General features: G+C 47.5%; 4 long non-coding RNA genes across 8 annotated transcripts in view; 3 read left to right on the top strand and 1 right to left on the bottom strand.

Moving 5' to 3' along the window:
- Positions 1-27,856, top strand: part of LOC141567861 (uncharacterized) — a 28,619-nt gene extending 763 nt beyond the window's left edge. The window contains exons 2-5 of one of the 5 annotated variants that reach the window (XR_012490779.1): positions 4,903-4,981; positions 6,535-8,243; positions 14,018-14,165; positions 14,280-17,529. This is a non-coding gene — a long non-coding RNA (uncharacterized LOC141567861). Of the gene's footprint in view, positions 1-4,902; positions 4,982-6,403; positions 8,244-14,017; positions 17,530-23,218 lie in introns of those variants that run through there. The other 4 variants (XR_012490780.1, XR_012490782.1, XR_012490781.1 and 1 more) reach the window with 4 other exon arrangements.
- Positions 27,857-43,380: 15,524 nt separating this feature from the next.
- On the top strand, positions 43,381-52,127 carry LOC141567859 (uncharacterized). Its single transcript, XR_012490775.1, has 3 exons — positions 43,381-43,516; positions 43,895-44,107; positions 51,587-52,127. It is a non-coding gene; the product is annotated as an uncharacterized LOC141567859 (long non-coding RNA).
- A 3,206-nt stretch (positions 52,128-55,333) lies between these two features.
- LOC141567830 (uncharacterized) lies at positions 55,334-56,520 on the top strand. The gene is made up of 2 exons (XR_012490682.1): positions 55,334-55,585; positions 56,361-56,520. It is a non-coding gene; the product is annotated as an uncharacterized LOC141567830 (long non-coding RNA).
- Positions 56,521-61,231: 4,711 nt separating this feature from the next.
- LOC141567894 (uncharacterized) lies at positions 61,232-63,520 on the bottom strand. The gene is made up of 3 exons (XR_012490873.1): positions 62,943-63,520; positions 62,712-62,841; positions 61,232-61,869 (listed from the first exon to the last, which is right to left on the bottom strand). It is a non-coding gene; the product is annotated as an uncharacterized LOC141567894 (long non-coding RNA).
- Positions 63,521-71,017: the final 7,497 nt, after the last annotated feature.

The raw sequence follows: 71,017 nt of genomic DNA, 5'->3' as shown, positions 1-71,017 counted from the left end.
GGAGACAGTGAGGCTGGAAGCTGTCAGACTGCAACAGGAAGGTGGAGGCTGCAGGGAATAGTTCGTGAGGCGTTAGGCACCTGGAGAACAGCAGAGCCGTCAGAGGGGACCCTGCCATGAGCTGAAGCTGCGGTGCAGCTTCTCTGGGGGAGGGAAGCACCTAGAGGAGTGGGAGCAGCGTGGGAAAGCCCACAGTGGGACACCACAGACGCACAGTTTCTAGAGTTGAAGTAGTCAGATACCCAACTCTGAACCTGTATAATGGGCTGGTGATTTCTCATTGTTCTGTGATGTTGGTTTCAGTTTTGTAATGAGTTTCTATGAAAATAATTAGCACCGTGAAAACCAAAAGCCCTCTTGAAGGAGCAAAATAGAACTCTGAAGAACCAGCGTTCTTTACATCCAGAGGGCCCAATCTTTTTCTCAGGGTTGTAGACCGACCTTGAACTCTGTGTGTCCCCCACCCACCCGGATGCCCACACTTGGGCCTCCCTGACATCTAGGAGGGCAACACGCCTGGGTGGAGATTTTCTAGTGGCTCCGGTGACTTACTTACATATCTGCCATTGCGGACTTCTTCACCACCGCTCTGGGGAAGGTGATTTTTTAGGGTCACCCCCAGAAACAGTTGTGTTTCTGGGCTGGTGATACAAGATGACTTGGGAGGGGGGGGTGATACGATGTCTTTTTTTGACATGAGATCTCTTCCAAGGAAGCAAATAGGCTACTTTCGAAAACACTGCCGTGGGAGGATGCCAGTACAAGGCTTTGCTCTGAGCAGCATCGTTCTTCTGCATTCTCATGTTTCTGTCTCCATGGTCCTCCAGCACAGATGCCCTTTCTCCAACATACTCCAGTTAAGTGTGAGAACAATGAGAAGCATCAGCCTTGGACTTACCACACTTCCTCCCCTGAGCGCTTCTGCCAGCAGAAATCAATACATTACGATAAAGAAAAAGGCATTTGGCTTTGTCTGGGCTCTCCTGACAGTGTTTGACTGCAGTCTTGGTGTTGAATGGAAATTATGGCTCCGCCCCCACCCCTCTTGCCTCCCACCCTGCAAACTTACAGACTGTGTTTCCTGCTTTCCCGTTAGTGCCTCTTCTCACCCAGATGGTTTTGATGCTTTGACTTACTGATCAACTTATTATTTTTTTAAACCACAGTTTTTAAAAAGTTAAACAACACACACACACACACACACACACACACACACACAAACTACAAAAGAAAAACGCAAAACAACAAACCTTATGTGGGAGCTGACTAAGCACTAAGGTTTCCCCCTCGAGAGAAAGGGCCAGGACAACATTCTATTTTGCTGACTAACACGGCTCAAAATGTTAAGAGTTTACAACTCTGCATAAGCTGTTAACACTTTGTTGTCTTAGAGGGTGAGTGCCTCACATAGTTCTTCCATCAAGATATGCCATCTCCATTTTGGAGAAAAGCAAACAGTGTTGCAGCAAAGATAGTCAGGTGGCCGAGTCAGCTGGTGCCTAAATGATGCAGCCACAAGCCAGGCATCCTGGTAGGTCCTTGGAAAGGCCTGTGTGTGTCTCCAAGTTGGAGGGGTGGCCAGAGCTGTCCTGTCCAAGACTTTATCCTTGCCTTTCTGTCCCCCGGATGGTAACTAAGTGTCCAGAGCAAAAGAACAAAATGTCGTGGGCACAAATTCTAAGACTATTGTTAACACAGTCCTGGCCAAAGGGTGAAGTTTTCTGCCGGTGGAATTTCTGATTTAAGATAAGGCAGTGGGGTGTGGACCTCACACAACCTGCCTCTCTTCTCAGCAGGAACCTGGGTTTCTGCTTCAGGGTCTCAGGATTTGCTCAACTCGGGCCACGCCCCCTGAGGGCACAGGATGAGCTCTCTGTGTAAGGTGTCATCCCAGGATGAGTTGACAAGTTTGTGTGGAGGTCAACAACACCCACTGGATGTTGTGCTGTATTTCCTTGGAGGAAAAGGTGCATGATTGTTAGATAATGAGGAATGATACTCACCCACCGGTGAGCTCAACTCCAGAGAGCTTCTGGAGAACAATTGCTGGGCATTGACTAGTGGGCTGTGCACCATGCTGATTGTGGTAGACGTGGCCAGGACCTGCGTTCCTGGACTAACTATCTAGGGCAGGCCATAGACATTTTCTGCAAAGGGCCAGATTGTAAGTATTTCCTGCTTTGTGGGCCATATGTCTCTGTCTGAACTACTCCACTCAGTCATTGTAGTGTGAAAGTAGCCACAGGTGAAAGGCATGGCTGTGTTTCAATAAAACTTTATTTACAAAACAGGTGTTGGCAGAATTTGGCCTACTTGGTTGCTGCCCAGATTTTTCTCGGAGCTTCTGAAGGGCAGGAACAAGTTCTTATTCATGTTTGTCTCCCTAGTGCTGAGATTGGGCCTGATTCATGGTGTGTGCTGAGGGATACTCCATGAAGATCTTCCAAGGAAAAGGCTGTGGGTCTCAAGATATACTTACAGTTTGCACCTTGGAGTCATGATACTAGATTGCTTAAATCAAGGGATGCTGGTGTATCAAACACACACACACACACACACACACACACCCCTACCTTACAACTAACCCCACAGGTATATGTGCAGTTTATATTCCAGTTCTTTTGTCCCTTTCATCTCCCGCCCCACCCTCCCATTCTCTCTTTCTCCCTTTTCTTATCTCTTTCCCTAAATATTTATTATGCATATTCTATGTGCCAGGCACCCAAGATGTAACATTTGCCTTCAGGGAGCTTATAGTCCAGTAGCTGAACCAAAAGAAAAAAAAGAAGAAAAAAGATAAAGATAAATGCAGAATTTAATGAACTAGAAAACAAATACAAAATAGGAAATAGCAACACAACCAAAAGTTGGATTTCTTGGAAAGAGTAATAAAACTGATTAAAACCACCCCCTGCCCCCAAACCTAGCAATACTGCACAAGGGGGGAAAAAGAAAGAGAAAGTAAAAATAATCACCATCAGCCATGATAAGAAGACATCACAACAGAGCCCACCTTCATTAAAGATTATAAGAAGCTATTAAAAACAATGTCATGCCATTACCTTGGACATTTTAGATAAATTTATCAAAACTGGCACAAGAACAAATATGAATCTTGACTAGTCCAATAACTATTAAATACATTGAATCCATAATTTAAAACCTTTCCACAAAGAAACCCCCTAAGACGTCTAGGGATTTTGTGTTCAGTCCTCAGGTCCATACCTACCTGGACCTCACAGGTGAGCGTGGCAACCTCAGCTAGTACACGCCTGTGAGTGCTCATGGCATGCCGGACATTGTTCTGGTACGTTTATGCCCCATCTCACTGAATCCTCACAACAGCCCTGACAAGTAGAGGCTGTTGTCACACTAGAGGCTGGAGGACAGCAACAGTAAGCATTGATTCACTGGTGCAGCTCACAGTGTGACAGGTTCTGGTGTATGCCCCCGACAGCCATTGGTCCTGGGAACGGGCATGGACACAGGTCCTGTGGGCCTGTCTTCTCCCTGGGCACCAGACCAGGCAAAGACCTTGTCACCACAAGTGTCACTCGTGATGACTCATGTCACTGCACAAGTGAGGTGCAGTTTCCCATGTGTGTGCAGCCCTTATGCATGTGCCCCAGTGGTCCCTGGATACAAGTTGATGGTATGAGGGGGACCTCAGATAGCCTCTACGGCCTCTGCCTTTTTTCCTTGCTGCCCACTGTCTCTCTGTCTTGGGGAGATGGTGTCACCTAACCAGGCTCCGGTCTGTGGAGGGATCACCATGAGTTGCTCAGCTAAAGGGACTGTCACTGCACCAGCACAGGGAGAGGAGGCAGGGGCCTATTCTCTGGCTGCAGCAGGCCTGCTACACTGGCTGCCCCTTTGAGAAACTGCAGCAGACTGGCCCTGGGTGAACTCTGGATGGATGACAGGAGCTGGGGAGTGTGGTGACTGCAGCAGCGGCAAGTGACCGGGTGAGGGCTAAGCAGGAAGGAGCTTCACATGTTAGGACAGGGACCCTCCAGGAGTGTGGGGGCTGAGCCCCGCAGAAGAGCTGGGGGGTGAGCCCAACAGATCAGGCCAGAGAGCGAGAAGGCAGCTGTGGGGACCCTGAGCAGGGGGCTCCCACCTCCTACAGCAGCTACACTCGCATCAGTACAGATGCACCACGAGCTTTCCTTTGAAGACGGGTGAAGTGTGGGTTTATTGGGATACTTCATACTGTCTGGGAAACTCAGTTACAAAATTTGCGAAGCACATTTCTCTCTCTCCTGGCGAAGAGGATGGGGACACGAGAGGCAGAGAACAGAAGGCCACTGTGCAAAAGGCTGTGTTCTAATCACCCCTTCTGACCTCGCTGATGGCCGCAGGGCAGAGAAGGACAGCTGTGTTCTCAGGCTTATCTGCATTTCTGGTGTTTTCAGTTCAAGGTTCTTGGGTTCCGCTCCCATGTTTCTACATTTTCCTGTGCAGCCACACGCTCATATTAGCTTTTTTACAGGGTTCAGAAGTAACTGAGCCTCCAGATTGTGAATAGAAAATGTGGCTGTAAAAGGTATGAAGGATGTTTTTAAGTCCAGGTTCCAAGCCAGCCAGCAATGCTTTGGCCTCCGGCCTGGGTTGGGATAGGATGCAGGCCTGTCCCCAGGTGTTCCTCAGGCCTCTCCCTAGGTGTTAATGAGCCAAAAGAAATGGCTCCTCAGGAAGCGGGGGCTGATGGGCAAGCAGATGACCGCATGAGTTGTGAGGAGACAGGGCATGGCTTAGCCCTGGTTCTGGCCTGAAGGTGTGGGGGAGTCACCTCCCTCCCAGGTGAGTCAGCTAGCTCTCTGTGGTCTGCATCCCAGCTGATGCACGGAGAAGTGTGGAGGACCGTGGTGGAAGTGTTTGCTGTGCATCTTTTCATACTAGGTTCTGAGCCAACATGTCCCATGACAGAAAAAGCATGAAGGTGGGGAGAGAGAAGGCAGAGCCTCCATGTGAATCAGAGGTAAGGAGGGCACAGAGGGAGCTTCCCCATAGGGAGTCTGCCAGCCAGGAGGCGGGAGAGGAGAAGGGTCAGAGCCAGCTGGCTCCAGGGAGGGCAGAGGGTGGGGCAGGAGGTGGGCCAGCTCTCAGGTAGGCAGACACCTTGGTGGCCCCACAGTGGGACTTAGGAACAGGATATGAGAAAGGACAGAGGGGATGGAGGCCTCGTTTCCCCACAAGGAACAATGGCCATTCTTCCATTGAGGGCTGACATTCGTGAGAGAGGAAAGGCCTTCTGGTAGAGGGAGGGGGCAGCTCAAGGAAAGGGAGGGAAGGGGCCCCCAATGCCGGTGCTGACCCAGGCAAGCAGAGGTCTTTGGAACCGCACTTGGAACTTGATATACCCAGGTCTCCAGTACGAAAAGAGACAGGCCAGCTCACGCTGATGGCTTTACCTGAGTGTGACTTTTACAAGGAACCACTGACACGGCTCCCACCCTTGCTCGGTGGCCTCCTAGAACCCCTGGATGGGACCCCTGAAACTGCCCAGGGACTGGGTCTCACACGCTATGTTTTGTGGGTCTGTGAGATCTGCCATGGAGAAACACGGGAAGAAGGATTTCCCAGAAAAAATAAAGGAAGCTGGCCAATATAATCAACTCACACAAACCCCTCCTCTTTCCAAATATGTGCCTATCTCCAAAACAATCAAAACTGCCCCGTTAAATAACACTTGTTCAGTACAGAGGAAGTGCAGCATGATGGGACTATACACGGCTGCCAAGTCAAACACTCTCCATTGTCGGGCTCTCAACAATGAACAAGCTGAATGGCGTTCTCGTGTGATGACTGTTGTGTTGAGGGCAAGCTTTCAGGGCGCCTGAGTGCCTGGTGTAGGGTCACCGGGCGGCTGTCCCACAGCAGCCCCCCAAGAGGCTGCCCCATGCCGAGAAGGGTCAGAACCTGGTTGGGGCCTTGAGCTCATTACACACACATCTGTGCCCCACTGTGGCCTGCACGTGGTGACTGGGCATTTCCCGTCGTGCCTGCCCTGTCTGAGCCCTCAGTCCCCTCATCAGGAGGCAAGCCCTTTGCCAACAGAAGCTGTGGCACTGAGGACATCATTTGGCATCGAGGAGGAGATGGTAGTTAGGAGCCAAGGACAGCTGAGAGGTGGGGGCAGTCTTTAGTTCTCACCAAAAAAGGGTTTCGGGGTACTTTAGTGATTGTAGTCTCATCATCTGTTATGGACTGAATTGTGTCCCCCCCAAATTCATGTGTTGGAGCCCCAGTACCCAACGTGACTGTATTTGAGATAGGGCCTTTATGAGGTTAAATGAGGTCATAAGGTTGGGACCCTGGCCCCATGGGATTAGTGTCCCTACAAGAAGAGACACCAGACGGATCACTGATTCTGTCTCTTCTGCCTCCGCCCCCATGTGAGGACATGGAGAGAAGGCTGCTGTCTGCAAGCCAGGAAGAGAGGTTTCACCAGGAATCTAATGGGCCAGCGCCTTGATCTAGGACTTACAGCCTCCAGAACTGTGAGAAACACATGTCTGTTTTCTATTTAAGCCGCCAAGCATGTGGTATTTTGTTATGGTGACTTGAGCCAACTAAAGCATCCTCCATCGACAAATCTGAAAGACAAAAGGGACCAGGTTGTCTCGGGGGCACATGGACCTTACAGACCATCTAAGGTACCATCATCCAGCTGATGAGGCTGCCCTCCTTAAGTCCCACCGAGCCTCCACCTGGGGCTGCTGCCAGTGACTCAGCTCATGTGCTTGTGTATTTAGTTCCCCAAGTGGAGAAATGGAAGCTCCAGAACATCCAATCCTCTGAGTCCTCACTATGTCTGTTGGTGGCGTCCCCCTCACCTCGGGCTAAAGGCCTGGTGTGACGCCATCATGGGCCAAGTCACATGTTGAACTGTGACTCTTCAGATGGGTGGTAAATGGCAGGGAGAGAGAAATTCTTAATAAACTGAGTCCCATTTTTATGCAAATGCTCTTGCTGATGAAGATGGAAGGAGTGAGAACTACCGAATATTTATGACAGAGGGAAACAGGGCTGTGTGGAAACAGACGTTTTATTAGGTTCCCGAGAGGCAGCAGCTGCTCTGTAACATTTCTATTTTAGGGCCTTACAGAGGAAAACAGTCGCACTATAAATAGTAGGGCAAACAAAGTTAGAGAGGTGGCGGTCACCATTCAGGGATGTTAGGCCCCTGAGGCTCCTCCGGCCAGAACCACCTCTCTTCTCTGTGACCATCCAGGAGGTCCAAACTCTCCTTTTGGCCATGCCTCCATGTCTGCCTCCGGGTTCCTTCTCATTCTCCTTAATTTTTTAATCTTTAAAATCTTTTCCTTATTTTGCATTTTGAAAGAAATTTGTACCTCGGAAAAGTTGTAAGAATAGCACAAGGAACCCCTGTCTGCCTTTCATACAGGTTTCTGTCTCTCTCTGAATGCACGTTGTTCATGTTTTTTGTTGAACTCTTTGGGGCGATGGTGCAGACAACATTGCCCTTCCCCCTGAAATACTCCAAGTGTCTCCTAGGAAGACTCTCTCATAACCACAGGGCGACGACCCCACTCAACACTAGGACCTAATGGAGTTAATACGCACATCTCACCAATTGTCCAATGTCTTTGTAACACCTTCCCCATGCCCCCTCCAGGGTTCAGCTGGACTCAGTCACAGCATTTACTTGTTCGGTCTTTTCAGTCTCCTTTAATCTGCGAGGACTCTGTGGCCTGTCTTTGAATTTCATGCATCGATATTTGGGTCCATTAGGATCTGAAAAGGAAAGCAAACCGATGTGAGTGCAAAGGAACAGGGCTTTATTCTCAGGAGAGTCTGCACCATGTTGGGGCAGCTGGAAAGTGAAGTTCTGGAGGGGATATAGGGGGCTCACACTGGGGACCACACGCAGTCAGAGACAGTGTCTTGAAGCGCTGTTCCTCTGGTAAGTGTGGGCCTGAGGTCTCTGTGGGGAGCAGGACTAGCAGTTGCGGAAGGACAAGGATGCAAAGCAGGAAAGGATGAGGGCAAAGTGGTCCTCAAGGTGACATAGGGTCCCGTGTCTGTCCCCACTGCACCTACTGGAGAAGCCAGGGCCCTTCCTGGAGCTGTACCCACACTGACTCAGGAATTGGAGAAGCTGAAAGAAGGAGATCCTGGGAGCTGAGATGCCGGGAGTCCGGCTGTGGCCCGGCACTATGGCCCGACGCAGGACAGGCAGACAGCGGAGCCATTCCACCCCTGCCTTCCAGATCTTGGTACGTTTCTCCCTCACCCATCCCTCCCTCGCCTGTCCCTGCCATCTCTCCTCCCTACAGACTTCTCTGTCCTACTGAGAAAGTCAGTCTGATAAATGTAGGACAGCAGTGAGCACACCTGTAGGTGACACATCAGGGGACGCACCCCCTTGCCAGGCTGAGTCCCCACCCTGTGCTCGTCCCATCTCCCTCCCCTTTCCACACTGTTTCTGCTGTGGCTTCAATTCCCTATGAGACTGGAAGCGTTTCCTGGGTGGCCAGGGCCCAGTCCGTCCTGTTTGTCACCATCTTCCAGGATCCAGCCTAGCACCTGGCACAGAGCCTTAACCCATGAAATCACGGACAATCAAGGGATGAACTGGGCACTCTGCTTTTCCGGAAACCACCTTAACGTGGCCTGGGTAATGACTTACACTTTCAGATTCTCACAGTGAGAAATGGCTTTATGGACGGGCCTTAGTGAATTAGACTGGGCTGCCCTTTTCATGGTGACATTTGTCCTGGGACAGAACTGTTACAATGAAGGCAGGACTCACTTCCAAGGTACGGAAAAATCTAACGTAACTGTGGCTTAAACAAGATAGGAGTTTATTTCTCTCTCACATAATCACATAACCCGAGTGCCAGCGAAGTCATCCACAGAGTCCTTGGGGGCCCAGGCTTCCCAACTCACCATTCTGTCGTCCCTTGGGAGTGACCCTCTTCATCTTCATCATGGTCGCAGATGGTTGCACCCACGTTTCAGGCAGCAGGAAGGACACGGGGACAAAGAAAAGACAAAAAGTGCAGCCACAGGACACTTGTGCTTCCATTCTGTTACCTAGAACTCACGCAGGTAGCTCCAGCTGGCTGCACATGTGTCAAGGGAGGGAGCTGTGTGCCCCAGGGGCAGGCCTGTGGTTTATTATGGTGGCTATCGGTCCCTCTTTTTCTGAGTTGTGATTGAAAGAGCGAGTTTACTATATGGTGGGAATTTTAAATCTCCTTTTCAAAGCTTGATTCTCACGGGAGTGGATCAGAGGCAGAACTGCTCCCCAGGGAGCAGTTCCATAACTAGTAGCTGAGCTTATTTTGTTTTATTGAAGTATGCCCAGACGAACAGTTCCTGCTGGCCTCCAGAATGCAGAAAGTAAATTCGCCCCTGAGCAGCACAACCAGCAAGATGTGAACACGGGGCGGGGGGGGGGGGGGGATACCCCTTGCTGTGTCCAGAGGGTGAATCCCTCTGATTCTGAATGGTCAGTGGGGGGCGGGGAGGGGAGGGGGAGAAGCCAGGGCAACTTGGGAGGAAGTGTACCATGCTGTTGTCTCAGTCAAATCATACTCGACCGCCAGCTGCTGGTGTTGGTTCAAATTAATGTCCCACGTCCTCCATCCAGGGGCCTGGCCTATTCCTGGGACAGTCATTGCTCCCCTGCCAATGGTGTGTGCCATTGTGCTGGGCATTTCAGGGCTGTGTTTATTTATTTAGCTGTGTTGGTTTTCCTTTGATCCCTTAAACCATTTGGCTTGCCAGAGAGGCAAATGTAGGAATGTATATAAGTCAGTCAATGGCATGAACAAAAGACAAGCAACAGCCACTGCCATTTACTGAGGTCCTGAGTGTTCAAGGCGCCAGTACCTCCCTTGACAACAACCACAAAAGGCGGGGGTTGCTTTCTCACTTTCGAGACGAGGAGACCAAGGTCGCTGCCGCTGAATGGTTTGCCTCCAGCCTCTTTGCCATTAGAAGCTGCCACTGTGGTTGACAAAGTTCCCCCCGCTTATCTGGCTCCTGGTTTCCTGTGATAATAATGTTTATGCCAAGACAATACCGGCATTTTAGCTTTGCGTTAGAATGAAGAATTGACCTCCTTAGAGTATGAGATCTCCCTTCCTGAGCTTTTCCCTTTGAGCTCACACCAGCAGTTTAACCCTTCATCATTTTAATCTGTTGGTTTCCACACAACTACTGGCTTCTCAAGGTCTGGAGGGGAGATACACATGGTACAGCAGGAACATAGCAGAAAACAACAAATTCTTAGAGACTGATTGATAGATCTAATAACAAAAAGCGTTACTTCCTCACCTGGTTGGTATCTTTTGCAAAGCAGCATTTTTATTTCATTAATAATTCATTTTTCCCCTATGTCTAGTGGGAGAGAGACCTCAAAGTGTCTGGTGTTTAGTGCTCTGCTCAGCTATAATATTTGTGGGCCAATGTACTTCCTACTGTATCAGTCCATGCATCTCCCGCCCCAGGAGATGGACTAACCAAAACAGTGATCACACTAAATGAGAACCACAGAGGCCCCACCTACCCCGGATGCAATCCGGGGGATTCTCTCCCACCAGATCATTATTTTTATATCGCTGCATGAAGTACTTGAAATACCAAGAGAACTTTTGTTCCAGGGCTTTCCCACATTTCTTCCAGCTGTTCCTTTACATTCCTAAGGCACCTACTCTCTGCCATGAACAATATTGAAAATGTGTACGCCAAGATCCCTGCTCTCAAGAAGCTTGTGATCCAGTCAGTAGTCGAGACAAAAAATAATAGAGAACCACAAAGACCACACAGCATAGACACGTTTCAATCTGCAGGTTGAAGGCCACTGGTGGGTGGGTGGTAAAATTAGTTTAAGGGGTCACAATCAGCATTTAAAAAAAGAGGAAATAACAAAAAATAATAAAGATTAGAGGGTATATGATGTAGTAAGAGTAGGAGTTGTTTCATACAAATTTAATTCTATTTTCCACATAAATATAATGCACTTCTTACCATTGGTCATGGTCAGGTATGTTTGAGTACTCTGGCCAGCGATGAGTGAGATGAGTGGAGGCTAGCTTGTAAACAAATGCTGTGTGAGGGGCAGTACTTCTTAACTTGCAGCTGAGTCATGGACTCTAGAGAACAATCTGAGAACTACTGGAAGTGTTTCTAGAAAACAATCATATTCCTGGCATTTTGCATATGATCCTGGTAGTTCACGGATTTTGCAGCTGGTCCACAGGGCATGGTTAAGTCCCTATGATCTGGATTAAAGCCAAGAGTGAGAGGAGAGAGGCTGAGGGGATGGTGGGGGCTACATCTTCCAAGGTCTAGTATTTCTGATGAGGAGAGAAGATCATACGGGAAGGCAGCAAAGGTGTCCAAGAAGCTCATGATCCAACGCACGGTTTAGGGAGATTGTTCTAGAAGCATTAGAGGCCAGAAGTCCAACTTGGAGGCTATAATAATTATTTGAGAGATTGTAGAGTCAGATAGGTGAGAGGGCTCAGCTGTGAGAAGTTTTAGGATAAAAAAAATAACTGGATTTGGGGTGTGTTTCGATATGGAGCGAAATGACTAGAAGGAGAATTTGGGTGGCTTCTGGGCTGCTTGGTTTGAGTAGACAGTGATGCTAATCATGGAGTCAGGAGTACACTTAGAAAGAAAAGCAAGTTTGGGGAGGAGTCTAAGTTTAGTTTTGTAGGGACATGCACAGTATATATCTAATGACCCAGTGTAGTTTCCCAACATTCTCCCTATGAAACTAAAGAGCAAGTGCCAAGGTGGGGTTGGGGGAAGGACAGCTGGAAGAGGAGGGGGCTTTGGACTTTGTTTGGGTAAGTGTGTTCCTTGATGGGTCAGTTTGGTGAGGCAACAGGAATGTTTCAAGGTTTCAGAAAACCCCATTTACAAATGGAGATAGCAGGCGAGGTGCATTGTGTGAACTGGAGCAGGGAGCAAATGACGCTTAGAATGAAGCTTGGGCCTCTGGAGGTGAGGAGCCTGCACCAGCTGACTGGTTTTGTAAATGTGGGGAAGGGGCTTGTCTAGCCCAGTAGGGAAGAAGGCCCAGCAAGCTGTACAAAGGTGTGTGCATGTGCATGTGTGTGTGCGTGTGTGTTTGTGTGTGTGTGTGTGTGTGTGTGTGTGTGTGTGTGTGTGTGTATGTATCTAGCCCCACCTGGAACTTAAGTCGGTGGGTCTGCCCAGCCCTACTCCATAAGCACCTGTGAGGGGACAGGGCCCTAACCCTAGCATTGCATCCCCAGCCAGTGTCCCGACTGTGTAAGCTGTGTCTCTGCCCTGCTTCTGAGGCCTAGCCACTGAGCTCTGCTGAGTCTTGCTCATGGGTCGGCACTGACCCCTCCGGCCTGCTGCCTGGTGCTGCCCATTCTGTCCTAAGCTCTGCTGACCTTCACCCTGTTCATCACCATTTGCCCTTGAACCCTGGACTGAGCTCCTGCCAGCCTGTCTTATCAGTCCTGTCGTCTGGCTTCTGCTGGACTCCATGGAGCCTGCCAGTGGGAAACATACTGGAAACCAGGATCCCAAGTGTCTTCCAGACTCAAAAGCCTCAGCCAGCCATGTGTGACTCGCCCACAAAGGAGGATGACGTGGTCAGGAGCTTCCTGCTCCTCTGCTCTTGAGAGGTGCTGCTGGAATCTGCGAATCTATGTTCCAGTCAGATTTGCATGTGATGACCCAGGCAAACTCCTTAACCCTTTGTCTGTAGTATTGCTAAACATATTCAGGAATCAGCACAGCACGTACATCATGTTGCTGTGGATGGAGCACTGGTGCTGAAACTTTCTTTTTTTTAAAATAAGAAAAATGCGTGAGGAGAAATCTTTCTTTCTGCCTGAAACCCACCGTAAAGACCCTGCGTTATTTACTAACCACAAGAGTTTTTCCTTGGCTGGTACGTGCGTCTCTCCTAACACTTTTTCCAGCTGCTCCAACATACTTTGGCAAGATTACTCACTAGCTCCAAATTCCAGGGTTACCTTCTTCCCATTCGGTGGCTCAGTGATTTGGCACCCAGAGAAAAAGCAAAGCAATTTCAGAATTCTATTAACTCCCCAAATGGAACAAAATAGTAGTCTCGACCTCTGGGGGTGGTTGTGAAGATTGAAGTGTAGAAAGTATCCAGTACGGTGCCTGGCACCTATGGAGGAGGGTCATGTAATACCTGGCTAAGCGATTTCCACATCAGTGGGGCAGGGACTCTGAAGCCTCTGGAATGGGTTTATCAATACTTGGGAAATTGATCCAGAGTCTAGAGAAGACTGTGCAAGCAAAGACACAGCTAGAAAGCACAGCAGTTGTGCAGCGGGACGACCTAAGTTGGAATCCTAGCTTTGCCTCTTCCTACCTGAGTGACCTCAGGAAAGACATTTAGCTTTGCTGAGTCTCAGTGTTGTCATTTGTGAATGAGAATAATACTTTCCTTGGAGGCTGTTGGGAAGTCCAAATAAGAATGCTGGCAAATGCAAATTATTAAGCAGCAGTGACTGTGACCATGGCCTCCCTTGCTTCTGGTAACAGGTCACCAGAGCGTCATATTCTCAACTAGGTTCTTGGGTATTACAAGATTGCTCTGCTGTAGGTGCAGACCATTCATTCATTCATGCATTCATTCATACATCTAACAAATAGTAATTGAGTACGTGCTATGTTCTATGTACTGGTGATACCACAGTCAATAAACAGCCCTTACCTTTGAGAATCTCATCTTCTAGTGAGAGGAGACAGACAGTAAACAGATGGTAGGTACAAAGTACCTGTGCAGATGGTCAATGAGAGGTTCCTCAGGGAGGTTTGAATTTGACTTCACAAGGCTTCTGACGTGGGAAATCTATGCTCCTGATGCCTGGTCAGCCTTTTCCCAGTTGGGATGACTTTGCTGGGGCCCACACTTGAGGTCCTTCCTCTCATCCTGTCCTTCTGGTTCGGCCCTGCCCGCCCGGGCTCAGTGAACTTGATTGCTCTGTGACTCCCAGTTTCTGCTTTGTTCCCCTTCCAGGTGAAGGAGGTTCCTGGAGCTTTTATAGAAACACCAGCTTCTCTTGAGAAATACCCCAGGAAACTAACTAGTGCTTCCTGCTGTAAGGAGGACGTCCCAGAAAGTTCTGATTTGCCATGGTGGACCCAGGCATTTCCTTCACGTCTTGGTTAGTCATCCCTCCAACTTGTCAGACACTTTCACCAGTGGTGTTTTTGTGAATGCTGTTTCTTCAGCCTAGCATCTCTCTTCTCCACCTATGAAATTCTATCCATTCTTCCAGGTTCAGCTCAGACAATCCCTCTGTGGCAGAGGATGTGAGCTGACCCCCAGTATCCACTCTCTTCTGATTCTGGTGGCCTTAGGACCCCTGAGGTTGAGCTGAGCACAATGGGTAAAAAAGGAAACATTTCCTGGCCTTTGTTGAAGCTGAGAAACTGGCTCCTTCTCACCCCTCTTGCTGCAGGAATGTGAAGGTGGTGTCAGGACTTGGTCTCTTGGTAGAGGGACGAGATGGAGGCACCTGGGCCCTTGACACGGTGCAGTTGCCCCATCAGCCCTGGACTATGCTGTTCAAGCAATAATCTGAGAGCAAACGAAAGTCCGCTCTCTCTTCTTAAAGCTACTGTCATTTTGGTTTTCGTTAGGGAGCCCAATCTTATATCCTAAAAACTTACCCTCCTCTGTGAAGTCCTCCCAACGTGCCTCTGCCTAGATATGCCTCAAATGCGTGCTTTTGCCTCCATTAGAGCCATCCTTCAGCTCTGTTTTGGAACCCGGAGATCTGTATGAGCTTACACTCCTTGGCAGTGCAAGCCCCTGGGAAGCAGGATGCTGTCTTATTAAATGTGTGCGTCTCATGATAACCAGCACAGCACCTGGCCTTCTTCTCCGTGGATTTCACAAACGTCTGCTCGATGAAGTTTTGGTGAATGAAGAATGATTCCTCACTTCTCCGGGACTAAAAAGTCCCCTCTCTTTCTAAAGCATCTCTGTCTGTTACAAATATAATGCAAGCTACCTCTGTTATTTCAAATTTTCCAGTAGCCACATTTCAAAAATGCAAAAAGAAACTATTGAAATTAATTTTACTTGTATGTTTCATTTAACCCTATATATTCAAGTGTTGTCATTTTCATAAGTAATCACTGTAAAACTTATTACTAAGAATGTTCTACATTCTTCTTTTTTATCCTACTATGCATGTAGAATCTGGTGTGTGGTTTGTACTTTCACCATATCTAGATTCGGACCAGCCAAGTTTCAAGTGCTCATGGCCACCTGTGGTGAGTGGCTACTGTCCTGGACAGCTCAGATCAAGGGACCCCGAGCCAGCCTGGAAGGGCGGAAGATGGGATGGGCTGGGCCGATGCCGGGGAAATACTGGGAGGTGCTCAGTGAATCTTAGTAACTGTCGAGTGATTTCGACATAGAGGGATTATTGTGGGAAGAGAAAGAATCACTGACAAGACTAAAGAAGAGAAGAAATGAAGACAAAGGAGGGTTTGAGAAGAGCTCTGGGGTCCATTCAAGGCTTCAAGCAGAAGCCAAGCTCTGGGCATATCTAACGATGTGTTGAAATGAGGACACAACTGGGACCCAGAGACATGGTGGCATGGGGCTGGGTTTTTCACCATTGCTGCCTGAGTGACCTTGGATAAGCCGTTGGGACTCTCTGAGCCTCTGTTTCCTCAGGAAGCCCACTCGGAAGCAGCACGCTGGTGGCACAGAGTGATCTCTTCAAAGGAGCCAAATTCCCAGTGGCATGATAAGGAAACACTCAGCCCTAGGGCCACGCCACACGGCAGGCTCCACGGGTGCCCCACTAAAAGGGTTTTGTCTTGGGTCATTGAAGCAACAGGTGATTTCCATCCAAGGGCTCTGGCCAAGAAAGGTTTTGCAGAAAGTGAAAACTCAGGTTGAACAAGGGAGGGGCAGCGTCTGCACAGGCCCTCGTGGATCACAGAAGGCAGGAGAGAGACCATGACTATCCTCTTTCTCGTGGAAGTCCCTTCATTGGGCCCTGAGGTCTATGAGAAATTCTGAGTAGAGGGGACATAAAATCCCTCAGCAGCCTAGGCTGGGCCTGTGTGAGGGAGATACAAGGGGAATCATGGCTGTCAGACGGATCATTTGAGGGGGAAGCAAAAACACATCACCAAGAACCCCTCTAAGGTCTCGGCTTCTCAGTATCTCAGATTAAAGATAGTCTGGCCTGCATTTATCCAGGCAATGGCCTCAAGTTTCTACACAACTTTCCATGCATAGATCGGGTCATAAAGGACCTAGGCCCTTCCCGCCAACGCCATTGTGGGAGGAGGCTGTGCTGGAGTTCAGTCTGGGCTGGATTTTAGGAGTGGGAACAGGTCTGGCGTCCCAAAGCTCCAGGTTCCAATTCCTGGCATGTATGGCTGTCCGGGGAACGTGGGACCTGTGGTCACGGTGATGGCCTGGAAAATCTGAGAGCCTGACCCACCGGAGAATCTTAGAAATTTATGACTTTGTACTTGGGCAGCTGCCAGTTTCTGGAAGTGGCTGTGCTTTTGGGTGAGAGCAGCTGAGGAAATAAGTTAGGTCAGGACCCACAGCCTGACACAAAACCGCCAAGCCAACATTGTAAGAGGCTGGCCAACCCATAGATAACTGTGTCCTTGATGGAAACTAATTCTCAAGGAGGAAACCTGTCATGGATGCAGTTCCTCCTTATCTGCCCAGCCTGTAGAAACAGCTGGCATTTTTTTCTGCATAGAATGCTAGTCCTTTAAGGTCCCCCCTTTTCTGCCCTCCCCACCTACCACCCTGCCACATTTGTCCCAGTTTCTTTGTGGTGACGCTTTTCTTGGATGGCTCTGTCTGGGATGGAGAGAGTTTCTGCTGTGGCCCCTGGAGGGGCACTTGGTACAAGCAAGCAGCTCAACAAACGCTTGTGAGAAAAGGATGCATTTGAAATTTCCACCTCGAACAGTGAGGGTAAAGTGGCCTTGGCACCTCCCACGGCCTCTTTCTGCACGTATTCCTCATGCCTGGTGGCACAAAGGGAATTGGACCCCCACCTTTCTTGCTAGAATCTTACTTCTGTTGAGCTGCTCTTATCTCTCACACAAGGGAGAAAACTCAGTAAACTTGATGAAATTGCATTCTCTGTGGAAGTAATTTGGGGAGCTCCCAGTCAGGCCTTTGGCCCCCAACGCATACTTACTCAGCTACACAGTTCATTTCAAGAGTGAATTTATCGTGGTCTGGAACCATCCACGCTCACTTTGATGTGGTTCATATCTCCAACTCCTGTGGCACAACATATACCTTTAAAAAATGCTATATCAATTTAATGGAATATTAAGCTATTATCAACAACGAGAAGGCAGATCTACATGTATTGATATAAAACTATCTTCAATATACAGTGTTAAATGAATTAAGCAATATAGGGAACATTTAAAAATATTTTAAAACGTGACGTGTGTGTATGTATATGCTTTATACACGAAGACAATATCTCTCAAAGGGCAGACGAGAAATGCTATAGATTCAAAAGGAAGGATGTAATTCAGTGATTATAAAGATGCAGACCTATTCTTGCACTGCTTCAATTCTGTCATTCCATGTCACTGCTTGGAGACTTTATGTTAAAAACTTAACACAATGAAGCAGACTGTGAATTGCGAGGTGTAATATTTTTGTTTAGTAGGTGCAAATTATAGTTTGTACATGAAATGTTTTACTGAACCTAAGTAGTATTTTTAACACTCTCATTTATTTTTCTTTCTAAATTGTTCATTTCAAAGCTAACAAATACAGCAAGAGGGTAACAGCTATTACTGATTATTATGTGATTCTTAGAAGAATAATTTTGTGACATAGGTGTTTTAAAAAATGGTTTGCTCTGGGTGCTTGATACGCTGTGTGCCAGATACGCTGGCTTTTAACAACCAGAACTCAAAAATGTTTTTCAGGCACTATTTTTATTTTATCCTTGCAAGATATGCTTGGAGGAGCAATTTAATCAACACTTGTAAACCGGTCACCTGTGGGGGCCACTCCAAAAGGCTTGGAGCACGGTCCCTGCTAATCCCCACCATTCCTCACTCACTCCTCTCCTAACAAGAACAACAATGAACTTCCTACTACTGATAACTGCGATGCCTAGAAAAAGCCCGTTGATTCTAGAGATCAAAGGCTAACATATCCGTGCTGCATCTTAGGATGGTGGAGCCCTAGCAAAAGGAGCATCACTGATGGCCGGTGGGGGTGGTGGTGGTGGTGGTGGGGGATGGCTTCCCTGTTCCGGTCATAGGGAATTTGCAGAGCTGGGCAGGGAATTTGAGAACGTGATGGAAGGCTTGGAACTCCTTTCTGATGAGAAAAGGGTATAAAAAGAGGAGACCAAGAATAAAGCCTTTGATGATCTCTCACGTTTTCCTGTGTGAACGCTGTTTTTCTGCAAGCGGGCAGGGCTATACTTAGCCATGAATTTGCACAGGAAGGCAGAACCACTTCACCCCAGTTCATGGCAGGTCCTCCTCATCCCCTCCCCTGGTGAATTATTAAGGATCTCTCCCCACCTACTTTCTGGACTTCATCAGTGGAGGTGTCCTCCTGTAGCAAAGCTTTCTAACTGATGCACTGAGGCATGGGGGTCAGGAAGGAGCTGGTGCCAGCAGGGGTGCGGGCCAGCCGCCTCCTACTCTGAGCAGCAGCCTCTAGTTTACCCCAGTGGGCCACACAAACACTCTTTTGTATGTTTGCCCTTTGTGCAAAAGCTCCAGAAGCATTGCCTCAGGGACAAAGACGATGCTATTCCTGGCTGTTTGGGAGAAGTGGATCTGTTATGTGCAGATAAAAAACAGGTGGTTTGACCTGTTTCTTTACCTGGTGGGGCTGTTGCTTCCAGATTAATTTGAGTGTTTTGCAATGCAGCAACCTGTGGGGAACGTGTGGCTTGCAGAAAATGCGTCCTGCTTGTGACATGAGTGTCAGCTCTTGTTCCCCAGCCTGGGTTGTCCTATTGTTTTCTGTGTCTACCCAATGCCTCTTCACATTCCCTTGTGCTGAAGTGCTGAGAGGTGCAGCTGCACACATGGCAGTTCTTTTTCTTCCCAAAGCGAAGAGTGGGCTCTGTGACTTCGCCGCCTGTGATGCACAACAGCTAAGAGAGATCATCATAAGATGGTGAGGACCCCTGATTCTGGAGAGATGACACCAACCTGTGCCTAAAGGTGATGGGGACAGTTCCCAGTCATCCAACTGTGACATATGTGTGAAAGACAAGACAATCATTCCTTTTTGGGGTCTTACAGCTATTGGTTACACCATCCAGGCTTCGTTCACAATCTGTTGAGGTTTCTATTCTCTTCCCACGTGTAATAAGGAGCGGGAAGCATGGTGGGGCGGAAGCTAGAGCAGAGACTGGTTTGGAAGTGCAGTCAGTCAGCTCATACTTACTGAGTGTCTTCTGTGCCAGGCCCCGAGCTCTGTGCTGGGCAGGCTGACCCCGGTGAGAGAGGGAGATTTATTAGAAAGGCCAAAAGCTGAAGGGGTTTTCAAATTACCTAAAGGTGGTTCTTTAAGGGAAAATGTACAACAGTGTCTGTCTTCCATGTTTGTAAGTGTGTGTGGCCTAATTCCCTCGAAACTCGCTAGCATTTGCAGAGCCCAGGCAGGAGTACAAGTGGAGACCACCATTTATTCAGGAATGTACATCAAACCTACAAATGGTTAAATCAAATATGCTCTGTCCTCCTACTTAAAAAGATACATTAATAATTACAAAATTGAAAAAAGCATAAAGCTATAATTTTTATATGACCAAAAGTTGGCAGATATCAAAGATGACTGAATTAATTATTACTGCACATGTTTAAATGTTCTTTTGTTCTGACTGAATGACTGACCAAATGGAGACATATATAACTTATAATTATTTTATATTTATTTGCTTAAATGAATTTTTGCCTTCATTTCAGAATGATCATAAATTCTGTTACTACAATGAACATTTTCACATAATTTTATTCTACTGACAGCAATAAGCTAAAGGATTTTTTAAAAGTATAAGTGCATTTAAAACATGCAAAATTTGAATACATTTTCATAAAAATGTGAAAGTACATGTAAACACGCAAAATTAAATTTTAATGTATCTTCAAATGAAATTGTTTTCTTATAAAATATGAAAATTAAAATTTGAAGGCAAAAATACAAATTATAATCACTAAAGGTAGAAAATGTCAAACAAAACTAATAAAACTAAATTTTAAATTTAATTTTCTGAAAATCAAACAAAATCTTACTTAATATTCTTGTAAATAATACTTCATATTTCTAGCATTCAGCTCTCATCCAGTGGCTAATATCAAGGACCCACATTATGCATCGTTCATGTGGCACTGAGACCCACGTGGACAGATACCAACAATTGAAGAATAAGAGGAATTGTGAGATATTTCACCGTGTTTGTCAGCTGCTCTGTACAATTGCTGCAAATGCTCTGTTCATTCTTGAGTATCTCCAGGAACAGGAATTGGAACAGGAAGAGAAGCAAGGAAATGGATAAACAGGTCTACTGGGAAATGATCATTTGTTATGCGAGAGCCTGTCCATTCTTGCGGTCTCAGGGGAAAGGGTTGACATGTTAATTTGTTTGTCTTCTCTCACCTGCCTGCGTCTGCTGCTCAAATCCTCTCTTCACTCAGAAACCCCATCCTTCTCATTTCCACCGCTACAGCACAACCCACAGACTGTCACGGCTCCTGGAGTCAGAGGGTTTTCTTTTTTCCCAAGGTCGTTGGGCAAGAGACACAGAGAAACTCTGCATATGTGGTTTCCTGGGCCTGAGCGGTGTCAGTTACAAGAGTGGATGTTCAGGGTTATGAGTGAGGTTTGCCAGCACTGGGACCTGGATGCCAAGCGACTGAGGAGCCCATGGGAGCGTTAGTAGTTACATTTTTTGTATTTGTGAGTGTGGAGCTGTCTAAGCCCCTGGGCTTCAGGCAGGGTCCTTCTTCCCGGAGTCTCCTGGTGGTACCGACCAGTCATACAGAGCAAGATCGCAGTGCAGATTTCCCTCTTGGGGTGACTTCTTACCTTCTGGTGGTGGCCCCATCCCAGCTCTGCCCAGTCCACTTCCAGGGTAAGGCTCTGGGCAGGCATCCTGCATCCAGGGTTCTGTCCTGGGTGGTTCTGGGAGCCATGCAGTGTTGGAATGGGGTACTTTGGTGCTGACACCCAATGGGGCTTTGCTGCTGAAATTTGCAGATACGGTTACAACACGGCACGGTGTTTTCACCTGTCTTGCTGCTGACATCAAAGCAGAACTGGAATATTCTGCATTGCATGTGATGGAGAAGTTGTGTCCCATTGAAATACAGGGGAATAATAATGGAATAATAGTCATAGCCAACAGCATTTCTCAGGTGTCTTTATGGTAGTTGTAGATCCTGCAGGAAAGAAGACAGGCGGGACGTGCAGGCTTCATCAATCAGCCAGGACCGCAGTGAGAAGGTGGAAGGCCAGGTATATTGAAAACCACCAGGCCCTCTTTTCCCACTCTTAGCCTGTCCCTTGGTCCCATCCCAGGAACCTGCTCAGTGATGCTCCATCCTGACTCTGTCTGAGGGACAACAGATCTTGATTTCACCCTCTGTGTTCCTGACCTCACATCCCATCTGCTGCATCTTCTTCCTCCCAGATCCTGATCTCCATCATTTCATCGCCCACCTGGTAACTTCACCTGGACTCCTGATTCCTCTCCTGGCTGACTATGGTTGTCACCCCACCCTGCCCCCTGCCCCCAGCACATGAGGCAAAAGATATGGAGGAGAGGCTTGAGCTATTGTTCCTGAGGATCTGATAGATTGAGTCAGACATTCCCACCTAGAATGAGCATACAGCAAGATTTTTTTAAAAAGTCAATGCATGTGTACTTGTAGATGGGAAGGCCCACACAACATTTTGGGTGGGTGTCCAGGTGACAGAAGGTCACCAGGGAGAGAAGTAGTGGATTCCACAACCAGCCCTGCTGGGAGAGGGCTGGCCTGAGTTTCTCTCATCACCCTGGCAAAGTCTCACAATTTGAAAAGGTTCCAAGCCCACACAATGAAAACACATGATCATAATAATTCCCACTGTTCATTTGTCTCCTCCATACACTGAGCTTTGTGCCTGGTGAAATTAGGTCTAACAACACGTTCGGAATGTGTTTAAATTGTATGGAAACACAGTGTTCTCAAGGATACCCCATTTCTCTGTTTCACAGATGTTTGGGTTGGACTTTATTTTTAAACTGCCTCAGCCAAGCAACTCTTCTCGTAGAAACAGGAGGTTCGTTTCAATTCAATATTTCACTCTGGACAATTGCTTGACTTCATTTAGCGCCCTGTGTTGGAGCTTGGACTCCCCGGACCCACATGCTTCCCTCCCATTAGCATCAGTGGAGCTGGCAGACAGACCAGGGCCGGGGGAGGTGGACCCCATGGCCACGCTGTGGGCAGTGGGCATCGCAGAGCAGAAGCTGGTTCAGGCAGTGGTTGTAAAGGGTGCTTTGCAAGCCGTATGCTGCCTTAGACGGTATTTACATGAAACACACCACATCTTGTTACCAAACAGGTAAGACCCAACACAGAGGTAGGAGACAGCAGCCACACTGCGCGCCAGAGCTGTCTCCATCCACCTGCTATTGCTGGTGGAAATTCAGACCAGAAGTTCATTATGGAGAAATGTGACAATGTCTGTGTCGTGGACCAACGGACTGTTTCAGAACATAAGGAGGCTCTTTCTGCCCTCCAAAGCAGGGAAATATTTGGACTTCTGCTGCCTGGCTCGATAATTCCTCTAGGAGCAGGCTGAGGCCCTCGGGCCAAGCCCAGTTTATCCTCAAGGGCTTCTCTGGTTAAGGGACTTACAAAGTCAAAATCTTATGTGTGTGTATATGTGTGTGTGTGTGTGTGTGTGTGTGTGTGTGTGTGTGGCAGGGTGGGGTGGGGAGGCAGCTTTGAGACTCATTTGTGAAAAGATGTGGCTGAGACTGTGCAACCGAGGCCGACCGGAGCCCAGTGGGTGTCTGAGCCGGCCTGGCGGCTGCTGTCCCAACTACTAGGTCAGCATCCAGCAGGGACCTGGTGACTGAATGTGCAGTGGTGCTGGGCATCGGGCGTGGGTGGGACTTTGCCCATGGCTCTGCCTGAATCAGTACTTTGTGACTCTGGGGGCTCCTTTCTGTTCTAGGTTCTGTAGAGCTGAGCTTCCAGCTCCAGTTACATTGTGACGCAGATGAGAGAGAGAGAAGGAAGCCCCTGCTCCTGGCTGGACAGCAGCTGCTCCCGCCCAGCCAAGGAGGCAGCAGAGGAGGGGAGGAGACCCTTCGCCTGTGGCCTGGACACACCTGCCTCCAAATCACATGGGTTTGGTAGGAGCTCTGCTCTTGCTAATCTCCCCATTGGCAAGAAGGGTGAGGGTGTTCATCCTTCTTGTCTGCTATGAGAGAACCCTTTCTGGGGAGGAGGCTCCAGAGGGCTCTGCTGTAAACCCTTGAGGAGTGGGTTTAGGCTGATTTTCCCTGGGCAGACGCGGTGCAGTTCTAATGAGTCTAATGTAAGCATCTAATGAGAGGGCTGGACGGGAGGGATATCAGGGTCCACCGTGGACCCAAGATTCTGTACCATCAGAAGGTATCTTCTGGGAGACCTGAGTTTAAGTCCCATCTCCCAGTTTCTTGCTTGCTGTGCATCCTGGGGCAAGTTACTTCACCCCTCTGAACCTCAGTTTCTTTATTCCTAAAATGGACAGCTGATATAAGAGGTAGTCCGGCTCATAGTAGGTGCTGAGTGAATGGTGTTTGCTTTTCTGCCTTCACCTTCTCCGAGCTGGCAAAGGCCCATGGGCATCAGAGTCCCATCATCCCTCACGTGCACTCCCACAGACCCAAGCCTCCCCCATCCCAGGAGGGGCAGGTCTTCAGCTACAGTGTGAGTCAAGTGGAAGGCACTGTCTCTCTTTGAGAACAGGTATAACGCAAGAGTCCATCTGTCACCTGATTCTTTCTGCCAGGCCTGGTCACGACCCGTGGTCCCTGTTGGTACTTGGGGACCTGAAGTGCCCACAAAGGTGGCCGACTGGTCCATGGGCAGCAGAGCTCCTGTGGCACTTGACTTGATCAACACATAGCATCTTGTCTGCTGTCCCTCCTTTGTGTGTATCCTCCTCCTGCCTCACCAGTGCCAGCCCCGTGTCACCAGAGGAGACAGAAGGAAGGTGGAAAGGAGCGCTTCCAGCCTCCCTGACCCCAGTTAAAATCTTGGCTCTGCCGGTTATTAGCTGTACAACGTTAGGCACGTTCCTGAACTCCAGAGCCCCAGAATTCTCGTCTGTAAGGCAGGGATGTTAATTCCTTCTTGGCAGGAGTGTTGTAAATAGCAAAGGCAGTGAAGTGTCTGGCACATGGGAGCCATCGGTAATAGTATCCTTGTTATTCAGAGCAATGTTCTCATGCCCTTAAATCATGTTCTTTAAGTAATTAGAACCGTGGTTCTCAAAGTGTGGCTCCTGGACCAGAAGCATCAGCATCAGTCAGAGGCGCAGATCCTCAAGCCCCTCCCAGGGCCCCTGAGTCAGGAACCCTGGGGTGGGCTCAGCAACCTGTTCTCACACGTCCTCAGGGGCTTCTGAAGTACAACAAAGTTGGAGAACCTCTGAATTAGAAATATGTTCCAGAACCGCATCTTTGGAGGTCACTTTTTCTACCTGCCTGATTGTGCTCACGTGTTCCTGGCTGTGGTTTTGGAGGGATGACACGTGTGAGGACCACTGAGGCAGACGTCTGTGAGCTACCTGAATGTGAGAGAAAGACTCCGGGGCCCTGGAGCCCCACCGTTGCTTTCATCACCTCCCCCACCCCCCACCTCCCCACCCCACTAGGAGGGCTGCTCTTCTTCCTTGACTGGTAGCAGACGTGTGCAGACTCTGTGCCGACCTGCTCTCCTCGTGCCCAGGCAAAGCTGCTTCCTCGCGCCTTGGCTCTATATCCCATGGAAGGGCTGGTGGAGCCTCTCGGACAGATGGGCCTGTGACTCCCCAGGGATACCTTGGGAATGGCTGCTGTGAATGGGTGCCACCAACACGGCCAGACCAGTGCTCTGTCTGAGCCCAGGCAGCGTTATCAGCACCACGTGGAGGCTCCCGTTGAGGGCAAACCTGATGCCTCGGTGTTGCCATGTTCTGTCAAGCAAACTTCCAGTGGATGTGCTCATTTCTTTCGTGTGGTTTATCATCATGCTCACAAAATTATTGAATGGGGACACATCCAGCCGACTAACACAAATAGCATTTGACTTTGAGTGCTATGACCAGCTGTCATACCTGAGGGCCTACTAGGTGCCATTCCCTCCACAGGGGGCTGTGAAGTGTTTAGAGTCTGGAATGGCCTCTGTTCTGAGAACAGAACATTTCAAACAGCCACCCAGAATGTTTCAAATGTCCAGATATCTGGAGTCATAAATGGACTCTGCCTCGGTGTGAGTCCTCAACATTTCACGTCTCTTTTCGGAGGTGGTGTGGTTTTAGATTTGATTCTGGCTCTGCCACTCACAAGCTGTGTCACCTGGGGAATGTTACTTAACAGTTCTGAGCCTCAGCTCCCTTATCTCTCCAATGGAGATAAGAACCCTTGCAGGGTTGCTGGAGAGAGTACAAGAGATCTATAGTAAGGTGCCTGGCACATGGTAGGTGATCCGTAAGTTGTAGTTATTATTTTGGGGTTTGCCTCTGGGCAAAGCATTGGAAGGACAACATAGTTCATCCCATGGAAATATAACTCTGAAGTAACTATTTCAAAATGTTAATGGCAGAAAGATGAAAAAGCTTTTAGAACTAGAAAGCAGAGTTTCTTCCAGCAACATTCGGGTTTCCTGTTTCATCATCCATCACGACGTACCCAGCTGGTGAGTCTCCCAGGGCACTCCTTCTGGATACCAGGTGAGCAGTGTGTGCCCACAGCTGGGCCCTTGACTGCCATCCAGTCGTCAGCTGACTGTGGAGCTGAATCAAGATGCTCGGCTTGGCTGCCCGTTTTCATCTCTGAAACATTTGCCTGGAATCACTTGACTGACAACGCCAGAAGCTTTGACCAGCTGAGCAGAGAGATCCGAGAACTGGCTCTTGACTTTTTACTGTGATCTCATAGGTCAGGTCACTTGAACCCTTTGGGGTGAATATAGTTGTCCAGAGGAAAGGGTGGGTGAGACAATGTCTAGAGAGTTCCACAGGCTTTGCAGGAGAAAGGCGTTGGGACAGAGCAAGGCTGCGAGGCTGCCGGGGGTAGGTGTTTGCTCTTCCTGAGGGTGCTCAGCAATCAGATGCTTTGAGTGCAGAGTTAGTAGTTAGTAAACCAAATGGGCTATTCTTAAATATTTAGCAGAACAGCAGAATTAACTTGTAAAAACTTTTAGATTCTTTTCAGCATGGTGACAGTTTTTAAAATTTTTTTATTGCATTGACAGTTTCTTTTTTGCAGGATTTTTATTGTGTCACGTATGCTTAACCTAAAATTTATCATCTTAGCCATGTTGACGTGTCCAGTGGTGTTAAGTATATTCACATTGTTGTGCAACCATCACCACCACCCATCTCCAGAACTTTTTCATCCTCCCAAACTGAAACTATGTACCCAATAATACTAACTCCCTTCCTACCTCCATCCTCCCAACTGCCGGTGAACGTCATTTATTCTATTGAAACTGTTGTAAAGACCAAAGGAGGCTTCCAGATGATACTAGAAGGTGCTCTAAATAACACCCTCCTTCAACAGTATATTTAAGAACTCTGTCTTCTTTAACATAGGACTTCCGACCCCTCAGATGCAAGCTCAAGACAAAGGCTTGGATGTGTTCGGAAATATTTTCCCCTTTGGAGTAACTGTGCATGCCTTTATTTTGCCCTTGCTAGAAAGAGCAATACAATGTTTATAAAAGAACACTTGCAAAGAAGAAAGACTTGGAACAAACCACGGTCTTCCTGAGTTGTTGACAGCTGTTATTCAGTGCAAACCTCAGTGGAAACAAAGAAACATTGCCGCATTGTTTTAACATGAACATTTGAAGTGGCTTCCTTCCAAAGCCTGTCTGACTGCGGAACCTGGGATCCGCCGCCAAAGCCTCCTTTACCATCTTGCCTTCCTCCCGGTGGCTATTGTTCCAGCTGCGGAAAGTCTGCTGTGTATCCTGAATCTCTGATGGCTTCCACTCGCGCGGAGTCAGATATTTCTAGGTTATGTCACTGTGTCTTCCTGAACTGTTGCCTGCTCCATTTGCAGGGCTTGTGCAGTTCTGGGGAAAAGCAAGCTTTTCATTGTTGAGAAGAGTCACCGTTTTCCTCAGAATCCTGAAGGCAGTGGCAGCCAACATGTAGATTTCAGTGGGAGACCATGGAAATAGGAAGTGGGAGGAATGAGGGCATTTAAGAGAAATTGAATTTCTTCTCCCAGGAAGGGGAGTACTGCTACATCATCAGTTTTCTTCTTTTTAAAATCTGTGGCTTGCAGGTTGGCCGCTGTCGAGCCCTCGCCCCTGTATCTCAGACCCGCTAGCCTGCCTTGATGCTTACTCACTGTGGGTCCTGCTGCGCCATTTCGTGTCTCATTTTTTCCCACCAATAAAATGGGGCTGAGAACACTTTCCGTGGTTGTCACACTGAAACAAGAAAACACATGTGAAAGTGAATCACAGCGCACTCTCCAAGTGAGACGCGGGGGAGGGGGGGCTGCGGTGAGTCCCATGGCCCACCCGCCCCCCAGCAGGTTGGGGCAGAGCCTCCCTCGGGATGCCCAGCTGTTAAAAGGTGTGTACGGGGTGTCAACCCCTCAGCCCTCTGGCTGCAACTTATCTCCTACAGATGTTATCATTTCACAAGACGGCTCTGAGAAATGACAAAAGTGATTGGGCTATACTGTGATTACTAATGCCACGGGGATATGAAATACAGTTTGGGGAATATAATCAATAATGTTGCAAACATTTTGTAGGGGGTCAAATGGGCACTTGTCTTATTAAGGAGACCACTTCATGGACAGTGTAGATGTCTGACCACTGTGCTGTACACCTGAAGCTGAGGCTGAATAACATGGAATGTCAACTGTAATTAATATATACAAGGTCTGACAATTAAGTTCACGAACTTGTTGCAATGCTGTTGCTCACCTTTTTTGCTATCAGAGGGATTATTCATTATGAATTTGTACCAACTGGACAAATAGTAGATCAAGTCTATTTGGAAGTGTTGAAAAGGCTGCATGAAAAAGTTAGACAAGAACTACCTGAACTTTTCACCAATTCATGGCTCTTGCATCACGACAATGCACCAGCCCACACAGCACTGACTGTGAGGGAGTTTTTAGCCAGTAAACATATAACTGTATTGGAACACCCTCCCTACTCACCTGATCTGGCCCCCAATGACTTCTTTCTTTACCCGAAGATAAAGGAAATATTGAAAGGAAGGCATTTTGATGACATTCAGGACATCAAGGGTAATATGATGACAGCTCTGATGGCCATTCCAGAAAGAGTTCCAAAATTGCTTTGAAGGGTGGACTAGGCGCTGGCATCGGTGCACAGCTTCGCAAGGGGTGTACAGGTACTTTGAAGGTGACCGTAGTGATATCCAGCAGTGAGGTGTGTAGCACTTTTTCTAGGATGCGTTCTCGAACTTAATTGTCAGGCCTTGCACGCACTCAAGTGCATCATATATACATACACACACACACACACACACACAGAGGGTGCCAAAAAATATATACACATTGTAAGAAAGGGAAAAATACTGTTTTAAAATTAGGCTGATGGGAACCACTTTGAGCACCTCTTGTAATTGCAGGAGTCAAACGTGACTTGTATTCATCTTTTGTCATCGGTACATACTGAGTAGTAAAATTTTAATAGTTTTTTCCTTTCTTAAAATGTGTATACATTTTTTGGCATCCTCTGTGTATAGTCCTGGGGTGTGGAGTACAGCATAGGGAATAGAGTTAATGGAATTGTAACAGCTGTATATAATGTCAGAGAGGTAGTAGATTGGGGGAGGGAGGTTATCACTTTGTGAGGGGTGTACATGTCTAACTATTACATTGTTTTCTACACCTGAAACTAATGGGAAAAAAAAACGATTGGGAAGCACTGTCTGGGAGGCCTGCTGGGGAAGGCCCACTGGCATTATTAGTAAGAGGAACTGAGATGGGTCCTGGGCAAAGACTCCCATGAATCACTCATTCTAGTCATCCTGGCTCAAAGGTCACTTCCTCCAGGAAGTCTTCCCAGCCCCTTGGCAACCGGTCTCCTGCACTGACCACATGGCATTGGGATTGCTTCTTTAGTTGTCTCCCCTATAGACGCAGATTCTACGAGGGTAGGTGTCCACAGCAATCCCCATTGAATCACCATGTCCCTTGAGCACTGATTGTTCTCTGACATCCCCACTCAGCCACTCACTAGCTGTGTGACCTCAGTTTTCCTATCTGCTGAATGGGAGTTTCACTTGCCCTCACGAGGTGGGAGTGAGGGCCGTGGAGCATATGGAACAGAGGTGTGCAGCCTGGAGGTGCTCAGAGTCGGCAGGATCCTGGACTTCTGGCTTATCCAGTTCCTGGGGGCAGCCTCCTGGAGTGACTGATGTTACTGTGTTTGATGTCACTTTTCTAATTCCTGGTTTATTGCTGTCATTGTGTTTGTTCTTCACAAATCCTTCTGCTTGAGCTTCATCACAGGTAAATCCTTGATCATTGTGGATGGGGACAGAGTCCCAGAGAGCAGTTTCCAGGCTCTCGGCCTCATGTGGAAAGGTGCTGGCTCAGGTAGTACATGGCCATCAGCTGTAACTAGTTAGCCATTGGCCACTGATATAACTGCTGTGGCTGAGCTAGCAAGCGCGGATTGCAGTTAGCAAGTGAGGTTGGTTGGCAGAGAAGTGGACAGCAGATTGCGGATCGTTGGCAGAGAAGTGGACGGCGGATTGCAGCTTCTGCTTCCTGTGTCTCCGACCCAGCCGCCAGTGAGAATAGAGCGGTATGACTCCCCTATCTATGGCTCCGTGGCTGTTCCTTTTTGACCTCACCATGTCCTGCGTTCTGGTGTGGGGAGTGGGACCAGAGTCCCTGTATTACAATCATGGTCAAGTAAGTGCTCAGACTGATCAACCTTGGAGCTAAAATCTTTGAATCCGTATTTACTTATGTCACCAAATTGAGCGGTGGGATTTATGGCTTTCCTTTTTTAGGACAAGGACATTTGACCAACTGGTTTTGATGCAGAATTTGGGATGGGTGAGCTGCATGCAATTCCATGTTTAGTGGGCATGTCTACACAGAGAGTTTGTCTTGTCAATATGGGACTGGGTGTATGAGCTCCTATCAGGACATACCCGAGGGTCCCTGCGAGAAAGTGTCAGGCCCAGAGTGGCCTCATCTCAAAAGGGATGGGACCTTCCAGTCTGAGCTGGGGCTTAGAAGTCCAGGCTATATAGGGGACAGGAGCTGCTGCCTGGGCACAGGTGGGCTGGCTTGCACTGTGGGGTCCAAAGCTCGGAACCATTATCCCTTTCCTGGGCAAGGGAGGGCCACAGAATGAAGGAAATTCTGGAACACTGAGAGGAGGCTTGTGTTAGACTGTGGATTGAGGGAAGGTCTAGGAAAGAGACTGGGCGAGGGGCAGGATTGGAATCTGGAGGCATTACCTGGAGCCATGGTGTGTGTTTGACTGATGGGGGGCAGGGAGAGAGGCTTCTATACAGGACAGCAGCAGAACCCGCTGTCCCCAGAAGACCACAGGGAGAGACCCAGCTTGGGCAGGTGTCAGCAGGAGCCGTGTGAGGATGTGGCTACGGGATCCTTGAAAGTCATGTAGCCCCCTCCCCCTTCTGATGTTCAAATCCCCATTAAAATGGCCCAAGTGAAGACTCAGGGAGCCTGTGCCTGGCACTTCTAGGGACCAGAGAGCTACTATCTCTTAATTCTGCCTGTTTGCTCCATTCTTTGTTTTCTCTTGGATTTTATTCGAGACACAGCTTACCCACAGTAAAACGTGCAAATACGAAATGCACAGCCTAATGAACTGTCACATTTGCATGCACCCACATAACACCCTCCCAGATCAGGACAGAGGATACAAAAGGTCAGACAATTAAGTTCACAAACTTTCCACTGTGCACTTACATGGTGGAAAGTTCACGAACTTAATAGTTGAGCCTTTGTATTTCATCATCCCAGCAAGTTTCTTCAGAGTTCTTTCCAGGGAACAGCCCTTGACTCACCAAAGGCCATCACTTTTGTGACCCTAATCACCTTAGATTAGTTTTGCCTCCCTACCCCCCACTTCTTGAGATTCATATAAATGAAGTCACAGGGTTGTCGCCTGCCCAGCAGATCCATCTTTGGATATAACAGCTCTTCATGACACTGAGCCCTTCTGGCATGTGCTCCTCTGCCCACCCCATCTTAACTCACTTCCCAGGGAGCCTTCTCCCGGGCACCCCCTTCCAGCCCTACTTCCTGCCGTACCCTACCAGTCCTTGCTTGTCTGATGGTGGAATGTGGCAGCAGTCCTGATGTGGTGCCAGGACCCCTGGGAGAGCTCATTTCTGACAGGGCTGCTGTGGCAGTGACCGTGACAGGACTCCATGGGGCTCGTGTGCTCCTGCTCTCCTCAGCGGAACTGCTAGGAGCCAAGAAAGTTGGCTTTTCTCACCCACAATGAGGAGAAGCCGTGGCCTGGAGTTTGGAAGAGGCAGGCTGGTCATTAACTTGAATATGACCTCTATGATCTCAAGAAACTCATTACCCTTCCTGGACCTCCCTTTCCTCCTTCCCAAAATGAAGGAGTTGTCTGAATTAGATGCTCTTTATGGTTCCTTTTTCTCCATAGTCTGTGACCCGAGTCCTCCCTGCTCAGGATCATTGATACGTCCTCTGCGAATTAAGTTCGCCAACTTGTTGCAAAGATGTTGCTACCTTTTTTGCTATCAGAGGGACTATTCATTATGAACTTGTACCAACTGGACAAACAGTTAACCAAGTTTATTTGGAAGTGCTGAAAAGGCTGCATGAAAAAGTTAGACAAAAATGACCTGAACTTTTCACCAACAATTCATGGCTCCCGCATCGCGACAATGCACCAGCTCACACAGCACTGTCTGTGAGGGAGTTTTTAGCCAGTAAACAAATAACTGTATTGGAACATCCTCCCTACTCACCTGATCTGGCCTCCAATGACTTCTTTCTTTACCCAAAAATAAAGGAAATATTGAAAGGAAGACATTTTGATGACATTCAGGACATCAAGGGTAATATGACGACAGCTCTGATGGCCATTCCAGAAAAAGAGTTCCAAAATTGCTTTGAAGAGTGGACTAGGCACTGGCGTCAGTGTATAGCTTCCCAAGGGGAGTACTTCGAAGATGACTGCAGTGATATTCAGGAATGAGGTATGAGCACTTTTTCTAGGATGACGTGGGGAGAATGTCCCAGAGAGCAGTTTCCAGGCTCTCGGCCTCACGTGGAAAGGTGCTGGCTCGGGTAGCAGATGGTCATCAGCTGTGACTACTTGGCCATCAGCTATAACCAGTGAGCCATTGGCCACTGATATAAATGCCGTGGCTGAACTAGCAAGCGTGGATTGCAGTTAGCAAGGGGTTGGTTGGTTGGCAGAGAAGTGGATGGCGGATTGCTCATTGTTGGGCTCCTGCTTCCTGTGTCTCCAACCCAGCTGCCAGTGAGACTATAGTGGTGTGAAGCCCCATCCATGGCTCAGTGGGTGTTCCTTTTTGGCCTCGCCATATCCTGTGTTCTTGTGTGGGGAGCGGGAGCTGAGACCCTGCCTGACACTTGTTCAGTAGTTTTAGAAAATCTTTAGACTCAGAAATCTGTACTTTTGGATTCAGTTCAACCTGGGGCCCAGGGTCCACGGCATGGCGGTGATGCTGCCATCAGCTGCCGACAGTGTGCCAGCTCCTGGGCTGCCCGGGCGAGATGTTTCCATCTGTAAAACGGGTGACTGAGCTCTCCTTTACCTTACAGGGCTGTCATGAGCATCAAGTAAGGACCCAGAGAACAAGCACTGATACAGTGAGTCTTGTGTAGTTGAGTAAACCTTAGGTTTCGTCAGGGGTTCCACTGGGTAATAAATTTACTCTGGTTTTTGTTTCCTGGTTTGATCAGAGCCCAGTGCTTCCAGAGGGTTCTTTAACTTCTCCATAGCTGTCCTCCCTCATTTTTCTCTTCTTCCAAACACTCTCCCCGCTTCCTCTCAGCCCTGCTGCTGCAGGGGATGCTTTTTGACTGAGGAGCCCTCCCCCCTCTCTCTGCCCTTCTCCACCCACTGCTGCCTGGCAGGAGCCCAGCCTGGGGGGTCTCACCACAGTACTGCCTCTGGGTGCCACTGCGAGGCTGCCTCAGGAGGCCACCAGTGTGGCAGGGCTTGGTGACTTGCACATGTGGCTTTTATTGCTACCGGCTGGCTGGGATGTTTAGAACCATGGTGTGCTGTGACCAGATGGGGCTTCGCTTTGCTAATTGAGAGCTGAATGCCCTGCGGCCTGGAGAGGCTGAGTCACCTGCCCTGGATTGTGTGTCTCTGATTAACCTTTGCAGTAGCGGTTCTGCTGTCTCTGGCTGCTCATGCTCACTTATGTGGCTTCGCCTTGCCTTAGGCTCTTTGAGGACCTGGACTAAGCCTCACAGGGTACTCAATATTTATTTTTGATGAGATCAAACAGTTAATAAATACTTGCTTCATTTAATGGGAGTCTAAAAGAATAGCTGCATCATGCAATGTGGTCTTGCATGTGTATTATTTGTGACTAGGCCTAGCCTTTGGATGCAGGGCATGGAATCCCCCCAGCAGCCCCCCCCCCAACTTTATGGTAGTACCTTTGCCATATTTTGTAGCAGAGAAGGTCAAGGCTAAAAGTGCAGTGGAGGCAAAGGGGTTAATCTCTATCCTCAGTCTTCTTCCTTTGCTCCAAACATCCTTGAGACATTATCTGTAAGCTACTTGAATTTAAATGGAAATGTCAACACTTCTCTGCATCCCCACTTACTGTGCTGGGCCCTGTGGGACAGGATGTGCCACTGTTCCAGTGGGTGACATCCTTCCTAACATGTCTTCTGTTGGTGACTTCACTCATGTTGCATCCATTGCACGGACAACAGGCTCACGGGTAATAAGGGCTGGGATCTACCCTTCGTTATGTCATTTGGTTCCCAGCTTCTGAAACTCAAAATCAAATGTAACCAAAAACCGAGGGAAGCTCTTTTGAGTTCAGCATGACCTCCATGTCCTAGGGGACGTGTAGAACCTGACACTCGGGGACCTCACTGCACTGGGTCATTGGTGGAAGCCCAAACCAAAAGCATCTCTGCAGGGGGCCAGGACACCCTCTTTTCAGACGCACTGAATGCAGTCACTGTTCCCATGGCCAGGGTGGGATGGCTTCTGCATTTGTCTGCCATGTCTGTGTGAGATGGTCAGCGTCGTGCCACAGTTCTGTGTTGGCTAATACGGTGTTTTGGGCCCCCAGTTCCCAGCACTACAGGGTGACTGTATTGCATAAATCACTGGCTCATTCATACTTTGAGACTAATTACCTCCGTCTTTATAGATCCAGGTTACACACAGTGCTGTTCATTTGCTTAAAATAGACACATGTCTCAAACTGGAGGAAACTGATTTCGCAACCTCCTTTGAAAGATCAGGAGTTGCCCGTGGAGTGACAGGGGTGATTTATAAGCGTTTCCCTTAAACTAGTTTCCAAAAAGAGTGGGGCTGTTTTGCAGTTAAGGTTGCCTCACCACCAAGATCGACTTGAGGCTCAGAACATGTTGGTCCCCGGCAGACTGGGACCAAACAGCTTCCACGCTGGCTGGGGGCCGCCCAGGCTGCAGCACGACCTGGGCCGCAGTGGTTGTTTCCATGAACACCAAATAATATCAAACATTCTAGGTAGAGCTGGGGATCTCTGCCTCCCCTCACACTCTTTTTTGTAAATGCACATCCAACAGGTCACAGGCAGTGAGGAGGAAGGAAGGAGCCCTTACTTCAGTCAGGGCCCACCCACCCTGCCCTCGGCTGCTGACGCTCAGTGGAGGGCTTTTTGCACTCACTGAGGTGTGCGGTTGGGTCCCCCAGGCCATGGGGCTGGTGAGGGTTGTCGGTCATCTGCAGGCTCCATCTTTTTGCCTGCACCCCACTGAGCCTGTCCCTTTCAGGGGCCCCATACCCCACATCACAGACCCCCTGGGCTGTGGGCTTCCTGTCAGGTTCCTGAGCAATGCTGATGACCCTCACCTCTCCTCAGAGATGTCAAGTCTGGAAGACTTGGGGACGCTGGACTGGCTGCTGGTCCAATCTTCCTCTGTTCCTCAGCAGGGCCTCACCTGGTCTTGTCATCTCCTTTTGTTTTTCACCAACATGAGCCTGCTGGCATCCTTGCCACCCCATGTCTCTTGGTCAGTTCGGGTTGCTATAATAAATTATGGCAGTCTGTGTGGCTTAGACAACAGATGTTTATTTCTCACAGTTGTGGAGGCTGGGAAGTCCAAGACCAAGATGCCAGTAGGTTCGGTGTCTGGTGAGGACCTGCTTCCTGGGTCATAGGTAGCTGTCCTCTTGCTGGGTCTTCACATGGCAGACAGAGAGGAAGCAAACTGTGCCTCTTCTTATAGACGCACTAATTCCATTCACGAGAGCTCCATCCTCGGGACCGAATCACCTCCCCAAATCTGCACTTCCTAATACCATCAGATGGGGAGCATAGCGTTTCAATATGTGACCGTTGCGGGGGACACACATTCAGTGCATGGTGTCATGGGGCAAGTGCGTGGGTGTGGAGTCCCTCCCTGAAACCCCTACTCAGAGAGGGAGGGCAGTTTGGGGCACAGAATGGCCAGCGGCTTGTGGAGATTGCCTCTACGAGAGGCTGTTTGCTCTGAAGCACGAGAGGGAGCCAAGGATACCAGTTCAGTCAGGGGATAGCTAGACATAATCCCAAAGGGTGTCGCATGGCCCATTGCCAGTGTTGAGGGCTGGCCTGATGCTGGTCCAGCTGTGCGTGTGTGTGTCTGTCCTTGGGGTACCTAGTGGGTGGCCCTTAGTCTGTTCTACAATCATCCTTGGGTCAGGGTTTCCCGGAAGAGGGGTCTGGTTACTGGAATCGTCTATGTGTGCCTCTGTGCATTTCTTCACATGTTCAAATATATTTATTAAATAATTGCAGTGTGCTAGGCCCTTGGGAAACAGGAAGGAAAATAAATGTGGTCCTAGTATTCATATAGTGCACAGTCTTAAAGAGACTCCAGGAGAGGAGGCATGTGTATTGGCTAGCTATGGCTGCATAACAAGTAACTGCGGAAACCTCAGGAGCATACAACCATAAGCACCGATTTCTGTGGATTTGCGGGGATGCTGGGTGGCTCAGCTTCAGGCTGTAGGTCTGTGGGGTTTTGCTGGGTTGAGTTTATTCCGTTTTTCATTCCAGGTCCCAGGCTGAGGGACAGCAATGACCTGGCAGTAGGTTCTTCTTTTGATAATGACAGAGATACAAAAGAGTAAGTGGAAACCTGCAAACCCTTCAGGAACCAGCACACTGGCTCTTCTGCCCACATATCCATGGCAAGTCACACGGCCAAGCCTGAAGCCAGAGCATTTCTCCATGGCCAGGCTGTGGGCACAGGGAGGGGGACCAGGGCTGATCATGTGACTCTTCATCACATGGCAGTCACCACAGGCACAGATGTGGTGGGAGCATGAAGGGGCCTGGGGGTGGCAGTGGTTGAGGCACATGGACCAGGCAGCAGGAGGCCACAGGTCAGTGCAGGCATTAGTCATGAGTTTTTTGGGCTGGGAAAGCAGACTTTTTATGCACGGTCTCTGTATGGTCTGGTTTCTGGCTTTGGGCCTCTGTGTGCCCAGGGCCATGCTAACCCAGTGTCCAGAGGTGCATGGGGACAAGCTTGACCATATGCTTCAGGCCCTTGGCACGTGTGTGGAGAGGAGCAGAGAGGTCCTGGCTCATCCTGTTCTTCTTGCTCAGGGAGGGGCTGGCCCCTCTCTCTGGCCTAGGCCAGCCCACCGCCTCAGCCGTGGCCCAAACCCAGGACCTAGCAGGGCATGGGCCACGCATCCAGGGTGACCTTTCCCCTCAGTCCTTTGCCAGCGTCAGGCCCCTCTATGTGTGGCGCCACAGTCTCCCTTCTCTTCACGTCTCTCCTTCGGGCTCTTGACCCAGGCATCTAGCGTTCTCCAGAGCATGACTGTTTCTCTGTGGTCTCCTTGTCCAGGCCACCACCATCTTTGCCCTCCTATTGCAAGAGTCTGGTGGCTGGTCTCTCTGCTTCCACCCTCACCCTTCCTCTGTTTCTTCCCCACCCAGCACCCAGACAAACTTCCTAACCGGTAACTCAGAAAGTGTCATGCTCCACCTAACCCCTTCCATGGCTTCCCATTGAGGGAAAGCACCCTACTCCTTAGGGTGGCCTGGGGAAGTCAAGACTATTTTCAAAACAATCCTAAGGCATTATTTGCCTTTTCACTCTCACTCTCTCACGAGTGTACAGTGGAGTTTAACCACAGGCTTCATGACACTGCAACAGATTAACTTCAGAAGCAGAAATGAGAATTTCGCTCTTAAGTAGGCATGAAAAAGATTTACAAAAATGTAAAACAATGCCACCTTTTTACTAATTTTTTTTGGACATAGTAATGTTTCATAAAAACATGGCATTTATGTTACCATGTAGTAAGTTTATTATTGTTATTTTTAAATGAATTAATAAAAACTAATTTTTTTCAGTTTAATTTTTTGTTTTAAAATAACTTTATTTTTCTATTATAGTTCACGTATAATATATTAGTTTCAGGTGTACAACATAGTAATTAGACATTTATATAACTTAAAAAGCGATCACCCCAATAAATCTAGTACCCATCTGACACCATGCATAGTTATTATAATATTTCTTATTCCTTATGCTGTACTTTACATCCCCATGACTATTTTGCAACGACCAATTTGTGCTTCTTAATCCCTTCCCCTTTTTACCCATCCCCCCAACCCCTCATCTCTGGCAACCATCAAAATGTTCACTGTATCTATAAATCTGTTTCTGTTTTGTTTTTCATTTATTTTGCTTTTCAGATTCCACATGTAATTGAAATCATATGGCATTTGTCTTTGTTTGACTGACTCCACTCAGCATAAGACCCTCTAGGTCTGTCCATGTTGTTGCAGATGGCAAGATTTCATTCTTTTTTATGCCTGAATGATATTCCATTGTATATATATACCCTTTTTTATCCATCCATTTATTAATGGGCACCCAGGCTGCCTCCATACCTTGGCTATTGTAAATAATGCTGCAATGAACATATGGGTGCACATGTCCCTTCGAAGTAGTGTTTTGGGTTTCTTTGGATAAATACCCAGAAGTGAAATTACTGGGTCCTTTTTCTCTTGTTATAGTCTTTGTTTTAAAGTCCATTTTGTCTGGTGTAAGTATTGCTACCCCAGCATTTTTTGTTGTTTTTTTCATTTCCATTTTCATGAAACACTTTTTATCTTTCCTTTGCTTTCAGGGTGTCTTTCGATCTGATGTGAGTCTCTTGTAGGCAGCATATGTAAGGGTTTTGTTTTCTTATCCATTCAGCCACCCTATCTTTTGATTGGAGCATTTAATCCATTTACATTGAAAGTAATTATTGATAGATATGCAGTTATTGCCATTTTATTATTTATAGTTTTGATCTTTTCTTCTTCTTCTTAAAGAAGTGCCTTTAACATTTCTTGTAATACTCATTTGGTATTGATGAAATTCTTTATGTTTTTCTTGTCTGGGAAGCTCTTTATCTGACCTTTGATTCTAAATGATAGCTTTGCTAGGTAGAGTAATCTTGGTTGTAGGTCTTTGCTTTTCATCACTTTCACTATTTTGTGCCAATCCCTTCTGGCCTGCAAAGTTTCTGTCGAGAAATAAGCTGACAGTTTTATGGGAGCTCCCTTGTAGGTAACTGCCTTTCTCTTGCTGATTTTAAGATTCTCTCTTTGTCTTTAACTTTCGGCACTTTAATTATGATGTGTTTTGTAGTGGGCTTCTTTGAGTTAATTTTGTTTAGGATTTTCTGTGCTTCCTGAGCTTATATGTCTATTTCCTTCACCAAGTTAGGGAAGTTTTCCATTATTATTTCTTCAAATAGGCTTTCAATTTCTTGCTCTGTCTTCTTCTTCTTCTGGTACTCTTATGATATGAATGTTGGTACACTTGAGGTTGTCCCAGACACCCCTTAAACTATTCTCATTGTTTTGGATTCTTTTTTTCTTTTTGCTGTTTCGATTGGGTGTTTTCTGCTACTTTATCTTCCAAATCACTGATTCAGTCTTCTGCTTCATCTAATCCACGGTTGACTCCCTTTAATGTAGTCTTCATTTCAGTTATTGTATTCTTCATTTCTGACTGATTCTTTTTTATGTTTTCTATCTCCATTTGTTTTTATTCTTCCTGTCTCTTTGTTGAACTTCTCCCTGAGATCATTAAGCATCCTCATAACCAGTGTTTTGAACTCTGCATCTGGTATATTGCTTGTCTCCATTTTGTTTAGTTCTTTTTTTGGAGTTTTGCTCTGTTCTTTCATTTGGGACATGTTTCTTTGTCTCCTCATTTTGGCTGCCTCACTGTTTTTGTTTATGTTTTTTAAGTAGGGCTGCTATGTGTCCCAGTCTTGGTAGAGTGGTCTTATGTAGTACGTGTCGTCTGGGACCTAGTGGCATACTCTCCCTGGTCACTTGAATGAGGTGCTCCAGATGTGTCCCTTGTATTGGTTGTGTGTACTCTTTCATAATTGAGCCTTGATTATTGTTTGCATGTCGATGGGAAGGATTACCTCAGGCTGATTGATTGGTTGTGAGAACTGTTTGCAACTACAGTGGAAGAGCTGTTGTGCAGGGGCTGTCCCTATACAGCAGGATTTTAGTGTGGTTCTCATGCCTGCTGAGTCTGCCTTTTGGGTGTGTCATTTGTGGAGGTGGTTGGATGGTGCTCTGGTGTAGTCTGAAGCTGGCCATCAGATGTATTGGTTCTGGGGTCAGCTGCTGTCTGTGCCCTACCCGGAGCCAGTTGGTATGAGCTACAAAGTGATCTGCAGATGGTTGCCACTTGTGCTGAGCTTGGAGGTGTCTGGGAGAAGCTAAGCTGTACACTGAGGCTGGCTACCACTAATGCTTGGCGTGGGGCTGTTCTACAAGAGGTATGGAGCACACTGAGGTCAGATGCTGTTTGTTTGGGGTTTGTGAACCTTTGAGAGATTTTAGGAAAGTCTGCATCATGAGCCAAGACAGGCTGTTATTATGGAAAAGCCTGCAAGTTGGGTAGGGCGGAGTCTCAGGATATCACCAGTGTGGGGCAAATGGTGTTAGCCAGGTTGATGGAGACTCAGATATGGCAGCCGCTCACATCTGCATGTTGGGTTGGGGGAGGGCTTGACAAAGAAACAATGGCTTTTACCAGCACTCTGTCTAGGAGAAAGCTGTCCCTTCAGCCCTTGTCTAGGAGCCAGACAATTCAGTTCCTCCCCATATGTCCCTGGTACCCTTTGAGCTGTTGCCCCAGCATTAGATCCCAGAGCAAGTGTCCATCAATGAGTAAGTCTGTGCTCCGGTCATTTAAAAGGAACACCTGGGACTCCAGCCACCCTCATCTCACTCAGCCACAATCTGCTGGTTTTCACAGCCAAAAGTTATGGGGACTTTTTCCCCCAGCACTGAGACCCTGGGCCAGGGAGCCTGGTGTGGGGCTGGGATACCTTACTCCTTGAGGTGGGGGGACCTCCACAGTTGAAATATCCCTCCTGATTTTTAACCACCACACATGGGCATGGGACAAGCCCCTTCTGCATCTCGGTCCCTCCTACCAGTCTCGACGTGGCTTCTTCTGTATGTCCTCAGTTATAGGACTTCTGTTCAGCTAGACTTCAGGCAATCCTCACTGATGGTTGTTTGGCAGTTTAGTCGTAATTTTAATGTGGTCGTGGGAGGAGGCAAGCACAGCATTTATCTCCTCTTCCATCTTAACCAGTTTCATTTCTGAGACAGTAAATACTGATAGACATAATCCACATAAACAAAAGTTCTTTGAGGATCTCAATAATAGAGATTTTTAAGGGTGTAAATGGTTCCTGAGACCAAATATTTTGAGAACCACGGGTATACAATGTTTCTTAAACTTATTTAATCTAGAATCCCTCTTTGTCATCCCTTTTAGGTCAAGTAGCAGATATCAGCATGTGTTGGTAATAGTCTTCCATCAGGGAGCCTTGGATTTGATCTGTTATGGAGCAGGAGGGGTGAAGTATTGCAGGAGATAATAGTTTGGAGCATGGAGTTAGTTAACCTGAGTTCAACTTGTGGCTCCCTCACTTAGCAGCTGTGTGACTTTGGGTGTGTGATTTAACCTTCTGGGCCACAGTCTGCCCACCTGTGATGATGATGATGATGATAGTAATAATATGACCTACAGAGTAGGTCTGTTGTGATCATATGGGCAGGGCACCAGGTATGAAGTGATTACTCAGTAAGTACTTGCTAATATTTCTACTATGTAATAATATTACTACTATAGTTGTATCTTAATTTAGAACAACAACAACAATAATAAAAGAAACAGTGACTCAAAGTCATTGAGGAACGGAGGAAGAATTTAATTTAAAAATGAGTAATGAGGAAGACTGGTAGTTAGACGAAGTGGCTTCTCTGGGGTATGCCCTTGAGCCCTCACCTGGAAAGGCCGGTGTGGGTTTCAACAGTGGTTGGCAATGAGGAGGCCTTGTCTTAGCCAGTCTGTGGTTTAGGTGGAATCTAAAATGAGAGTGGTTTTTGTACCCTTGCTTGCTCAGCCCAGCCTTCGGGGGATCAAGAGTGTGTGATGGGGCTTGGCCTCCCCAGATAGCACTCTGGCAGCTGCATCTGAAAGGCAAATACCAGGAAAATGCCTCCTCTGTCCTGGACTGAACAAATCTGTCTTCTCGCCCTTTGCTGGCTGCTCCCTGCTGTCTACTTCTGAGTAACTGCTTCTTTGGCTGGTGGAGTGAAACGAAGGGACAAGCTTGTCCTTGGTATATTTATAGCCAGGAAGTAGGAAAGTTCAGGAGTAAAACCAGAGCAGGGAAACCATCTGAGGCTCCAAGTGGACAGTAGAGAGTGTGTGAGTGTGTGTGTGTGTGTGTGTGTGTGTGTGAGAGAGAGAGAGAGAGAGAGAGAAAATGTGTGTGAGAGAAAGAAAGAGAATGTGTGTATTTGAGAAAGAGAATGTATGTGCGTGTGAGAGAAAGAGAATGTGTGTGTGTGAGAGACAAAAAATGTGTGTGTGGGTGAGACAGAATGTGTATGTGTATGTGTGCAAGAGAGAGAAAGAAAGAATATGTGTGTGTGTGAGAAAGAGAATGTGTGTGAGAGAAAGAGAATATGTGTGTGTGTGTGTGAGAGAGAGAGAGAAAAAATGTATGTGGGGGTGAGAGAGAATGTGTGTGTGTGTGTGTGTGTGTGAGAGAGAGAGAGAGAGAGAGAGAGAGAGAGAGAATGTGTGTGCGAGAGAGCGAATGTGTGTGAGTGTGTGCATTAACAATTTGGCCAAAGCCTTGATTATCTCCAGAAGCAAGCTTGATTGGCCAGGTGAAGTTCAAGACCAGAATTTCTTTCCTTATCTGAACTTGGTTTTACTGCCTGTAAAATGGGAGCAGGGCTTGTGTCCTTGATGAACCTCTAAGGCACGCAGTGGTGGAAGTAACATAATTATAAACTGTTGCAAACATGAAGTGCACTAGAAGGCATTTGTTTCCTCTCCAACCCAATAAGAAAAACCACAGAATTGCTGGCTGAGGAGGGAAAAAATGTCAAAACATCAGCAGTTCAACTATCTGAGGCATCCTAAGCCTTCTTTCAAGTTTCCCTTGTCATGGTGTGATAACAGCCGAGAGCAATCAGCCTGAGGAGAAGGCGCTTCCATCTGCTCGGCACACAATGTCCTTGGCTTCCATGGATCTTCTGCAGACGGAAGCTGCTTTTAGACCTTGGAGCCACAGCAGGGGCAGCTCTGGGCAAGGGGGCGGGCAGCGCTTCCCCACCCTGGTGTTGGCAGAGGTAAGCCTCTGGATAAAGGGCTGGCCAAGGGAAGAGTTGAAGTGATGAAGGGAAGTCTCCAGAGTGCTGCACAGTAGAATGGGCCCCTCACTGAGGAGGGCTGGTGAGCACATTTGAGCCTGGCGCCCTGTGACCTTCCTTGTGTTATATTGAAAGCCATGTCCCCCTTTGCAGCGGTGAAATAGGGGGTAACATCTGCATTAGATGACGTCTAAAGGGGCTGATCCACCTTGAAAATACCTCCACGTTGCAGTCATCCAGCTTGGCTAGATGGCAGGTCTGTAGAGGTGCCACTTGGCCTGGAAGGACAGCAACCGTGGACTTTCTTGCGTAATCTGGGACACTGGAGACATTTCAGACACAGTAAGTCACTCCTTGGAGCACTTGCATCCTGCATCCAGCTAGAGGATAGAAAGAGTTGCTATTAATAATTACCCTGGGTAACAGGAATAAACTGGGATTATCTGGGTAAAGGGGGCATATGGTCATCTACCTCAAGGTCATGAGAGACTGGCAGAGGTGCTGACCCCATGGGGTTTCCCACGAGAAAGTGGCCAAGCCACCTCACAAGGACTTAGTGCACAGAGAGGAGCCCCACTTTGTGCCTGAGGAGAGGTTGGCCAGTGGGGGACGTCTTGGGAAAAGGACAATAGGGGGTTAGTCAGTTGGTGAAGGGGGACCTTCCTAGAGGTCACGTTTGGAGACCCAAACTGGAGTCATCATATGCCACACATTTTCTAGGGTCCCATTCTTTTTAAAGTACTGTCACGAGATCCATGATTTAGCCAGAAGATCCCATGGAGCAGTCCCAGGGGAGATGGGCCGATCGTCACTGGAGAGTGAGGACCTGGAGGAACAGCTGTGCCCAAAGCCATCGGCCTGGGGGAGGGAATTCATTTCCTGGTATCTGCTGAGGGAATATTCTATCCACCACGCCATCCACCAGGATAAGCGGTAAGTCTGAGTTTCTCGTAGAGCATGTCCATCCAATTGGTGACCTTCTAGAGAGTCCAGAAAATTCGGAAGAAGAAGCTCCTCTGTGCCATGGAGCTGAGAAACCCTTCACGCTGAGGAAGGGGAGGTTAGGAGCCTGTGTGGATGTGGGGCCTTTCTCTCCTTGTGTATTTACACCAGCTCAGCACCCCCATGCGCAGGGAGTGGCTGGATGCAAATCCTCCAAGGAGTGACTTACTGCCTTCGAAATGGCATGGAATGGCAGGATCAGAACTGAAAGTGGTCTTGATGGTCCTGTCCTCAATTTCCTTACCTAAGAAATGAGGAACCTGGCGCCTGGAGTGGGAGGGGCGGGGGGAGCAGGCAAAGTGTGCCTACTCCAGGCCAGGCACCTCATTGGCATGAATCTCATTTAACCTGCAAAAGATGCCGAGATAGGAAATTTAACCAGAGATTAACTCTGTTGCCCAAACTAGAAAGTGGGGAGGCAGGATTTGAACTCATTTCTCCGTCAGACTCTGAAACCCAGGCCCTTTGTACCACACAGCCCTGCCTCTCTCTAAGGCTTTTCATGTGTAAGCGGTCAGGCCAAGCTGAAGGTACACTGACCCCCGTCTAAGTCTTTTTAGGTCAACTCGCATTGTAAATATTTTCTCTTTGATTTTGCAACGCTCGGCAGTTAGTAACCAGGGCTGCAAAGTGAAGATAAGCTTGTAGAAGAGGAACCTCCCATCTCGCGCGAGGGAACCCTTGACCACTTCTGAATGACTCTCAGGCTGTCAAACGTAATTACCCCAAGAGGTGAACACTGAGGCCACTCTGTAGATATGGCCCGGGTTCGTTTTCCCATGAGCTCAGAAAAACCGGATAAGCCAGAAGCAAATCAGGCCCCGAGATGAGGTGGTAGGATGTGTGGCAGGTCCTGAAAGCCCACTCCACCCCAGCAGAGGTCCTGATGACCCCTGCAGAGATGGACGGGGTGGAGTCCCACGTGAGAGGATTGGCAGGCAGCCCGCTTCCTTCCAGAGACAGTGCCAGGCAAGGAGGGATCTAACTTGGGGGTGGGGCAGAGCAAGGTGGATGTGCCACTGGGCAGTTGTCCTCTGGATCTGCTCTTGTGTGGCCACCTTTTGCTCTGCAGTCTCTGGAGATGCTGGAGAACCAGAGCAAGGGGGTGATGAGAACCATGTCCCAAGAAGACCCTGGGTGTTCCAAAGAGGAAACTCTACCGGGCCTCCTGCTGGGGGGCTGCTGGTCTGTCTAGACAGAGCCTGGATCCTCCAGGAGGGGCAATCATGCCAGCGATGAAGGGTGCAGGGGACTGCCCTTGTGGCAAGGGTCAGCATGGTTGGAACAAACAGGTTGTTTTGGAAAATTGTCTGGTCATCCTCCCCCTTGGCCTGCGTTCAGGGCCCAGTGTTTGTGGAGTCTTTTGTCTCATTTGTTGATCAGCACTCACCATATCCTAGAGAAACAGGTCAACACAAGTGACCCTCTACCCCCTGGGACAGAGTTAGGAACTCTGACCCACACAGAGGCACACTGGACCCCTGAGTCACCACCAGCCTTCCAGCCTCAAGGCCTCTGCTGGGCTACACCCCCCAGCCCCAAAGTGACGCTCCTGTCCATTTCCATCTCTGAGATCCTGCTCACCTGCCAAGGCTCAGCTGCAAGTGTCTCTTCTGTCTTCTGCCACATGACACCTTATCTTCATTTTACACCTTTTTAAATTATGAACATTTCAGACTTTCCCAAAGTAGACAGCAGAGCACAAGGAATCCTGCTGGTACGTCCCTAGAGTCAAGATTTTACCACACTCGCTTCATCTCTGTCTCTCTTTCTGAATTTTAAAAAAGCATCATGTCATTTCATGGCTACATACTAGATTTTGCATCTGTAAAAAAATAAAGACAACTTCAGATGTAATAAGATTATGGTCATAGGCCTAAAAATTACCAGTAACTCCTTGCTATCATCCAGTACCCAATCCATATGGAAATTTCTCCAATTGTCCCAATTTTATCTAAGAGTCATTTCTTTGGAATCTGCCTACCGTTTGATTTGGTTGGGTTTTTGAAGGAATGGGGACAGCTCTTCTGCAGAACCTTCCACACCGGGCTTCTGCCTCACCCTCCCCATCTGTGCTCCTCTCACAGCCCTCACTGCAGATGCCCTCCGTCATGCCCACCGCTGAATTGGCCTCTTTGCCATTCCTCAGTGTGAGCTTTCTGAGCAGGTATGATGTACCCTTTTCATCTCTGTGTTCCTCATGCTTCCCAAGATACTGCATGGTGCACTTTCCCAAGAAAGTGTTCCATTGATTCTCAAAAATGTTGTATCAGAGTGGGTTTTCTCTTTGCCACTTGAAACTTCAAGTCTTCAAATTTTGATCCTCCCCCCAGGATTGGGAGTGATGAAATTTTGATCCTCCACCCAGGATTGGGAGTGACTGTTGGATCCAGTGGGATCTGTACACAGGGCAGAGTGTAGACCAGATGACCTTGAAGACCCAGCATGACTCTGCAATTCTGGGATCCAGAGTTGGGCTGATGGGACATCAACTTTGTCCTGGGATTTATCAATATTTTCATGGTTAAATTCCACAAGCTGGCATTATCTCAGGAGGCAAATCAGGGCATGGATTCTTACTGTTACATTTTATAGCCTGGCAAAGGGCTGAAAGGTTGCTGCTGTCCCTTCCTCATGTGGTTGTGTCATTTAGTGAGGTTGGCTCAGTATGTTGAGAGGGTGGCATCCCAGCACTTCACCCTGCTTTTTGACCTAACTCTCTGATCTCACAACCTCTGACATTTTATTTCTAGAGGTGTGATTGCAAGCAAGTGAGAAAACATGGATATGATTATGGAATTGAGCTTTATGATTCATTGGCTCAACAAGCTCTTATTGAGAATCCACCATGTGTCAGGCCCTGCCTGCTCAGGTTCTGGGGTCCAAAGGTAACCAGGACCCATTTTACTGGCAAGGAGTTCAATGTTTAATGAAAGAGACAGACCACAGTGCCATGGTGGATGGAAGCCCAGGAAGGGCTCCCCTCTCAGATGGCTGGGGTACGCCAGCACTTCCTGGAGGACGCAGCTTCTAAGCTGAGTCTTGAAAGATACATGGGAATTTTCTGGAAGAAGGGAAGGAAGCAGGGAAAGGGAAGAACATTGCAGATATATTCCAAGGAGAGGGACTAGCATGTAGAGAGGGAAATTGCATTTACCTTGTTTTTTCAGAGACACTTGAAATGATTTTTAAAAAATAGGCCTCAGGGGGATTAAAGGATTTGTGCAAGGAGAGAAAGAGGGATCAGAATTATGGTCCCAGAGTCTCTGCAAGGCAGTCCAGCATCCTGATTTTATTCTGTGCCCGGGTAACACCCTCCCCTCCATTAAGCAACTAAAAACGCTCATCTGCCGTCATGGAAGAGCTGGGCCTGCTGCAGGAAGCACACAGTTGCTGCACCCAAGAAAGAAAGTTGAGGCCTCGTCCACATGTGAGCAGAGGCCCCACGGCCTCTGACAGCACCCCTGTCATGCTTCTGGGGACCGGACACCAAGGGCTACAAACTTCTCAGAGAATGGAGAAGAAGGCACAGACTGTTTTATGTTGGTTTCCTGACAAGCTAGAAATACAGACTACTGACCAAATAAGATTGTTTGATGGTTTATATAGTATATGAAAACCATGGTGGTTTATTATATATACAAGAAATGTTATTAAATATGGGCTAATCCAACCAGAATCTTGAGGACGACCAAGAATTTTCTTCTCTTCTCCACATCAGATGATTTTTAAAGATCCCTAAAAAGATTAGCAGTGTTCCCCTAGAATAGTTCTGTGAGCTGTTTTGAAACCCCTTGACCCTGAAGTATTTGGCACCGAAGCTATCACCATAGCAGCAGGCACTTCACTCCGAAGACTTTCTTAATTAGAAGAAATACGAAAACTCACAGTGACCCGGCACCCACTGTGTACCAGATGCTATTCTAGACACTGCCACACACTCTTCTGTTTCATTCTCATTAACCTAACCAGATACATTCATTGTTAGCCCAGTGTTTACCTGTGAGGGAACCAGTATTCTGAGAGGTTAAATAACTGTCAGTGTCACAGAATCAGGAGCAGAACTCGCACCCCAAAGTCTCCTCTTCACTCGGCATCATGATTGTATTTCATACATGGCAAGTGGTGCTTAAGATTTAGCTCCCAAGGCAGACCCTGGGTTTCAACTCAGGCTCCAATAATTACTTACCCCGACATGTTTTGCCTCAGCTTTCTTTCCTACTTGTGAATGGGGTGATAATGGCACTTTTGTCCTCAGAAGGATTCAAGGAGTCAGTTCAGCTAAAATGCCCAGAACAGTGCTTAGCTCCAATAAGCACCCCTGAGTGACAACTACTACTGCAGGAACTTTTGCTTGAAATCAAGGTGACCTTTTGCTTTGGCTTGTCTTATTTGGGGGGAGGACAGCGTGTTGGCATATCTCTGAGGGCAGCATAGTTGGCTCAGACTAAGCAGTGGCCTGGCCAGGACTGGGCTTCTGCCTGGCAGAGCTGGGAAGAACTGATGGGTATACAGGGTCCCAGAAGCCCTGGGGTGTGAGGCTGACTCTGCTGGACTGGACCTGTGGGACAGGCCAAGCATGGAAAAGCACATAGTTTGTGGGAAAGTGGCCCCTGGAAATAATTGAAAGTTGAAACTCTCCCTGACTTCAGTGATGCTTCAGGTTCCTGAAGGTGGTGCCAGGGGATAAAGAACATGGGCAAGCCTCCACCTATGGGGTGGGTCCAAACCGACCCCCGAGTATGCAAAACAAGGCTCTGGTCAAAAGCCAGCCTGCCCAGGAATCTGTAGCAAGAGCGGAACCGTGTCCTGGGGTGTGAAGCTGCTGGTGCTGCCCAATGAGGAGACCAAGGCCTGGAGTCTGGCTTGGCTGAAAGAACCAGGCAGGGTGCACGGAGCAGGCAGACAGAGGACCGGGGGCGGGTCCCGGCAGGGAGGTGGGTGGCACTGTGCGTGTAGGGAGGTTTGCTGAGCCACATTCTGAGGGCTCAGAGGACAAACCTCTGGGCCAATGGAGGAGGACTGGGAAGTCACAAAGCCGAAGAGGAGAAACAAGGGCAGGCTGGACAGTAGATGGGACCTTGGCCCACAGCAAAGGAGGCTCGCGCTGGGGTGATGGGCCGTTTCTAGCTTGGTCAGTGAGGGTGAGGGTCCAGGCAAAAGGGGCTGGCGACTGCAGCAATGTGACATGCAGAGGGCACCGTGCTCACTCGGGGAAGCGGCCTGGCCACGTCCAGCCCTGCCACTTGCCGGATGGGCCCTTGGGGCAACTCTCTCCAGCCTGTTGGAGCCTCAGCTTTCCCATCTATTAACTGGGGACAATGCTATCTGTCTTGTTTATGGGACGAAGTACAGACATGAAAGGAACGAGGCCTGAGCAGATGGCATGACAGGGGCGGGCCCGCACCCCCACTTTTTCTACCTAGTCACTTCGCCTCCGTGGGTCTTCTTCATGTCATCAGAGATAAAAATAACCTCATTTCATTGTGTAGGCGAAGGTTCTTAGTGCCCAAAATCTTAGGCATTAAATCTTACGCATTAAATCTACGGCAGAGTAAGTGCACCATAAGGGCTGGGGACCCAGGTGCGGTGACAGAGATCACAGCCGGTGGGAGCTGCGTGCCCTTGGAGAAGGGCAATGTTGTCGTGTAGCTGCGAGTGGCAGGGCCCAGTGCCCCGCCCAGTGACCAGGGCCTTGTTCACCTTGTCTCACAGCAGTGAGAACTCTGTGTGCAGGTCAAAGCCTGTGTCTCCATGCACCAGGCTCGCCCTCCATCATGTCCCTACCACACTGAAATATACATGTCCCCATGGTGGGAGGAGCAGCAGGCCTCTCTCCTCCTGGCAACGAACGTGTGCAGGTGGAGCTGAGTGTCACTCTGTGTCTCCCAGGGTCTACCCACTCCCTGAACATGATGGCTGTTAGAGGGACAAGGTCATGGTGATATATGCAGAACCCCATCAGTCCGTTCGGCAGGTGGCTTTAATGGCTGTCTTAGAGGTGACATTCCATTAGGGGTGATTGAACTTAATTTTAATGGCAGGATGACTTACTGTTTCATCATCTTCTCCCAAGCCTGGAGGTCAGGGGAAAACTTTCTGTCCTCCAGGAGTTACACTTTGAATTCTCCATAATACCATGTCAATCTTGGCTCATGCTAAAATATTGAGCTGTCAGGGTACCCTTTTGCTGACAAACAGGTTTGTTTGTCACCATGGGCCTCTTGGTTCAGTGACCCTGGAGCCAGATGGCATAGGGTTGAATGCTGACTCCACCAGTCTGCTGTGTGGCCTTGGGTGACTTAATTTCTCTCGGTCTCAGTTTCCTTACCTGTAAGGTAGGGTGATAACAGTGCATGCTTTCTGGGCTTGATGAGAGGAGTACAGGATGTGGTGCATGTGAAGTGGTTAGAGCAGCTCCTGTAACACGGGAATGTGGGGAAATGTGAGCTCCTGTCTTAGCTCTCTAGGGACGGGACTAGAAAGGCAGCCATTTACAAAACACGTTCAAAACTAGAACGAACCGGTCATCGGGCTAAGGCAAGGGGTTCAGGAAAGAGTAGGTCAGTGTGGAAAAGCAGATGGGGGTTGATTGTAGGGGCGTCAGAAGGCCAGGCTCAGGGGCTTAAACCACATCCCACGCGACACACTGCTGAGTGGAGAGCTTCTGAACGTCTCACAAGAGGGAAAGAATAGGAAAGAGGCATTTTTGGAGGATCTTTACGGACAGCAGGAATGGAAAGACACAAACATATGTGAGTGCCACCATGAAGGAAACCCCTGCAAGACCTGCTGGCTCATTGGAGGTGGGGGCAGTGGGAGGAGTCTAGGATGACCTTGAGGTGCCCAGCTAGGTGACTAACAGAAATCGCCAGCACGATTTGGAGGGAAGATGGTAGATTGGTTTTTGGATTCCAGGAGGGAATGGCTGCTGAGGGTCCCCACCCAGCCCTTGGGAACTAGGCCAGTGTTGGGGGTATAGATTTGGAGGTCATCTGCCGAGATAAGAGGGGTTTCTCAGTTTTTGAGACTGAGTAGAGAGAGGGGGAAGCATGGAAGATTGAGGACAGGTGCGGGGGACGTTTGCAGGGTCAGACGCTGACAAAGGAAGAGGAAATTGCAAGCAAGGCAAAAAACATGGTGGGAAGAGGCCAGCACCCAGAGGAGGAGACCACAGAGGTGTGGACTGGTGGGAGTCGGGTGAAGCGAGCTGCACAGAGGCCGAGAGGGGGAACAAGGTGGGGCTGTTGGAGCAGCTGCTGGGCAGACATGCAGGAGCAGCCTTGTGAGCTGTGGAGAGAAGTGGTGCCAGCAGGAAGGAGCACAGGTTGTCAGGCAAGTCACCAGTGGGAGTTAGTTTTAAGGTTTCTAAAAAGTGCCAGCAATGAGAAGACTGTGTCTTCCTCAAAGGGAAAGATACCAGCGTACCTGGAAGTTATGATGTCCCATCTTCAACTCACTGGGCTGCCGTCTGGAGCCCAGAGCAGGACCGGCGGTGGGGGAAGAGGAGAGGTCAGGCCACTGGCCATGTGATTTTGAGGAGTCTGGGCCTGGACTTCCCAGCTGTGAAGAGGGTGTTTGGAGTGGATGGAGCCCTCTCAGCCCGAGAGCCCAGCACTGTGCTTCCTGTGCTAGGCTGACCTCCAAGGCCCGGTCCCTTCACCCGAGACCAGAGACCCAAACAGGGGTACTGCAGCCTTCCATCCCACCTCCTAAGAGCCCGCAGAGACCGGAATGACGAACGATCACAGGAACGTCTACAGACAGACTGCATGTGTGTGTGTTGACATGGAGCTGGTCATTGTTGTGTTTACGCACTTGAGAATGTCGGGGTCCAGAAAACTGACCAAGTTCCCACAGCCAGTCAGCGGCAGAGCTGGAATTCAAGCCCTGACACTTAAGCTCGAAGTCTGGTACTCTTCCTATCACCACACACTGTTTTAAAATATAAGTGGATTAAAATAAAAATTTTAATTTGAGTTGTGTGGACAGTTTTGTGTAACTCTTTGAGCTGTTTAATGAAACTGGTTTGGCTGAATTTGAGTTGGGACACCCTGCTGGTCGTGGGGGCCATTGGCTTCTCCAGTATGGAAACAGCTGCTTTTACCCTTTTTGGCTATTTGCAGATGGGGAAACTGAGGTGGCTCCAGATCAGGTTTCTGCTGCTGCTTCCAGACCTGACACCAGTTGACACAGTGCCCAGTGTGTGTCCCAGCTTTTAGAGTTGTCCATGGTCAGTGGATGACAGGCTCTGGCTGCAAGCCGCCTCTTTCCCCAAAAGGTCAGAGTCCCATGAGGACTTAAAGATTCCCCTTGCAGTGGTGCTGTTTTGTACTGCAGCCGAGACTCTGCGGTCCCTTTCTGCGCTGCCTGGGCCTCTGCTTTGCTGCCAGGCCCCTCCCTGTCCAGCTGGTGTCGGTTGGCTGTGATGTGACCTTGTGATTAGCCCCTGTCATACTGAGGTCTCTTTTCCTGTCTTCCTGGTGATGACCTCATCTTCTCCACAGCCCAGTGCTACCTGATGGGAAGTGGGTGGCAGCCTCTCCACCACGTCTGGCAGCTCGTCCCCAGCTACCAATCACAGGTAATTCTACTCTTCCTTCAGGATTACAGTCCCAAGTTGCACTCATTCCGTTTCTTTCAATGCTCCCTGTGGCCCAGGGAGTTAGCACAAAGTCCCAGGGGTGTGTTGAAAGACAATATCTATGAACGCACCCAGCATTGCACCCTGAACTGTCCCTCTCTCCTGACAATTGTTCACTGTCTCTAAACCCAAGCACTTCAACAGGCCCTCTCGGAAGATGAGGTGACGACGGCTGGTTGTGGCCTCTGCCCCTTCTTTGTGGGGTTGTTTGCTCTGTGGCAGAATCCAGCGTTGGCCCCATTATTTCTGAATGAGTCAGAAGTCTCCGCCCCTCTGCTGAACAGGCTTGTGTGTCCCTTGACACATACTTGATACCTGGTGTACTGTTACAAACACAAACCCACAGGGATGCCGAGTAGAGACGGATAGAGGCTCAGTGGGTTTTGGTAAAACAAATGTCGGCTGCAGCTCAGGGACTTCCTCCTGATGAGACTCACCACGGGTGGGCAGCCTCTGAGATGGTACTCAGACAGTCCTGTGTAGTCCCCTCCCACACTGAATGGGGCCGACCCGTGTGACCAAAGGGATATTATGGAAATGACCGAGTGTGACCTCTGCAACTGGGGCAGAGAAGACATTGTGGCTTCTGCCTTGTTCTCTTGGAGGAAGCCAGCCGCCACCTGGTGAGGACACTCAGACAGGCCTATGTAGAGAGGAACTAAGGTCTCCTTCCAACAGCCAACCTTGATTTGCCAGCTGTGTGACAGTGGGGCCATCTTAGAAGCAGATCCTCCCACCCCAGTCAAGCATTCAGATGACAGTAGCCCTTGCTGACATCTTAACGACAACCTCATGCGTGACCCTAAACCAAAACCATCCGGCTGAGTCACTCCTGGATCCCTGACCTACAGAAACTGTGATGTAACAAATGCTATTGTTGTTTTAAGCTGCTAAGTTTAGGCTAATTTGTTACGCATCCACAGATAACTAATACACAGGGACTTATAACTCAGTCTGGACTTGTGTTACAGGTCACATTTTCCAGTGCTCTCCCGAGTGTCCGCCTACAGCTTCTCTTCATCTCCTTCTCCTGGGGCTTCATGTCCCAAGATAATTCTACACCTGTGAGAGGCCATCTCAGACATACCAAGAGCCTGTTCTCACAGTCACTTATGAAGATCCAAGAAGCCTGGTCTTTCAGGCCAGAAGAGATGGGGCCACTGTGTTTTGTTAGTCAGCAGAGCCTCTGGGAGGAGGACCACTAGGAGAGCTCAGAGCCCAGCACTTGGCACACAGCAGGCACCGAATAGATACTGGCTGAGCCAATGAATCACTGAGGGACGTGGTCTCGTACTCTCTGCTCTGCTCAGAGAAACCTGGGGACATGGGACACTGCAGCAGGAACATGGAGATGAATGTCAAGGTTGGGGAAGGGCTTCAAAGTCATGACAAGTGAGGAATGGGTGGAAAAGCTCAGGACTAGCACCCTACTGGTGGAGGGCTCATGGGCGCGTCTGACTCTGAAGCTCTTTGTGGGCCCTCTGTGCCAGAGGGATCCCACGTGTCCTCTAGGGGTCTAAGATGTGCGACAGGTGGGAGGGGCGTAAGGGCAGACACATGTCACGAAGAAGGACACCATGGATGCTCGGAGGCACATCATGGTACCTGGGGAGGAGATGAGCTGCCTGTCCTAGGAGCTGCCCAGCCCCAGACAGATGGCTGGGATGGGCTGGGAGGACTAGGACCGCCCCCGGACAGGTGCAGTTCTTGTCCCTGGACCACACTGTGAGAAGCCCTTTGGAGGCTGCAGTCCTGCTCTTCTCTGCTGTGGAATGTCAGTGGGCTGGATGGAGGAAAGCCTTTCCTGGCACTTGCCCAGGACCTCTTGGTGGATTTTCTGGCTACTCCAGACTGCAGTGGCGTATTCGCCATGACTGAAGGGGTCCCTTGTCCCTTTGGCACTTTGTGGATAGCAGGGGAAACACACCACAGTGCCCTGACCCCTCTGAAGAGTGGATGAGTCATCACTGCAGGGGACCCAGCATCCTTTTCCCAGTCACTGAACTTGTGAACCAGGCCCAAACCATCCTTCTTTCTGTAGGTTTTAATTAGGGAAACAAGGTGGCCTTCCAGAAACCAGTGCTGTGATTCTGGACAGGGAGTGTCCTGGACTCTGCCTGGGGCAGTGAGGTTGGGGAGGGGACCAGGGGCTCTGCTTGATGCCAGGGGAACAGAAGTCCCTCCTCCAACCTCCTGTCTCCAGAACCCCTCCGGTTGGTCAGTATCTATGTCTTTGGGCCCCCTGCACGCTGGACCCTCACTGGGCCCTGGCTGCACCAAGCTCCCCCCATTAGTGACAGAACAAATGCCCTCTCTTTGGTTTGCTATGAACCAAACCAAATCACCTCCTGCATGTGGAGAGCATGCAGACTGGTGAGAACTGGATGCTTTGTGGAGAAACTGCTGTCTCTCCGCTCCCTGCACCCCCATGGCCCCTGCCCCTCGGTGCGTCTCTTTGAAGTCCGAACCAGCAGAATGAACAGTTCTTTCCCGGGGCAGCTGCTCCACTAACTTCCCACGCATTGTGCTCTGAGCTCATAAACTCAGAGGAATCAAAGGGAGATGCCACGAGCGCAGGCCCCAGGGATGTGGCTTTGGAGGCTCAGTTTGCTTTCTTCTTTCCCTGTGCGTCAGACCTGCCACAGGCTCTTGCTCTTCCACAAAGGAGGGCAAAGCAGAGCTGTGGCCAGGGGACTTCAGGCTGGAAGAATGTTTAAGGCTGGGGATGACAAGCTTCCGTCCCAGGCATTGCAAGGGAAATGCAGGTAAGTGAACAAACATAAGAGCTGTTGCACTTATGTTGCCTCTGACTAAGCTCTAAACATGACAGGGAAGTCAGGTCAGGCCTGGGTCCAACTGAAGGCTAGAGATGGAATATTCCGGGCTTGGGAGTGTTCTCTTTCCTCTGCTGGTTGCAGGAACCTATTGTCTGTTGTTGAAGACGGTTTGCCTAGAAGCCCCGACTCATGGCCAGTTTTACTCCAAAGCAGGGATTGGCTCCTCTTCTTGAAAAAATGCAGCCTCTCTGTTGACCTCATATTTTACCAATAGGCAAGGGTTTATCCACATGGGGTGGGCCTACGGGTCTTGCAGGCACCCCAGCTGCTCCTTTATCCTTGACTTTGCCCCATTCCTCCGAAGTCAGATTTTGAGTTGGAGAAAATACCTGGCAAGGGTGAAAAATGATAGGTTTAGTAGAAGCTTAAGGAATTGGCAGGGAAAGGCTTAATTTAGTTTACTTTTGTTTTTGAACAGATAATTTATTTTCCTAGTTCAGAAATCAAAGCTAAAAAGCCTCGATGCTACCCTCACTCTCCTATCAACCCCAATTCAAGTGAACACTTGTATGAGTTTCTTGGGCATCTTTATCAAATACCACACACACACACACACACACACACACCACACACACCACACACACACACACACCACACACACACACACACGCACACACACCAGAAACAAAAAATATATATCAAAACCAAAAAAAGTACATATATAGGTAATATGTTTTTTCCTTTTTCTTTCTCCCTTTCACAGGAGAGGAAATCAAGTGGCTCATGAAAGGATGAAAGGACCTTCAATCTCCCTTATGTTCAGAGAAATGGAAATTAAAACTACCACAAAATGCCCATGTGACAATCCCCACAAAAGTTAGCATTCTACCCAAACTGTTTTGGGCTTTGTTCTTTTCACTTAATTATTTGTATGTCTTGGAGATCTTATGATTGGTGCATAAAGAGCGTCTTCGTTCATTTTTATAGCTTTCTAGGATCCTATTTACAGATGACCCATAAATTTATTTTACCTGCTTCTTATTACTGGGCCCTTGGCTTGCTCCCAATCTTCTGCTGCTATGAACAGGGCCACTTGGGACAATTCCTGTGCATGCAAATACATCTTTAGTTCTGCGAGTAGGATTGTTGAGTCAAAGGGTAAGTGCGTTTGTGATATTTACAAGGTTTTCTAGAACCCCTCAATGGGGTTATACAACATGCATAGTCACCAGTAATTATTTAGGGGCCCTTTTCTCCACCCTCTTCTCCACCCCCTTCTTCATCCTCTTCTCCACAGGCATCGCTTCGCAGTTTTAATTTGCATTTCTGCTATTAAAGCAAGACTGAGCATCGTTCCATTCTTTTCAGGGCTGTTTGCTTTTCCTCCTCTCTGAGCTACCTCCTCATGTCCTTTGTCCATCTAAACAAAAATTGTACTGTTGGTGTGATCTTTTTTCTTAACAATTTCAAAGAGCTGTTTCTATGTTAAGGGAAGATAAGCTGTCTGTGGTTGGAGTTGCGAATATTTACTCCACATTGTTGTCTTTTGGTTTTGCTAATGATGTGGGTGTGTGTACACATTTGTAAAAAAATTTAGGTGGTAGAAAATTGTAATCACTCTTTTTTTTTTTTATTTGGTATGGATTCTATGTAAAAGAAAGGCTTTCTATACTCTAAGGTTCTATAGCAATTGGCTCATGCTTTCTTCTAGTACTTTCATTTTTATAGTTTTGATCCATTTGGAGTTGATGCCATTGCAAAGTATGAGGTATGGATCATACTTAACTCTTTCAATTGTCTTGTTTCATTTACTGGCCCATCCACAATGATTAAACATGTCACATTTGTAATTTACTGAGTTTCTGATTAGGATTGGGTCTCTTTCTATATTTTCTAGCTTATTCCACTGGCTGTGTTGTCTGTCCATTAGCCAGACTATGCTGTTGTCATTATTTACACTGTATGATGTGCTTTGATATGTGGGGTGGCTGTTTCTGCTCACCCCTTCTCTTTTGTTCTTTTCTCTTGCTTCTCTTTTCCTTTTCCTGACTGCTCTGGCTTACTTCATTTGCCTTATGAACTTTAGAATCAGTTTATTTAGTCTAAAAAGTTGATATTTGTGTTGAGGTCACATTACATTTATAAGTGAATTTAAGGAGAATTAACACGATAATGAATCTTCCTCTCTTAGAACATGATACGTGTTTCCATTGGTTCTACTCTTCTTTTGCATTTTTAAAGTTTTTTTCTCTCAGACATTTTGCACGAGTCTTAAGTTTATTTGTATGTTATTGTGTTGCCATTGTGGAAAACAAACTCTTGAAGGAGGCACCATTTTCCTCACTATGTGCTCTACCTGGTTGCTGTTTGTATATATAAATGCTGTTGTTATCCAGTATGTTACTGTGTAATATGCTACATTAATGAACTCATTGTTTGCACTTTTTTTTTCAGAATGCTTTTAATTTAAGGAATAACTGTTATTTGGGAAAGTGTCCATAAAGGATATTTCAGCAATCAGAAGCAGGCAGTGACAAATAGGTTTGGGGAAAACCACAACTGGGGTGGGGATGCTAAACAGTGTGCCTCTTGAGATTTAGGGGTCCTTCAGTGAGGTGGAGTTGGGGGGTTGTAACCAAATTTCAGAAGCTCCACTTTGGAACAAGGTTAAGAAGGTGTAAAAGCACAGCAGTTACCTGGAAAAGAATTAGCGATGAATTCATATGCGGCTATATCCCTTAGAGCCTTAAGGCACAGAAGGGAAGTGCCAAGGCCCATTGCAAGGGGAAGCAAGGTTCTCATTGGCTACAGAACCTGTGGCTGTGGGCAGAACTGCAGGGGCATCGGCCACCTAGGGCCATGGGCCCTCTCAGAGCCACTCCCCAGAACCCATCAGTGGGATGATCTTAGAACACGGGGAAAGGAATGGTTTGTCACTCATTTGTGCCCTTGGAGAGGGACGGAAAAGTGGAATTAACAAGTGGTGTGTGAGGACCCAGTGAGAGAGCCCGCTCTGTGGCAGTTGTGGTCTGAGGCAGACTGAGCAGGGACAGCACACTACCCAATGCCTTTGGGGTCTCCCACTGTTTATTCAACGACGAACTTGGGGTTTGTCTGGGACTCAGGGAACTTTGAGAAACAACGTTTCTTTCTTCTTCACCTTCACCCCAACAATTAAGAGGATGGGCAGAGCCGTTATTAGGCACCTATGTGTTGTGCTTGGTGCCGTGTGTACCATTTTATTTAATGACTGGGCTGTCTGTCCTCGCGACAGTCCTCCAAAGTGTTCTGTCTGCTTTTCAGGATGAAGAAACAAAGGCTCAGAAGAGCACCTAACTCCCCTAAGGCAGATGGGGGTGCACCACGCAGCCAGTAGGGAGATGAAGCAGGGTGCAGGGAGGAGGACCCGAGAGAAGCCCTGGACTCTTCCTTCCCTTGTGTTAGTGGAAGCAGCTCGGCCTCTCCTGCCTTGCTTATGAGTTTCCCACTGAGCTTTGGTTTGAAGACTGGAGTCTACCTGTCTCCAGTAGGGCTCATTCTTGTATGTTTCTCATCCCCAGTGCTGGGTGCTGGGTTGGCAGCCTCCCCCACTCCTCTCCCTGCCCCCACCCCATACCCATCACTGTGGTCCCCCTTTGCCTGGTGGATCTCAGGGCTCTCAGCCCACTGAGGGGCATTATTGGGTGTTGAAGCCGCGGAGGGGGCCCAGGGTTGGGAGACAGCAAAAGCGCGGCCGAGCTGATTCCTCGACCTGCCCAGCTCAGCTGCTTGGTCCTCCTCCAACCCTCTGCCACCATCTGCTCCATGCCGGAAGGCCCAGCACTGGAGTAAGCTGATGGTTTTCTCAAGCGCTGTAATGGGGAAAAACTGCTGCCACCCAGCGTCCCCCCATTCCCTCCACACCACAACAAACTCGGCGGAGGCTTTGGTAAGAATTGGAAACTTGGGAATTACTCAGACCAAGCTGAGGGACTTTTAAAGGCACTTGAGCTCATTGTATACTTTTACAGATTGAATTTCCTTTGCATTTAATGACTAATTGTCCTTGGTGCTTGTATTATCTTACTCTAAGGTGTTTAAGAAAACTAGAAATGAGTACATTTTTTAATAGCATCATCATCATCACCCTTTGGCTTCCAAATTGTGTCGAATCTAACATTGATGGGTGAAGCCAGCACCCTCATTCTTATCACCATTACTAGTGAAATAAACTTGAATTAAATAATCAGCCCTTAATGGAGGAGCTCAGTGCACTAGACCTGATACCAAATTTGAGAAAACTCAACTTTAGAGGTAGGAGAATCACCAGCTCAGGAGAGGACGTCATTTATTCCACATTCTTTGTAAAGATGAACGCAAATCCTAGGAAAACACTGTGCCTGCTCTTCTTGGAGATTGGGAGCAGTTACAGCTGTGAGGACCCTGTGTCCTGGGCAGAATTCCTTGGCAGGATGGCTGCATTTCATGTGCTTGGGTTTGGCAGTGGAGACCAGAATCCAATCCAATGTGGCCCCTTCTCTCCAGGAGCTTACAGTTAACGAAAGAAGCTTCACCCTATAAGGTTCTATAGCTCATCTTCTAGACTTCACCCTTCTCTACAGCTATATCAGCTATAAGGATTACAAACAAATGCCACAGGGGCATGACGGTTGTATGTGTCAACCGGGAAAGACTATCGTACCCAGTTTTGGTCAAACATCAGTTTAGATATGACTGTGAAGGTTTTTTTTGTTTGTTTGTTTTGTTTTTTGGTGTGAATGACAATGAAATCCGTGGACTTTGAGGAAAGCAGATTACCCTCCACCACGTGGGTGGGCCTCATCCAATCAGTTGAAGACCTTAAGAGAAAAGACTGAGGTTCCCAAGGAAGAAATATTCTGCCTCCAGACTTGAGACTTTGGAAGCAACTCTTCCCTGGCCTCCAGCCTGCCGGCATGCCCTGCAGATCGATTCCAGACTCGCCAGGCCCCATGGTACACACTCATCCCATTGGTCCATTTCTCTAGAGAACCTTGATGAACCAGGGGCAAAAATCATAGTTATGAGCATCACTAAACAAATTCTTCAGGACAAATGACTTCCGTAGATCGGTGGTCAGAACACCAGTGAAGGTGTCTGAGAATTTTGGATACTTCCGCAGAATTTCTGTAATGCAGAAACGATTTATGGGGTCCTCATGGTGTGTGAATAATGCACTGAATTTGAGAATTCAGAAATTTGGATCTGGGTCATGGGTTTGGATTTCTACATACCAGCACTTGGTAGGTGGGAAGGGAGCACCACATCCCCAAACATAACATTCCTCCCTCCATCAGCGGCCTCGTCCATCCTGACACATTACACATATGAAACAGTTACCACCTGTCAGGACCGGGGCTGGGAGTTCACATGCGATGGCTCTGCAACAGCTCTGAATGGTAGGCATAGTACTTCCCATTTACTGTTTACAGAGAAACTCCTTCTGAAGTGGCACAGTCAAGAGTTGGCAATTACCCCTTTTTACATAGCTGCAGAGATGGTACCCCCATCTGCAGCAATGAGGTCGGGGGTCCTCTCCCAGTCCTCTGATCAGCTGAGAGAGACACAGGAATTGTTGGTGGGGAATGGTGTAAGTATTAGGTAACAAGCAATGACATGGGGGAGTAGGTGAGGGTACTATTAGGGAGAAGAGTGCCTCTGAGGGGCTCTGCAGGTGTCTGAGAGCCTGGCGAGAGCAGACTGCAATGGCATGGGCCATAGTTTTCCCCCTCCCTTCCAAAATAACTCTGACACCAGCCTTTACTGTAAAGCAAATAAAGAGGGAAGATATCACTTTTATAAAGCGGAGACAGTGCCTCAATGTCACATTGCAGGGATAAATGCTTAGACATTATTCTAGGCAAGAGTCAAATGAAACCAAAAATTTTCCTCTGAACAAGGTTGCTCCATGTAACAGATCTGTTACTCAATGCTGGGGGCGAGGGGACCAGGGCTTCTATGCCTGTCTGTCATCAGCCATCGGTCATTGGTTACGGGCTGCCCCTTAAACATTCCCACATTTTTCTGGTTCCTTACTCATGCAAGCTCTAACAGCATCCAGGTAACACTCCAAAAAAGAGCCACAGGTGGTGGCTGATGGAAGGGCAAGCATCCTGAAAGGGCAGCAGGATTCAAACTCGCGGCCACTGTTCTTAACCGCTGTTCCCCTGAGAGGTCACATGGTGGCTTCATTCCACCGTGAGCCCGTGTCCTTCGGTTCCTCCTTCCCTTCTCTTTGCTCACTGCTTCTGATCCTGGGTGAATGGGGAAGTGAGAGAAGGACAAGTAAGTTTCTGTGATGGTGCCAGCTGCGAGGAAGACGCTGGTCTGCCTGGTGGAGCCCATTGCTCGGGGCTGGGTTGGCTGCCCAGGAGCCAAAGTCTGGGCATCAGTCGGTCAATTCAGCTTTCCCTTCAGTCGCTCAGCCCTCAAATGTTTTCTAACACAACACTAGATATATATATATACATACATATATATATATATATATATTTTTTTTTTTTCTACTTTGCCATCTCCTGTGCATTTTTTAAAGAAAATGTAATTCTCACGGCTTTGAATCTTTATACTAAGCTCCTCCTCAAACTGTGCATTTTCAAGAGCTTTTTTTTTTTTTTTTAGCTTAAAAATAATATTTACAACATGTTTGTCTCTTGGCAGGCTGTGTGTGACTGTGTAAACACATCTCCTCTATCACTGTAGAGATTTGCCCAAACATAATTAGTTTTACTGGTCTACCCAGGGTTTACCCTCCAGTATTAGGTTATGGAAGTCTTGACTGAAGACTCTCGCAACTGACACCTTCATGCAGCCATTACCAGCAGCTCGGATGGGAGGAAAAGCAAGCAGGTTACAAAATGACCCCGACAGCTTGTATTGGCCTGCGTTTCCCGATGGTGGATTCTAAGTCCTAATAGCAGAAACTTCTCTTTTTGGAAACTGTCATTCGTCCTGCAAACATGCCCACAGGCTGTTGTGCAACAGTTACATCCACTCAATGTACTAACTATAAATAAGCAATAAACGTGAGGGGGAATTACTTTCTGATTTGTGCTTCCTGCAGCATTCTGGGAATGTTCAAACATTTCCTGTGTACCTGCACCACATTTGAAAAGATGCCCCTCTCAGCTCCAAAGGGCGCCAGCTCCCAGTAGCTTTTAAAGATCTTGACTTTGAAAGTTTGGCTGCTCGTTGGTCTCTGGGTTGCTGTCCTCACCAGCTAGACCCTGTAAGGGAGAAGGATGTTAGCCAACGACAATTCTAGAACTCTGCTATTACTGTCCTTTCTTCCCTCTGTCTCCATTGTCTTAAGGACCCTTTATTTTACCTTGTCTTGCCTCTTCCTCTTCCCATTTTCTCAGTGTGCTGACCTTGGATTTAATTAGGTCCAACTCATTGGACTCGCAAAGGTGGTGGACTCATCTGGACGAAAGGTCTCCCATCTGTGTGGTTCATCCAGGGCATCTGGCTGGAATCCAACAAGCAACCCCCTGCCAGACCTCAGCCTTCCTTCAAGGGAAAGCAGCAGAAACAGCTTCTCTTTTTTATTTCCACAAAATGTACATCCGCAAAGTACAAAGAGAAGCACATGCTGAATAGAAGTGTCATTGTTGACTCAAGATGCCGTCCAAAGGCCGAAAGAGGAAGTAGTGGACATTTGGCCATCAAAGCCACTCTGGAGGAATCTTCGAAGGAGGCAGAATCTAAGAATCTAGGTGGAGGCCATGATGAGAAGACCATTCTTTGTGTCTTCAGGCAAGCTCTGATCCTTAACATCCTCTCTTTAAAACTTCCAGAACAAGTGTCTTCTCCACCGCCCACCACAGCTTGTCCTGGGAGGGGAAGAAACTGGCCAAGTTCATCATCTTCCCGGAGTTCTCTGAGGAAGGGAGGGCAAGAGTGGGCAGAAGGAGAAAAGCAGTCGTGGTGTGGGCTTGGGGATGCCGTGTGCAGCCAGATTGGAGAGCCCTTTCTGAGCTCATCCTCCCGCCCCAAGAGCCAGTTGGTACCATGCCACATAGAGCTGTGTTTTATAGTACCAAAGAGTAGAATTATACTGAAAGACTTCCAAAGGAGACTTTTCACTCTCCTGTTGCAATGTGAGAATGACTCACTGAAAGGAAATCGTTACTTACACCCAATTAGTTTCTTTCCAAGTGCTCATTAATTTCATTTCCTAGGAAATCTTCACTTTTTACCTCAACTAGGACAGTCATATGTAGTTTCTTAAAGACTATTCAGATCTTCTGCAAACTTGACCCCCAGAACTCAGTAGACTTGAAACATCATTCTCTCTGTCTCTGACTCTTCTGTTTCTCTTTCCCCCGTCTCTCTCGGTCCCTCTGTCTCTCTCTGTCTCTCATCCGCCACTTCACCTGACACCATCATGTTCTATCCCACCCCACAAAACCTCAGAAACTGCAGATGGAAAGTTTCCATTTTAGTGCTGATGTAACAAGGCTATTTTGCAACACTGAATTTTAGTCTTAAAAGCGGTAGCTTAGCTTCTAATAGATGTTTGATACTTTTGTTTTTGTCTAATGGACCAAGATGGCTGCAAATGTAATAGAAATAGGCCAATTAATGCTTCATTTCTTCAAAAGTCAGGATAATTGTGAAAAGCTCTTTTAATGGCTAGAACCCATTATTGCTTAAGGCCATAAACTTACGTCTTCAAAATATAGTGAATTAGATAGTTTCATATTAGAATGGCTAGTATTTCCTGCCTTTTAAGGCACCTTCTAACAGTAGCAGAATATTCCAATAACAAAAGAATGAAACAATGAGATTCAGCACGATCCCTTTCACAGCAGCTTTTCCTCATCATAACCTGCTACAAGGCCCTCGTCTCATGTGAAGTGACTAGACTTCAGCAATGACGAGGACAGTTTCTATTGATGTGTCGGAGAAAGATATTTTCCTTTCCACAAACACCAGCTCTATTTCTACGCACTCCTTTTTTGTTCAGCTCCTTGGTGCATTGGGCAAGTCACCTGGTTTAAAAGGTGTTTGCTTTTTGATGCTGTTTTCACTCTTTCCTGTACTTTCTTTGATGGAGCTTGGTTTCTCCTCCCCTCCCCATGTACAACGAACATGAGCACTTATAGTTGAAAAACCCTGTCAAATATATTAGTGTATATTCTTCTTCCTGTCTTTCAAGCTACCAGATGTAGATTTTTCTGCATAATGTTTGCTTTGTCTTAATGAACTTGACCAGTCATTGTACAGAATGCTGCTTGCTTCTGAGTGGTCCTAAGTCTTCAGTGCTGACATACAAGAGCAGCTACATAATTTGTAGGGCCCAGTGGAAACTAGAACTGCAAGGCTTCTTATTCAACACTAATTAAGAATTTCAAGTTGATGACAGAACATTGGACCAAGAGCTGGGCCCTGTGCAATGGCACAGGTCACAGCCCCATGAAACCTGTTATTCCTACATAAGTCACTTCTTATGACTAAGCCCAGGCATGATCTGTGACTGAGCCTAAGTTTCTTTGCTATTTTCAGCTTTTAAACTGAGTAAGGTCATTCTGTATCTCTCAGTGCTTTGGAAATATTCCACCGACTACTGGCTACTATTGTTGCAATTGAAAAGTCTGTTGTTAAGCTGCTTGGTTTTTTTTTCTTGAAAGTACTTTCCTCCTACTTAATTTTGCAGTTTGGAAGTTTTCCTTGACAATGTGTCTCATTTTGTGTATCTTTCTTTGAACTATTTTGCTTCCTGAATCTGATTTTCATCATGTCCTAGAAAATGCTCGGCCACTATCTTTTCAAATATCGTGTCATGTTCTGTTCTTTCTTCCTAGCGCTCCTATACAACACGTGCTGGTGCTTCTCATTTTATCTTCTGCATCTAACTTCTCTTTCATTTAAAAAATCTTTTTATCTTTCTGTGTTGCACTCTAGGTGATCTCCTTCTAAGCCATGTCCTGGATCTCCAGTTCTCTCCTTAACTGTTGAATCTGAGGTTGAAACCCGTTCAAGATTTTCTTTTTAAGGATACATGTTTCATTTCTAGAAGTTATATTTGGTCATTTTCCAAATGTGCATCGTCTTTTTTTTTTTTTTTTTAACAGAGTCTGGTTATTTTCTCATAATTGTGATTTCCCATTTTACATTTTAATTATTTAAACCACAATTTGTAGACTCTTTCTAATAGTTTCATTATCGGATGTGCTTGGGGTTCTTGAGGTTTGTCACCATGATGCCTGTTGTGTCTGTTGATTCCTGTCTTGGTGGACGCTTGTTCATGTCTCCTAAAGCATTTTGTAGTTTTATTTCAAATGTTCACTATGTAGCAGAGGACAGAGCAGTTTTTTTTATTTGCTTTAGCAAGTGCTCCTGTGATGTTACTCCATCGGGACTCTTCTCATGTTATTCAATTGACTTGGGGTTTCGAGACCGTACAGGTGAGTAAATTTAAACTCCAAACTTGTGTGAAGTGTGGCCTGTGGTTTTGAAACTCAAGGTGACTTTTCCCCCTGCCAGAGCTCCCACTGCACAGGCACCTGATCCAGTGTTCAGGCTGTTTCGGACTCAGGGATTTCCTTCACTGATCTCAGCTGTGCTTTTAAAACCATGTTTTCATTCTTGTACACCATATCTAGGTATTTTGTGGCTAGAAGTTTTTCAGACTCTCCTCCGTGATATTGCCACAAATGATAGTTCCTGTCATTCTGAATTTCGGAGCCCAGAAAGAGCTTTCTCCCTGTGATGACATACTATGAGCTCTCTCTAGATGTTAGGAACATCTTATGAAGCAGTCCAGGAGCCCTGACCAAATTCATGGCGATTCTATTGGACTAACCAGAAAATACCTCTTATTTTTGTATGCAGCTTTTAGTCATGAGACTTTGGCTTTGTTCTGCAAACAGCTAATGTATCCTTCACTAAAAATGACTGGAGTGCATTTTTAATGGCTAAATTTATTTAGTACCCAAATGTGAGATGTTTAAAAAGAAATCTTAGGAATTCGAGGACATTGGGAGGGTTGTTCAGCACTGAAAGGAAAACAGAGGGAGACAGGAGGTTCGGTTCCCTGCACATATGTCTCTCTGGCTTTGGATAATGCAAGTGTTTCTCTGCTGTTCCTTTCTTCTGCTGTTGCGTTTCCTGCGCCTGAAAGATCTGATTTCCCAGAAAATAAAAAAGTCCTCACCCAAAGAAGCACCAGAGAAGTGAAGTCAGATTACTGTAAAAGGCTTCACATGGCTGAGTCAGCAGGGAGGGCAGCTGGTGATCACTTCCTGTCTCACGGGTGAGGGAAGTCTCAGCTGCAGAGATGTTAGGTGGTTCCTGTACTACTCCAGGAACCGGAAAGACTTACTGCATGGAACGTTCTGATATCTGGACAGGGAAAATCTAGCCCTGTAGATCAAGAAGTCATTCATTCATTCATTCATTCATTCATTCATTCATTCATCCACCACTCCTTCTTCTCATTAGAGTGAAGTGAGAGCTGTGTGGAGAATAAGGAAGCTTTCAGTATGACTAGATATATGTACTTACCATTGTTTTTTGGATTGAAAATCTTTTTTTTATTATTAAAAATATAGCTAACATACAATATTATATTAGTTTCAGGGGTATACCATAGTTATTCAAATTTATGTACCTAAAGAAGTGATCACGGGGGCGGCCAGATGGGTCAGTTGGTTAGAGCGTGAGCTCTTAACAACAAGGTTGCCAGTTCAATTCCCACATGGGATGGTGGGCTGCGCCCCCTGCAACTAGACTGAAAAATGGTGACTGGACTTGGAGCTGAGCTGCACCCTCCACAACTAGATTGAAGGACAGTGACTTGACTTGGAGCTGATGGGTCCTGGAAAAAACACAATGTTACCCAATAAAAATTAAAAAAAAAATTAATCACAATGGTAAGTCCAGCAACCATCTGACACCTTACCATGCTATCACAAAATTGACTATATTCCCCATGCTGTACATTACATCCCCATGATTTATTTGTTTTATGCGTGGAAATTTGGGCCTCTTATTCCCCTTCCCTTTTACCACCCCCTTTTAAATTTATCAATTACAGTTGACATTGAACATTATTCTATATTGATTTCAGGTGTACAGCATAGTGGTTAGACATTTATATAATTTAAGAAGTGATCCCCCTGGCTAGTCTAATACCCACCTGGCACTGTACATAGTTATTACCATATCATTGACTATATTCCCTATGCTTTACTTTAATACCCATGACTCTTTTTTGTAACTACCAGTTTGTACTTTTTAATCCTTCACTTTTTTCACCTTGCTCCCCAATTCCCTCCCATCTATCACCCCAACAAATCTAGTACCCGCCAGACATCATACATAGTTATTACAATATTATTGACTGTATCCCCTATATTATACCATATATCCCCATAACTACTTTGTAACAACCAATTTGTACTTCTTAATCCCTGCCCCTTTTTTCACCCACACCCCAACCCCTCTCCCCGCAAATGGCAACAATCAAAATGTTTTCTGTATGTATGAGTTTGTTTTTGTTTGTTTGTTAATTTTGTTCTGAGATTTCATATACAAGCAAAATCAATTACATCTGTCTTTTTCTATCTGACATACTCCACTCAGCACAATACCCTCCAGGTCCATTCATGCCACTGTAGGTGGCAAGAACCCATTCCCTTCCATGGCCGAGCAATATTCCATTGTATACATGTGCTACCTTCTCTTTATCCATTCTTCCATCAATGGACACCCAGGCTGCCTCCAAGGCTTGGCCATTGTAAACAGCGCTGCAATGCACATATAGAGGCACACGTCCCCTCTTAATAGCATTTTAGGTTTCTTTGGATAAGTACCCTGAAGTGGAATTACTGGGTCCTTCATTGTCTCTTCTTATATCCTTTGTTTTAAAGTTTATTTTGTCTGGTATAAGTATTGTTACCCCAGTTGTTTTTGTTGTTTTCATTTCCATTTTCATGAAATATCTTTTTCCATCCCTTTACTTTCTATGTGTGTCTTTCAATCTGAAGTGAGTCTCTTGTAAGCAGCATATGTAAAGGTTTTGTTTTCTTATCTATTCAGCCCTCGTATGCCTTTTGATTGGAGCTTTCTAATTGCAATCTACATTAAAGCAATTAGTGATAGATATTTTATTATTCATATTTTTGACCATCTTTTTTCGTCTTAAAGAAGTCCCTCTAACATTCCTTATAATACTGGTTTGGTGGTGATGAACTCCTTTAGCTTTTTTTTGTTTGGGAAGCTCTTTATCTGTCCTTTGATTTTAAATGCTAGCCTTGCTGGGTAGAGTAGTTTTGGTTGTAGGTCCTTTCTTTTCATCACATTGAATATTTCATGCCAATCCCTTCTGGCCTGAGAGGTTTCTTTTGAGAAATCAGCTGACGATTGTATGGGAGTTCCCTTATAAGTTACTAGTTGCCTTTCTCTTGCTGCTTTTAGGATTCTCTCTTTGTCTTTAACTTTTCCCATTCTAATTATAATGTGTCTTGGTGTAGGCCTCTTTGGGTTCATCCTGTTTGGGACTCTGTGCTTTCTGGACTTGTATGTCTATTTCCTTCACCAAGTTAGGAAAATTTTTTCATTATTTCTTCAAATAAGTTCTCAATCCCTTGCTGACTCTTCTCCTGCTGGTATCCCTATGATACAAATGTTGTTAAGCTTGATATTGTCCCAGAGGTCTGTTAAAGTATCCTCAGATTTTTTTCTTTTTGCTGTTCTGATTGCGTGTTTTCTGCTATCTGATCTTCCAAATTGCTGATTTGATCCTCTGCTTCATCTAGTCTGCTGGTGATTCCTCCTAGAGCAGTTTTCATTTCAGTTATTGTATTCTTTACTTCTGACTGGTTCTTTTTTATGATTTCTATGCCTTTCCTTATGCTTACTATCTCTTTGTTGAAGTTCTCACTAAGTTCCTTGAGCATCCTTACAACCATTGTTTTGAACTCTGTATCTGGTAAGTTGCTTGCCTCCATTTCATTTAGTTCTTTTTCTGGATGTTTCTCCTGTTCTTTCATTTGTGACACATTTCTTTGTTTCCTCATTTTCTCTGCCTCTCTGTGTTTATTTCTATGTATTCAGTAGATCAGCTATGTCTCCGATTTTTGGCTGGGTGGCCTTATGTAGTAGGTGTTCTGTGGAGCCCAATGGCAGAGTCTGCCTAGTCACCTGAGTTGAGTGCTCCAGGAGTGTCCTTTGTGGGGTTGTGTGTGCTCTCATGTTATAGTTGAGCCTTGATTACTATTGGCACATCAGTGGTTGGAATTGACCCTCACGCTGACTGGCTGTGGGGTTTGGCTATGTCCACAGCTTATGGGCTGCTGTGCAGGAGCCTTACCCCACTGAGTGGGATTCACCCCAGCAGGCTCTGGTCCCTTTTGAAACCACCCCTTGTCTATGCCTCTTGTGGGGCTAGTTGGATAGTGCTTTGCTATGGTCTGAAGCCAACCTCCAAGTATATTGGTTCTGGAGACTCTTGGTGGGGAGGGGGGACCCACTGCAGGCTCAGGTCAGACACTGCCTGTAACTGGCTGGGGGCTACCCAATAGGAGCTACAAAGTGATTTGCAGTTGTGTTCTGCCTATGCTAAACCTAGAGGCACAGGGGAGAGGCCACATTGTGAACTGCAGATGGTCGCCTCCAGTACCAGACCTGGGGTAACTCTGCAAAAAGTCAGGACACCTGGAGGCCTGCTGCCACCTGCCAGCTCCATTAAGTTTCAGCCACTGATAAAGCCTCATACAGTATGTGAGTTGGATGAGGCAGGGTCTCAGGGAGTCAGTAGAGTGGGAAGAATTGTGGTCCCCAAGTTAATGTAGACTACGTTTTAGTGCCAGTGCTGAGCCTGGTGCAACTCAGCAAAAGTCTCAGAGCACACTGAGGCCAGTTGCTGCCACCTGGGGCCTGTGGACTCCTATATTTTTCCAAGAAAGAATGCAATGTGGGAGTGGCTTTCTTAGGGAAAGTGCCTCCTGGTGGTGTGCGAATTGGGTGGGGTGGGGTCTCGGCTGAGTCAGCAGGGCAGAGCAGCAGAGCTCACCAGGTGAATCAGATTCAGGTTTGGCCTGTGGGGGCGGGTTCAACATAAGAAAGATGGCGCCCACCTTGCAGCTGCACAGGAGAGGGATCCCTCACCATGAAAGTGCCAACTGTCCTCCAGTCCTGCCCCTGAAGCCACACTCCTCAGTCTGACCCCCTTATGTCTTTGAGCCCCCCAAGTCACTATCCTTCAGCTGGAGCCCAAGGTGAGTGCCTGTGAGTGAGTGAGTCTGTATGCAGGTCATTTAAGAGGACGTCTCGAATTTTGCAGCCTTCTGTCCCACCTGAATGGTTGGATCCCCACTGTTTTTCACAGTGGGGTCCCGCACTCCTCCAGGGGGAACCCCCACAGCTAAGATATCCCTCCTCTCAACTACCACAGGG

The sequence above is a fragment of the Rhinolophus sinicus genome, linkage group LG12 (assembly GCF_036562045.2).
Source record: "Rhinolophus sinicus isolate RSC01 linkage group LG12, ASM3656204v1, whole genome shotgun sequence".
Classification (NCBI taxonomy): Eukaryota; Metazoa; Chordata; class Mammalia; order Chiroptera; family Rhinolophidae; genus Rhinolophus; species Rhinolophus sinicus.
This window is presented reverse-complemented; position numbering and strand designations above follow the sequence as displayed.